The 64,634-nt window shown below is 42.1% G+C and overlaps 2 protein-coding genes across 2 annotated transcripts; both read right to left on the bottom strand.

The window, feature by feature from the left end:
• Positions 1 to 6,664: 6,664 nt before the first annotated feature.
• LOC130077406 (asialoglycoprotein receptor 1-like) lies at positions 6,665 to 26,697 on the bottom strand. The gene is made up of 10 exons (XM_056242647.1): positions 26,567 to 26,697; positions 19,556 to 19,642; positions 19,233 to 19,403; positions 14,344 to 14,439; positions 9,495 to 9,593; positions 9,260 to 9,352; positions 8,962 to 9,021; positions 8,237 to 8,388; positions 8,040 to 8,149; positions 6,665 to 6,818 (listed from the first exon to the last, which is right to left on the bottom strand). Exons 1-10 carry the CDS (start codon positions 26,688 to 26,690, stop codon positions 6,677 to 6,679), a joined length of 1,134 nt encoding a protein of 377 aa, XP_056098622.1. The 5' UTR covers positions 26,691 to 26,697; the 3' UTR covers positions 6,665 to 6,676.
• A 13,048-nt stretch (positions 26,698 to 39,745) lies between these two features.
• On the bottom strand, positions 39,746 to 62,471 carry LOC130077412 (asialoglycoprotein receptor 1-like). The gene is made up of 9 exons (XM_056242652.1): positions 62,381 to 62,471; positions 59,454 to 59,543; positions 59,168 to 59,248; positions 58,980 to 59,078; positions 58,749 to 58,841; positions 52,147 to 52,206; positions 48,307 to 48,458; positions 48,107 to 48,216; positions 39,746 to 39,910 (listed from the first exon to the last, which is right to left on the bottom strand). Exons 1-9 carry the CDS (start codon positions 62,469 to 62,471, stop codon positions 39,769 to 39,771), a joined length of 918 nt encoding a protein of 305 aa, XP_056098627.1. The 3' UTR covers positions 39,746 to 39,768.
• Positions 62,472 to 64,634: the final 2,163 nt, after the last annotated feature.

Raw genomic sequence — 64,634 nt, 5'->3', positions numbered from 1 at the left:
CTTAATAAAATGTATGGCCAGCCACATCAGCTAGCCTTACAACACATTGCAGAATTGATGGATGGACCAAACATTCGAAGTGGAGATGTGAAAACTTTTCGCATGTTCGGACTCCAAGTGCGTTCCCTGGTCAGTATGTTGGAACAGCTGGGTCAGAAAGGCAATGTCGAGTTGGAGTGTGGATCACATGTGTCGAGACTGATGAGCAAACTGCCACATGATCTCAGGTCCAGTTTCAAGAGGTACAATCATCCTCTTCATGTCACTATTCCCACATTATTGGACTTTGCGGACTGGCTTGAGTACGAGGTACAAGTTCAGGATGACCACACTGACTATACCAGTCAGTCTAGAGTTTCGACAGTGCCGAGGAGGGAGCTGAGGAGAGACTCTAGACAGCCCCGCAAACCCACTACTATCCTCCTTGGTACAGAGAAACCGAAGGCCAGCCCAGCATCACCAGTTTATCCACCCAAACCAATTGCTGCTAAGAGAGAAGGGGTGAATGTTTACTGTCCATACTGCGACAACAACAGACATTTCCTGAGCGGCTGTGAGAACCTTAAGTTACTCAACAAAGAGCAGAAGGTGAATTGGATTAAAGGCCAAAATAGATGCTGGCGCTGTGGGCGTGGTCATCATGCTGCCAATTGCACACTGAAAGCCCTCTGTCCATCTTGTAACAGAAAGCACTTGCTGGCCTTACATGATGTAAATGACCAGAGCAGAGCCACAGAAGAATCGGTTCCAGCCAGTGCAGTCTTGTATGTGGATCGTCCAACCTGTGACAATAAAATTCTGCTGAAGGTGGCTAAAGTTCTGCTCCGAAATGGCAACAAATCCATGGAGGCATATGCAATCCTCGATGATGGGTCAGAGCGGACCATCATCCTACATGAAGCTGTGCAGAAGTTGAATCTGAAGGGTCAGCCAGAGGACTTAGTTCTCCGTACAGTCAGGCAAGATACACAGACCCTTCACGGGGCGGCTGTGACCTTTACTGTGTCTTCAGTGGCTAACCCTCGTAAGGCTTTCATGATACGGAGCGCATTCACAGCCAACAGCCTGGGTTTAGCAGAGCACACGCATCCCGTCAAGGTTCTCCAGAAGAAGTACAAGCATCTTGCAGGCCTGCCACTACAGCACCTTCACAAAGTGAAACCAGTAGTTCTCATTGGTTCTGACTGCCCTCACCTCATCACACCAATAGAACCTGTCAGACTGGGTCCACCTGGTGGCACTGCTGCTGTGAGAACACGCCTAGGATGGACACTACAGGGACCAGCACAAGAACTAACCTGCAGACTTTCCCCACAGCAATGTCTTTTCACCAGCTTACGGCCCACAAACGACCTTTATGCGAATGTGGAGAAACTGTGGAAAATGGACATTCTTCCATATCAAAATGAGAAGGTACTGACAAGGTCTAGACAAGACAAAGAGTCCATCCAACTTCTCCAGGACAAAACCGTGAGAGTGGATGTTAACAGAATCCAGCGCTATGCGACCCCTCTTCTACGTGCCAAAGATATGCCATGTCTACATGCACCCAAAGAAGCTGTCCTGCCACAATTAAGGGGAATAGAGAATCGGCTGAACAAGAATCCTGATCAAGCGGCGGCCTACCAAGAGGAGATAGTCAGGTTACAGCAAGCTGGCTACATTACAAAACTCACTCCTGAGCAGGTGGACTGTTCTAAAGAGAGCTGTTACATTCCACATCATTTGGTGGAGCATAATGGAAAGAAAAGGGTTGTCTTCAACTGTTCGTTTGCTTACCAAGGCCACAACCTGAACGAGTACTTGCTCCCTGGTCCACCACTCAGTCCTTCTCTTCTGTCAGTTCTTCTGCGATTCAGAGAACATTCCATCGCCATTAGTAGTGACATTCGTGGGATGTTCCACCAGGTATGCCTTTTGCCTGAGGACAAACCACTACTGAGATTTATTTGGAGAAATCTTCAGAGAGACAAGGCACCAGACGTGTTTGAATGGCAAGTACTTCCATTCGGAACAACGTGCAGTCCTTGCTGCGCAACATACGCGTTACAGAAGCACGTCCTGGATCACAGTGAGTCTGAAGACACACAGTTCTCAGTAGAGAAATCTTTCTACGTTGACAACTGCCTTCAGAGCTTCACCTCAAGTGAGACAGCGAAAGGTCTTGTAGACAGACTCTGCAGTCTCTTATGTTCCGGAGGCTTTGACCTAAGACAGTGGGCGAGCAATGATCCATCGGTCATCAGCCACCTGCCAGTTGAGGCTCGATCACAAAGCAGCATCTAGTGGCTCAGCGAAGGTCACCAAGATGCACAAGAGTCAACTCTTGGGTTACACTGGCCTTGCTCATCAGACACACTCTCCTAAAAGCAGCGGCGGACAGACCACCCACTTCCAACTATGCGGAGCATATACCATATCCTCGCTAGCCAGTATGACCCCATAGGCTATATTGTGCCATTCACAACACGGGCCAAGGTGATCGTACAGAAGTTATGGGACAAGAAAAGAGAGTGGGATGATCCCCGTCTGCCTGAGAATCTGTTGAACTTGTGGAAAGCATGGGAGAGTGAGCTGGATGGTTTACAGCACGTTGTTTTGCCGAGGGCTTACTGCAATAAAGAACTGGATCAGCCTACCAGCATGAGGCAGATCCACATTTTCTGTGACGCTTCAGAGCGAGCCTACGGTTCCGTGGCCTACTTACCAACTGAAAACTTGGAAGGTAGAGTGGAAGTAGCCTTTGTAACCAGTAGATCTCGGGTAGCCCCAAAAAAGCAGCAAACCATTCCACGGTTGGAGTTATGCGCAGCTAACTTTGCCCATCCACAGTGTTACTCTGTGGTCTGACTCCACAACTGTCCTTACCTGGCTGCTGTCACACTCATGTCGTTTTAAAGTGTTCGTAGGCACCAGAGTGTCAGAAATCCAAGAACTCACGGAGTCTGATAACTGGAGATACGTGCCATCAAAGGAGAACCCTGCCGATGACATCACAAAGGAAAACTGCTGTGTGACATAGGCCAGGAAAGCAGATGGAATAAGGGGCCAAAATTCCTCAGACAGACAACTGACCACTGGCCGGAGATGCCACCATTTACGACCATTGATCAGGACAGTGAACTGAGAAGGCCAATCTTCATTGTCCTATCAATCTCGACTCCACCTACTCCCAATCCACAGAAATACCATACACTTCCAGAGTTACTGAAGGCTTACATCCAGCATGCCAACGGGGCGGCCACCGATATCCCAACAGCAGATGACTACAAAGAGGCAGAAATTGCAGTACTCCATCAGAGCCAAACTGACTCATTTCCAGACGAACTGTCCTTCCTCAGAGCAGGTAAATCCTTGCCAAAAAATAGTCGCTTGCTGTGCTTAGCCCCGGAATTTGATGAGGACACCAAACTCATACGCGTTGGCGGTCGTCTCCGTCAGATCAGCCAGCTAGAGGAAGATACAATACATCCTATTGTCCTCGACTCGTCTCATCCAACTACCAAACCGGTAATCAAGGACTATGACGATCGGCTACATCACCCAGGACCAGATAGGGTGTTTGCTGAACTTCGGAGGAAATACTGGGTGATACGGGGACGGGCTGCAGTCAGAAACCATCAACGACAATGTGCAGAGTGTCAGAGATGGCGGGGACAACCACATCCACCAAAAATGGCGGACCTCCCCCCTGCCAGATTGAGGATCCATCAACCTGTCTTCTATTCAACAGGTGTGGACTGCTTTGGACCTTACACTATAAAGGTGGGACGCAGGAATGAGAAAAGATGGGGAATCATCTTCAAATGCATGACTTCCCGTGCAGTCCACATTGACATACTCACCAGCATTGACACAGATTCCTTCTTGATGGCTTTACGACGATTCATCTCCAGGCGTGGTAAACCCTTTGAGCTCCTGTCCGACCAAGGCACCAACTTTAAAGGAGGAGAAAGGGAACTGAAAGAGTAATTTATCGCCCTTTATCCTGAGCTTCAAGCCCAACTCGCCAGCCAACAAATAAGACAAATTATTGTCCACCCAATTCACCCCATTTCGGTGGATGTAGGGAGAGAGAAATTCGTTCTTTAAAGGCTGCAGTTCACGTCACCATTGGCAGCCAGACAGTCACAGAAGAAGTGCTGAGAACTGTCTTCATAGAAATAGAAGGAATCCTCAACTCCAAACCCATTGGCTACACTTCTTCGGACATCGCGGATCCAGATCCAGTTACTCCAAACATCTTGTTGATGGGGCGGCGAGATGCCTCATTACCGCAAGTGGTATACCAAAACTCTGAACTCCTGAGCCGTAAGAGATGGAGACATAGCCAGCTCTTGGCTGACCACTTTTGGAGGCACTTTATTCAGCACTACCTACCCAACCTCCAAATCAGACAGAAATGGAGGACTGAAGAAGCTGACCTGCAGGTCGGTGACACAGTCATGATCGTGGACCAACGACTGCCCCGCGCTCTTTGGCCTGTAGGGATAATTGTTCAGGTCTTTCCTGGGTTGGACAAGAGAGTCAGATCTGCAGAAATACAGGTTAACAGCAAAACTTACACCCGACCTGTAGCCAAAATTATTTGTCTGCCCTCTCTACCCGACTAGCCTTGAATTTAATGTAGCAAAGTCACTTATGTTGGCAAATTCACACTGTGAATTTGGGGGCGGCTGTAGAAAGTGCTCCCCTTTGGCACATGGACTCTCCCAGTCACCCCTGTCATTCAGCGAGAAATGGACTGTTCCAAACTTTCCACCGGAGTTCGCGAAGTGAAGGGGAAAAGAGTAGACGGATAATAAAGGGAAAAGGAGATCGGCTGAATATTGTATATAGTTGTAGAGTGAAATATAGGGTACTAGCCCAAATCGGAGGAGTTTTATCGATTGTGCGTGTGCGTGCATCACACTAACCACACATCTATGCACATTTAATAAACCTACGATTTGGAATATAACCTGAGTGAGACATCATTGTTCTGACTGGACAAACTGCAGCCTTCAGCCAAACCTGAACTAGCAATTAGAGTGAATACTCACAAGATTTTTCAAAGTCTGTCAACATTAAAATTAATGTAAGTGCTAAACATTTTACATTTCACTCATGCTGTAAAAGCCAAATTGAATGCTTTAAGATAAGTTTCTCCAACTGAATGTGATCTTGTAAATCTTCCAAACCTCTCCGAAATGATTTCTTTGGTTCACAGTCCATCTCCATTTTAATGTATTCTTCAGAACAATCCATTTTCTATAAAAAGGGACCATAAAATGAGAGTACATTTAAGTCACTTGCTGCTTGTAGTTGAAATTAAAAACACCACCTCATGTATTAATAATTTGTGTTTCTTAAAAAAAAAATTCACTTCCACATTCTGAGGAATTCAGTCTGGGAAGACACACACAGGAAAACATTTAATGCTAAATATTTTAATTTTTTTGCATATACATTTTCCTCATGACAGGTTTAATGACGCTTTTGTCATGTCTACTTTACAGAATGCAATTAGTTGATTTGCCAACATGCAATTTAATGGTCATTTTTAAATAATAGCCAGTTTTACAAGACATCCTCACCCACCCCCAGAAGATCTAGGTTTTCATTTAGTCTCATTTAACTTGCTATTTGGTCTTTTTACTTGTGCGTCTTAATTCTGTCTGAAGGCTCTGGGGAATTTCCTTTTTAGCATTTAAAATAGCTCTTCTAATGAAAGACTAAAATCATTTAGCTGAGTGAGCAAAACACTGCATTTGTGCTGAACTTGGACTTTCAAACATGTAAAAATATACTGAATTAGAGAAGCGAGAGTAATTCATACATAAAACTTGATCTGTAACTGTTCTAAGGATAATTTAATAAGAGTTGCTAGACAAATAAAGACAGAATGCACAAATGAACAGAAGCAATCAGATGCTATTAGGAGCATAACGTTTCAGTCCACCCTGAATAATCATGTCTCCACTTTTAGATGCATGAAAATACTCATCAGACCTCTTTTTAAGATTTCAGCTTAATGCAGATAATATTGTGAGCTGTATATTTCTTTCAAAGTTTAAGGAATGTTTAAGAATTTAAATTTGAGATGGTCCTCACTGCAGAACATGAAATCCACGGGGAGGAGTCGGATCCAGATCCAACTCCTCCCACCTTACATATACCTAAACCTACCCATCTCCACCCCCTGATCCCTAAACCCATCCCCTAATCCTCCCCATCTACACCCCTTGGATCTTGATCCGACTCCTCCCCGTGGATCTCATGTACTGCATTGAGGTGCTACTGGGAAATTTCTGAAAAAAATTACATACATATATATTTTTTTCAATTAATAATTTGTATTTATGAATTAATTTAATTAGACATGCTGTTTGATTATTAGAATTTAAATAAACCATTAAAACGGAATCTTAAAACAGAATTTGGTTAAAAAAAATAAAACACATTTCATAGGGCCCTAAACATGTCATTTTTTGTTAAACTTTTAATAAATTGTTGTTAAATGATTTAAATTAATTAGACATGCTTTTTGATTATAATTTTTTTATTAAACCATTCAAATGAAGTCCAAAAAATTCTAACGGGTAAAAAAATGGAATCCAGAAAAATAAAACGGAACAAACAGAGTTTGGGAAAACACTCCATAGGCCCTTCACCACAGCTCTTTTCAGATTCAGAATTACACTCTGCAAATGAATTTAATTTTGCAGGAGCAGTGGCTGTCATTTAGTTTCCCACTTTTTCTAAAATGCCCACAATCCTCTCCTTCCTCTCCCAGTCCGTGTTCTTTCCAGTCATTCGGCTGCCCGGGATCCCAGCGTCTGTGAATAATGACAACCAACAAATGTCATATCATTCCATCTGCATATATAACTAATGGTTTCAGGGGCATCTCTACAAAAAACATCTTCCACATTAATTGTAAATAATGTTCAGTTTCTTGCACAGACCGATTGTTTCACTTTATAAGACCTCAATGAATCATCAGGAGCCACAGGTATTATTTTTGTTTTGCCTGTGTGTTGTTGTTTTTTTAACTCTTAAAGTGACGACAGCCATTGACTTGCATTATATGAATCACCAAGGACCACAGTGTCAGCTAAGAAAATCTTCACAGAAAATATCTAATTTACGCCTTGGAAAATAAAATGGATATTAGATCATATTTAGGGATAAACATGTAAATGTAATGCCAAAATTTGTTATTAAACCTCTAAAAGGTATACTGTCAAACCAAAAATTATTCAGACACCAAATACAATTTTTTATATATTTTTTTCTAGTGGGTGCAGGACACTATAGTCAAATTATGTAAGTGAGGATAGCGGAATAAAGGTAAACTGTGACATATTATGGCCAAACATTCTTCATAAAATGGACTACCAGTAAAAAAAATTAAAAATTTGGGACCAAAAATTATTCAGACACTTTGACCTGATCATGTTTTCTTAAGTGTTTTTTCTTTAATTGCTAATGCACCTTTTTACACCACAGACTGAACAACATGAATCATTGCTTAGTAATTGTTTGAGCTAAACTGGTATTATCTAATTGTGTAGTTAAATTTAATTTTGATTTGATAACTCTGAGTTCTTGTCATATTTTATTACCATTTTCTAAACTGTTCCTCTAAACTGTACAACTTCAGTTTGTACAACTTAAAAATGTTCGATCACAACCCTCCCCAGTCACCAGTGGTGTTCCCCAGGGATCAGTCCTGGGTCCGCTCCTTTTTATAATTTATCTACTTCCCCTTGGTTCTATTCTCAGGAAATATAATATCCAATTAAAGAATTGAATCTAATATCCACTGAAGTTGTACAGTTTTCAACTGCGTGAAATCAGCGTTTTGATTACTGTAACTCCCTTCTCTCTGGTCGATCTCACAAGTCCATTCATAAACTTCAACTGGTCCAAAACTCTGCTGCCCGTATTATCACCAGAACCCCTGTCTCTGAACACATTATGTAACTAACTATAGCGAATAAACTGTGATAATGTGAGAAATGTTGAAGGTGTCTCAATAAATCGAATCGGCTCACTCTTTGTTCATTGTGTAAGGAGTGTCATCCGCCCATCTCCACTGGCCTGTGTCCTGATCCGTTAGACCGACCCAGTAGTGCTCGGGTATGGTATGTTTGTTTAGAAATGCCTAGGGGGAGATAGAAACTGATTTTTAAAAAAGAAAAGAAAGTAAAATCAAAATGCTATGTTATGCGCATCCATGAACGTTACACACCCACTCCTCGTCGTCCTCTTCTATTTTGAGGAGTAACGCCCCCTGTGTTTTGCAGTAATCTCGTGCTTCAGTCCAGCTGAGTTTATTATTAGAGAACAAGAAACAGCTGCTTTTGAACAATATCCAGCCAGATTTACAGGTTACAGGGACGTCTGCGTGAGAGAGAGAGAGAGAGAGAGAGAGAGAAAAGATGCTAAATAAGAGCAGATTTAAAGGGTCAGTTCACCCGAAAATGAAAGACCGGTCGGTCATTAAAAACTCACACTCATGTCATTCCAAACCCATAAGACTTTCATTCACCTTCAGAACACAAATGAAGATCTTTTTAATGAAATCTGACATCTACATTGACAGTCTATGCAACTACCACTTTCAAGGCCCAGAAAGGTAGTAAAGACATCATTAAATTAATTTGGGATATATGACCATTTATAATGTTAGCGTTATCGGCTCGATAAGAAAATTTGGCCGATATATTAAAGTAGCACTACACTCTTAAATTTAAAGGCTTATAGGCATCTAAGGTTCTATGAAGAACCTTTAACATGCATGGAATCTTTCCATTCCACAAAAGGTTCTTCATAGATTTTTACAATGTTTTACAAATGAGCCTTTTAAGAATATTCACTGAAAGGTTCTTTGAGGAACTAAAAATATTTCTTCTATGGAATCGCTGCGAAAACCTTCTTTTGGAAGCTTTATTGTTAAGAGTGTGGATGCAGTACCTGCTGTTTTGTTTCTCATGTTAGATTTCAGATCCTTCAGAGCGTTCATGACTCTGTCCTCTAGAACACAAGAAAACACACCAGACCTTGTTAGACTTTCTGCAGTCAGTGTCCTGTGAATTTCATTTCAATCCAATTATTTCCAATGTAAAGAATAATGTCAGCATCAGCATGCAGGTCCATGAAATCAACAATTATGATTATATATTTCTGAAATCATGCCTAACAAAAGATATCAATTCAATAGATTCAGTTATACATTCATAATGCAGTTATTGCAATATTGCACTCGACTCACCAGAGATCTGTTGTTTAGAGGACAGAGATGCGACAGATGAAGTGAGATCTGACACTGAACTCTTCAGGACACTCATTGAGCTCGACAGAGACTCTGTAACACGAGATGAAAGACATAAATATGATATATTGCAATGTTGTTTCAGTGATGTTTTTATTGAGACGGGCTTGAATTATATTATGCAAGCCTATAACTTCATATAAACTTTTATGTTTTTTGTATGTTTCTGACTCACCGAAGTCCCGCTGTTTGCTCTGTTGGTCAGACTGTATGGAGGACTTCAAACTGTCCAGCGATCGTTCGGTTTCAGTCTGTTTCTGGTCCTGCGTTTTAACTGGGAGAAAAAAAGGTTGCAGTTAAAAGAATTATCTTCCTCAATACACAGATAATACATATGTGAGATTATTAAATGATTTCAACACCTGCATCATTCAGTTTGGATGTCAACGTTGATACTGCAGAATTCAAACTGTCAGTCAAACTCTTCATATCCTGCTGCCGCACTGTGGGAAAGAAGTAGATGTTGCATTTAGATGTTGAATATAGTAGACTTATGTAATACTAGCATGACCTGTTGACTTAATGCTAAATACTTTTGTTTTGGTGTCCTTTGGGGGTTTCAAACACCCCACTCCATAATTCACGCCCTGTTTGTAGTGTAATGGAGTGCTGTATGTATTGCACATGTAATGTAGTGTCTACTCACTGACTGATAGTTGAGAAGAAAGCGATGCGACAGATGAAGAGAGATCTGACACTGAACTCTTCAGGACACTCATTGAGCTCGACAGAGACTCTTAAACATGAGACAAAAGCCATAAATACAATATACTGGATCAGCAAGATCAATGTGAGCATAGCAATAATGGCTTAGTGAATGAGAAAGTATAAAAATACATAATCAACATCTGCTCATATCAGTTTTGTCTTAGACAATAACTTAGCATACTATGGAAGCTTGTTTCCGCCACAGAATAAAACATTTTTTGAAAGATAATTGCGACTTTATTTCTCGCAATTACGAGTTTATATCTTGCAATTCTGACTTTATATCTCAAAGTCAGAATTGCGAGAAATAAAGTCGCAATTATCTTTCAAAAAATGTTTTATTCTGTGGCGGAAAAGAAGCTTCCATAACATACTGTGTTCATTAAACATCTGATTTGTTAACATTAATGTAAACAGTAAATATATTTTTTACTTTTACAGCATTTAACCTTTGTAAAAAGGTGCAGTAAGTGATTTCTGAGAAACTGTTGATATTTGAAATCAACCCAAACAAACACACTCTTCTATTTATTGCTCCGCCCCCAAAATGCACGCGCAGCACGCAGTGCAAGAGTAAATGTCTCTTTATCATAGCTGAAGCAAAGCATTATTGCAGATGGAGCAGAAACAACGCAGCCTCGCCATCCATTTTCAGGCCTTCCTGCTCTCTAACGTCTCTAATATTAACGCAGGACCTAAAGCTCTTGCCTGATCATAAGTTCATAACCCTTATTTTTCCAGTGATTTTCCAGTTTTTCTCTTTTTTAATGTCTCTCAGCCATCTCTCTGTCTACAGTCTTTCTTCTAATCCCCCTCTTGCTCTCTCTCCTCCCCCATCATGAGTGGACACACCCCCTACTGCTGATTGGCTCTCTCTCTCTCTCCTCCTCCCCCATTATGAGTGGACACGCCGCCTACTGCTGATTGGCTCTCTCTCTCTCCTCCTCCCCCATTATGAGTGGACACACCCCCTACTGCTGATTGGCTCTCTCTCTCTCTCCTCCTCCCCCATTATGAGTGGACACGCCGCCTACTGCTGATTGGCTCTCTCTCTCTCCTCCTCCCCCATTATGAGTGGACACACCCCCTACTGCTGATTGGCTCTCTCTCTCTCTCCTCCTCCCCCATTATGAGTGGACACGCCACCTACTGCTGATTGGCTCTCTCTCTCTCCTCCTCCCCCATTATGAGTGGACACACCCCCTACTGCTGATTGGCTCTCTCTCTCTCTCTCCTCCTCCCCCATTATGAGTGGACACGTGTCCTCAACAAACTCGTCTCCATACCGGCGTGATGACTCCGAATTCCAACCAGATGGAACTGGATAATATTCTGAATGTTCTGATCCAATCTGACTTCTGACCTGTAATGCTGCCTGAATCATAATCATACACTGTTCGCTCGTTGGCCAGAGGAGATCTGGCCCCCGACTGAGCCTGGGTTCTCCTAAGGTTTTTTTCTCCATTCTGTCACCTGATGGAGTTTTGGTTCTTTGCCACTGTTGCCTTGGTTTTTGGCTTGCTTAGTTGGGGACATTTAAATATTCAACAATATTATTGATCTACCTAAGGTGGATGATGACGCAATTTTCTTCTAGCCACAAACTTTGTTGTATTATTTTCATGTTATCAATGTGAAGCTGCTTTGATACAATCTGTATTGTAAAAAGCGCTATATAAATAAAGGTGACTTGACTTGACTTGACACGCCGCCTACTGCTGATTGTCTCTCTCTCTCTCCTCCTCCCCCATTATGAGTGGACATGCCCCCTACTGCTGATTGGCTCTCTCTCTCCTAATCCCCCATTATGAGTGGACACGCCCCCTACTGCTGATTGGCTCTCTCTCCCTCCTCCCCCATTATGAGTGGACACGCCCCCTACTGCTGATTGGCTCTCTCTCTCTCCTCCTCCCCCATTATGACTGAACATGCCCCCTACTGCTGATTGGCTCACTTTCTCTCCTCCCCCATTATGAGTGAATACACCCCTTACTACTGATTGGCTCACTCTCTCCTTCCCCATCATGAGTGGACACGCCCCCTACTGCTGATTGGCTCACTCTCTCTCCTCCCCCATTATGAGTGGATACACCCCTTACTACTGATTGGCTCACTCTCTCCTTCCCCATCATGAGTGGACACACCCCCTACTGCTGGTTGGCTAACTCTCTCTCCTCCCCCATCATGAGTGGACACACCCCCTACTGCTGGTTGGCTAACTCTCTCTCCTACCCCATTATTAGTGGACACACCCCCTACAAGTGTGTTGTGGTGCTCTGTATAATCTACTTTTAGCAGCATTTCTCAGAAATTGCTTACTTCACCTTAAGTGTTGCTTAATAAAAATATTAATATTCATGTTAGTTCACAGTGAATTAACTAATGTTAACATTAGTTAACTAATGTTAACAATGATTAATATTAACTAAGATTAATAAATGCTTTAGAAGTATTGTTCATTGATAGTACATGCTAACCTCTCTTTGTACTTTATGCACTTCATCGAACTTTAAATATTAATATTGTCCCCTATATCAATCCTTGCAATTTAAATTCTTGGGAATATATTCAGTGTTAACCCGTTTAATCCCAAATTTTTTCTTGCAACTTGAGTACATGCATTTTACTCCTTAGACCTCCCTAACACTCAAACATTATGCCTTTTTTGATTTTATGTTGGTTAAGTTAGTGAAATATTAGGTTTTATACTCGGTCACAATAGTGACCGGTGGGAAACAACATAGTCAGAATTCATTCAAATTCTTCAATTAGACCTATTGACACAATTCATTCCAAAGACATCCAATATCTCGTTTTGTCATTTCGTGAAGAAGGCTTAGTGAGGTGAAAAGGTTGTCATGTACAAAGTTACACCCTGGACTTCTGCTTGTTCGGCTAGACCCGTATGGCCTAGACCATGACTACACTTGGGCCCTGTCCTAGGCCAGTTTCAGGGAGATGTGTGTTCACTCATTCAGTGCACTGCAGATGGGCCGTACATTGTAGAAAGGGTTGTTTGTGGTCATGTGTGGAGCACACCAATTGGTTCTCATGAACATCTGCCCAATCCTCCAGATAATTCACCTCTGCATCGCCATTCAATAGTCTACTTGGCAAATGGGCTGTTTCACCCTGGTACTCCCTATCTGAGCCATCACTATCACAGTCACTTTCAATTTGGGGTGGGGGGAAGGGGGTCACGTACGTCAAGAAGGTCCAGCACATTGACCGTTTCTGGGACACTCATCACTACACTGAACAAAATTATAAACGCAATACTTTTGTTTTTGCCCCCATTTTTCATGAGCTGAACTCAAAGATCTAAGACCTTTTCTATGTACACAAAAGGCCTATTTCTCTCAAATATTCTTCACAAATCTGTCTAAATCTGTGTTAGTGAGCACTTCTCTTTTGCCAAGATCATCCATCCCCCTCACAGGTGTGGCATGTTCAGTGTAGGATTGCCAGAACCTGCCAATACCAGCCAATACCTCTGTTTTCAATTGAAGCACTGTGTTATACTACCGGTCACAATTGTGACCGTAAACAAATTTACAAGTCTTAGTATAATTATAATTCTCAAAATATATCAGTAGTAGACCCTTTAAAGATTATATGTACAAAATATGATAGTTCTATTTGTAAATTAAGATGTTTTATATACTACTTTTTGTAGTAGTCTGAGGAAGACATCTTCTTCTAGATGTGCAAGCAGGAAGTGAACTGATCTGGTCATGTGACCTTTCACACTAGTCACATGACATTAATTGATTTTAATCAAGACAATCTATTTTGTCATTTAAAAGTTGAATTTCTTGCCCAAAGTCAATAAAAACATTTTTAGAGCTTCCAGAAATAAGAAAAAAGCTGCGGTCACAATTGTGACCGGTGGGGTCGCCAATAAGAAAACATGCTGAGATTTGAATGTGGCCCAAAGTATCATAACCAGATACAGTGAATGTTATATGAGATATTTTAAAAGAGAGCATAAGAAGAAAATTACATGTTCACTATAAGGTCTTATTAACACATGAAATAACTTAAATAATAACTTATTAAATGTAAAATTCATATTAATTTTGCCTCTGTCTTACCAAAGTCACGTTGCTTGTTTTGTAGATCAGACTGTAGAGATGTAACAGCGGTTTTTAAATAGTCTAATATTTTTTGTGTTTCATTCTGTTTCTGCACCTGGTTGCCAACTGTGAAAGGAATATATATATATATATATGATTGATAAACGATCAAGAATATGAAAGTTTGCTCTTAAAAGTATTTCTTATGGTTTCTTCTTTAAATGATCAGATTTTGCAGACCTGCGTCATTCAGTTTGGATGTCAGCGCTGATACAGCAGAACTCAAACTGTTCATCAAACTCTTCACTTCAGTGTGTGACAGACCCTGCTGGCGCTCTGTGAAAAAGTAAAATGAGTCCTGCTATTACAGTCAGAAATACACAGTTGTGTCCTGGTTGAACAAAAAATTCTCTATATTTAGATGATCATATTCATGTTGTCAGCAACAGATGTTGTAGTTCACAGAATGAAGATGATGAAAATCAATGCAAACTTTCTTTAATAAACATTAAGATAATACATAGATGACACAGAGAAATATAGCTGCGAGCATCGATGACTGGCCCAAGCCGGTGGCACCGCAACCCCAGTGCCTTTAATTACCTAAAGGCACCGGGGTGGTGGTGCCGCCGGCTTTGGCCCTTTCATCGCTGCTCGCAGCTATATTTATATATATATATATATATATACAGTATATATATATATATATATATATATATATATATATAAACATATACATACATAAATATATATTTATACATATATATTTTTTAATTCAAGACAATATATTCAAGACAGAATATTACTTGCCTGATCTGATTAGAATAATAATGTGTGTGTGTGTGTGTGTGTGTGTGTGTGTGTGTGTGTGTGTGTGTGTGAGGTGTGATTGAACAATGGAGACATAAAAACATACTCCGTCCTTTTGTTCATACAGGACATTATTCAAACTGCAAAGTGTTTACTAATATTTGTGTACACTCGCAATAAAACACAACATTGTGTTTTTGTCAAACTATAAACTCTTGTCAAACTGTAACCTAAAACTGTCACCCAACCAAAATCACTTAAACACACACACAGTTTAAAAGCAAAACAATATTTATCCAACCTCATTTAAAAACGGTCTGTGGGTGCCATCTTTTGGACATTCATCATATTGCATTGGTTTTCATTTCTTGTCCTCAAACAGAGCACTAATCTGTTTATTTTTCAGTTACACATTCTACATTGATTAAAAAAGAAAAAAAAAGTTTTTATTTTATACAGAAATAAATTATTTATAATTCAGATGAGAATAAAGTTAGTGTTAGTTAAAATTTTAAGGAAAACAAATATAATATTGATCTGAAATATAGCACATTTATTTTAAATTCATTCAGGTTCAATTACCAAGCATACAATCTTAATTTAATTTAAAGCAAACAATGCATTTAAAATATATGGGTTGTATGCATATTTTGTAATAAAAAAAAGATATATCCAAAAAGACAAGGCCTTAAACTTTAACAAGGGTTAAACTCGTCACTGTAACAGACACAATCACACACACACACGCGCACACACACACACACACACGTGCACACACACACACACACACACACAAGTCAAGACACTTACATTTTAGATGCAATATTGACTTTTTTTCTGTTTCAGCAGCGAAAATAGTTAAACAAAGATCACAGCAGAACCATCGAGCATCTCACAGCAACGCGTTCTCATTACTGAATGATTCAGCATTTTGAACGAATCGGTTGACTCAATTCAATGACCAATCCATAAACATCTGTCTCATTCATGAATGATTCAGTCGTTCGAACGAATTGTTTGAACGAATGAATCAATGACTCACTCATTAAGACGGTCGCCTGGCGACACCTAATGACGGTTTAGTGATATGTTTAAAAGTATCATTCTTTCCAACGATTGTTAATTAACTCATATTTAAAACAATCTCGTAACATTATTTAATGCATTGTTATTTTTCAGTGTAAACGATTTAATTTGATCAGCCCTACATAGGGTAACAGCCATAGTGTCTTATTATTCTAAATAATTGAATTTATTGATCAAATTTACAAATTAAAAATGAAAGATGAAGCATACATTTAATAAGACTAGACTAGGGGTGCCCTGCAGATATTACAATATGCAGATTTAAATATACAATTGTTGTCCCCCACCGTCAATTTGATGTGTGTGTGTGTGTGTGTGTGTTAATAAAATCATTTAGTCACTACAATTAAAACCTGAACGTGTTTGCTTACTAAATTGTGAGCTGAACGAAAGTTGCAGGCAGCAAAGATCAGCAACCGGTGTCAAATTTCATTAGTCACGAGAGTGAAGAGCTGACTGAAAAGATGATGACGGAATATTTTGTGTAAAAGCGCCTATTTAAGCGAATCTGTTATTGTACTCTTTTGTTGTTGTGTTTTCCGTGAAAAATAATAGGCTATTGAACTCACAGTTCAAGCAATCGCCCGATATTGCGCTTATTTTAAAGTGACACTTAAAAGTATGCGGCTGCACTGGCATTCATAACGACATCCATGGCGAGGAGCGAGAACAACAAAGCGAACGTTTTTTCATTTCTACTTCCATAGGAATTCATTCGAGCACTCTGCGAGCACCACCATTATCCTGTGCGGACGTCCGTACTTTACTTTCACTTTTATATTAGCAATTTAAAAGCCATCGCTGGTGTCACACGTCGATTAACCGGTGGGAAAATATCCTCGAAGCCGATTAACCGGTGGGAACATATCCTCGAAGTTACATACCTAATATATTTATATACAATAGCCATAGGCTACCTGATAAAAAAGTTTTATGTACTATGTTGATATAATTTTGGAAACAAGAGGGCAGTAAAGCCCCATTTATGATTTTTTGTTTAACCAAATAGCACCAAATAGCCTGTTTTAAACTTTGTCATACTTCTTGAATTGAAAAAAAAAAAAACAGAATGAAATGAGTTTAGTTCTAATGTTTGTTTAATTTTATATAAAAATAAATGCTGTATAATGACATTTTTAGAAGATGTGAGACGTTTCCTGATTCTTTTTTTGACATAATCCCTCGCCATAGCAAAACCGTTTGAGATATTCAATATCCGTTAACAATTTAGCGTCTTTAATGTATTTTCATCATGTTGAAAAAGTTTGGTGGGAATAAAATAAACCACTTAAGAGGAGTGAGTAAAAATGTAGAGGCTGGTTTTGCAAAACATCCACATTCAGACCAAAATAGCCGACTTCCTGTTGGGCTGGCTTAAAGTTGTTTGGCCCGATGAGATCTATATGTGTACCGAGTTTCATATTATTACATGCAAGTGTGTTTGATTTATGGACCAAATTTTCAGACCAAGTTTATGGACCAAGTTAATTTAATTAATAAACTAATTATATAAAACTATTGTCAATGCACTACAATTAAACTGGTTATATGCCTTTACTTTATTAAAAAAACGTATTTAATTTTTTTTTAAACTTAAGACATTTATTCTCTTTTTTAATGCAGGCCAAACCACACAGCAGTGAAATGGTTAATCTAAATCTGGGATAAAAAGTAAGAGTATGAAGGATATATGAACCGATGAGATCTATATGTGTACTGAGTTTCATATTATTACATGCAAGCGTGTTTGATTTATGGACCAAGTTTTCGGACCCCGTTCCAGGGGGCGCTGTCGAGCCCCCCTGCCACGCCCGGGTACCAGCTTCAGCCCGGCCCTGATGGCCGCGGGTTCTGACCCGTGCGCAAAGTTTTAAGAGTTTTCGAGCACGTTAAGGGCCCCAAAAGTGCCCGAAAGTTTGACAGAAAAATTGAAAAAAAATTATCCTAAGGAAACCAATAGGGACTTCGCCCTTTCAGGGCTTGGGCTCTAATGATCACATAAACTACTCACACTACAGACGAGAACCGACGATGAACTGAGGCCATGTCCACACGGACACGGGTATTTTTTTAACCGGAGTTTTTCCTCCTGCGTTTTTGAAAAAATCTCCGTCTACATGAAAACGCAAAAACACGCTATCAAGCGCCGTCAAGAGCATGCCACACCAGCAGGCGGCGATATAACCCTAACCGTAAAGCCACGTTGGCCAATCAGAAGCCGTCAGCGCCAGCGGCGCACAATCTGACGTCAAACACAGCGGATAACGGCACACACTCTGACGTCGCAAGGCAAAAACTCCGGTTTTACTGTCTACACGACAACACTGTAACCGGCGTTTCTGAAAATCCTCACCCTGGCAGGGGTTTTCAAAAATGTTCGGTTCCAGTGACCTGATACTGCGTTTGCGTGTGGACGAACGGGCGAACCGCGTAAAAAAAGTCACGGTTATAAAAATACCCGTGTTCGTGTGGACAAGGCCTGAATGAAACGAGTATAAATACACAGTGAAACTTAATGACAGACAGCTGAACATAATCAGTAACCAAGGAGACGAACTGGGAGGTAATAGAGGGGCTGTTTACACGACACAGTTTTCAACTAAAAACTTTTTAGGCGTTTTGGCAGTTCGTTTACACGACAACGGCATTTTGGGTGCCTGAAAACGCAAACCTTTGAAAATGGGTTTCAAAGTGGAAGTTTTTGAAAATGGTCTCTGTGTAAACAACAAAAAGTTAAACTGAAAATGATGACCATCTAATGGCCTGGCAGCAGAATACAGCGTTTTTAGTCATTTTCACGGATCACTGTGAATGGGGATCGTTTCGACAATGGTGTCGTCTCAGAAAACTCAAAGGACTTCTCTGTTTTAATTACTATATTGTTGTTGTGTAAACGTAGGCCGACCTGAAGGTCCTGAGCCCGAAATTTTCATATGCATTTTTTCGTATTCGTCATTCAGTGGCTCTGAATTGTCAAAACACCTCTCAAAATGCTTGATTCGGATGCGAAAAACACAGAAAATCAAACCCGATCTGAATATTTTATGACGGACGAAAGTTTCTGACAAGAATTTCAAAATCAGTGTGCAAGGACCTTAAGACTAAACTGAACTGAATCACATGAAACAAACACACAGGAATGAAACTAACACAAAACACAACTCAATCCTGACACATGTGTTGCTTTCGGAGTATTTAAATGTACAGTACATAATAAAAAAATGTAATCTCACCCAGCTTTTGTTGGTTTTCCTCTTGTTTGGATGTGATTGAACTCAATGAAGAGGCAAGATTGGTCATCAAGGTCTCAATATTCTTTTCTTGAGGTTTGACTGAAGTTTGATTGGAACTATGAATGTTCATCCAACTCTCCAGCACTGAGAATGTTCTTTGTTGATGAAAAACTGTGAAAAAATATATATATATTGTAATCTGCATAATGTAAAGGCTGTAAACATGCATACCACTATTAGGTTTTATTTTTTGCATAACTCCCTTTTTAAAATGCAAATATTTTACAACGCAACACTTTCAAAGTATGATGTTAACCACTCACAGATCACAGAAGTCATGATGATGAAAATAATCATGCAGACTGTTCCTAGAAGCACAAAGATGCCAGTTTTTCTGCTACATGGACGACCTGCAGAAAACAACACACCATGAGAAATAACATTCTACTTTCTTTTATTTCTTTAAAGCAATACAGCCTTCTTGTTCCTTAAACAGTAGTTCACAGCAGTAGCAACATCAACATCATGGGCTCAATTCCCAGGGAAAGTGATTGATAAAAATGTCTATCGTGAATGCAATGTGGATGAAGCATCTGCCAAATGCATAAATGTAAATGTGATGTGCAATATGATCAGGAAATATCAGGTATTTTAAAAAACACTTCACGCCTGCATCCATTCGGTTGTTGTAGGATGAACTCCAAAGCTTAAAATTTAATTAGTAGGTTTACAATTAATCACTACCTTAATAAATAACACTTTATCCTCCGCTTTCACAGACAAGGCTTAAAGGGGTGGTATAATGCCATTTTCACAAGATGTAAAATAAGTGTTTATGTGAAGCTTTAGCTCAAAATAACCCACAGATATTTTTTTATAGCATGTTAAAATTGTCACTTTTTGAGGGTGAGTCCCTTTAAATGCAAATCCCTTTAAATGCAAATCATTGTTGTGTCCATGAAGATGTGAAAAAAATAGGCATAAATCTAGCTTACACATTTACCCAAATTATTATATGCCTGTTTAACCGAAGCTAATTTGGGTGGGTTTCTCCGTCCCCATACAAGGTCACTTCTCTGTGTTTTTTACGGCCCTGACGAGAACGCCGGTCTCCTCGGCTGACGGCTGTGAACCGCTCCTGGCGCGCGCCTGGCAAATCCGCCGTTATAATAACAATCCGCCATGGAACAAGCGCGCCTGCTCTTAAAGGGAATGTGATATGACGCTCTGATTGGTTTATTTCACGTTACGCCCAAACCACACCTATGAATAATGAAGCTACTTCAGACCAACCCTTTTTAGATTTGCGTCGAGCGCAAGAGTCATTTATCCCGCCGGTATAATAGCAACAGTGCCCGGGATACGCCCACAAAGTTACTTGCGCTTTGCGCTTGATACTTGGGTTTCAGATCGTTAAAATAGGGCCCCTTGTGTTAGCAGCTCAGATTACCTCACACAGACACACACTGAACATTTCAAAAACTTGTAGCCTTTTATGCTCAAACCAGAGTCGGAGAAAGATGGAGAGACTCAAGAAGAAGTGACAACATGTAGAAGCAACAGGACATTTCTGAATGTTAGTTGATGAATTTATGTTGCTTATGTGTCTATCTTAGTCATTGATTAGCATATTCTGTCATTATAATCTATAAATTGTGTTCTGGGGGCGGAGTTTATGTAAATTTTAGGGTTAGTGATGTCAATAGCTTGGGAGGAATGTCGTGTAGTCCCTACCAGCCGTTTGTTGTAGTCCTTAAAAAGCAATTTCTTTAAAAGAAAATATGGTTACACTTTATTTCGATAGTCCACTTTAGACATTCTACTAAGTAACTTTTCAACTACACGTCAACTATCTCTCATTAGAGTATTAGTAGCTGTTGTTATTTTGTGGCATGAAAGGCAATACATTTATTGAAGTGAGCTACCTGTCTCTCGGGCCGATTCGGCTCATTTTGGCCGTTTCCGGTTTTGTAGGTTTTTATTTTACTTGTTTATAATGATATCGGCCAATACATTACTCTATTTTATACCATTAATGGCTGGGATTCAGTTTCAAATGTTTATTTGACTCAAATGTTTATTTCTGCATGTTTTTATTTTATTTCTTCTCAACATTAACCTTTCACTTCACATAATTCTATTGAGAAACTTAGCAAACTGTATCTGTATTTTGTTATGTTTTGGCCTAGCCAGTTTGTGATTGTGTGTGTTCGCGTGTGTGTCTGCACACGTTTGTGTGTGGGTGTGTGCGTGTATGCTGCTCTCTTTCACTTTTGCTCTCTCCCCCCAACCCCCAAACCCCTTAATCCTTTTTCCTATGTCCCTGAATAGTCAACATGGGTAAAGGCTTTTTTGTTATTCATCTGAACATAAGTGGTTTATGTTTATTTTGATTTGAATGTTTTCTATGTAAAGCACTTTGAATTACCATTGTGTATGAAATGTGCTATATAAATAAACTTGCCTTGCCTTGCCTTGCCTTGCCTTGCCTTGCCTAAGGAGCTTGCCACATAAAATTGATCTCTTAAGGGCCTGGTTGGTCTATAATAAACCAAATGTTATAACACTGTCTGAGACCTGGTTGAATAAAAACATATCAGATGAGGAAATTAAACTGGATGGGTATATTTTGTATAGAGCTGATAGGGGTACTCGTGGAGGAGGGTTAGCCACTTATGTCTCCTCAAATTTATTATCTGAGTTTATAGCCCCTGAGGAAAACCCTGTATACTTTGAATGTCTTTTTGTTAAAATTAGTTTTCACGTAAATAAACAGCTGATTATAGGGAAAATCTACAGACCTCCAAACTCCCCTACAGAGTCAATACACTGCATAGGCACTACTATAAAATCTGTGGGTAGCTCAAACGAGATGATTATCCTTGGTGATTTTAACATTAACTGGTTAGATCGTTCATCTCTAAATGATAGAAATTATTTTGAAAGCTTAAATCTGACTCAACTAATCAGAGAACCTACTCGGGTTGACCACAGATCCAAATCTTTGCTGGACTGGATTTTGGTCACCCACTCTAACAGAATTACTGAAACTGGTGTTATACCCGATTGCTTTAGTGATCATTCCATGGTTTTCTGTGTATGGAAAATTATAATACCACGCCTACCACCCAGGGTGATCAGGGTAAGGCAGAGTAAACATTTTAACACTGAGTTTTTTATCCAAGATTTATTAGATATAAATTGGAACAGGTTTAACCTTTTTCCTTTTGTTGAAGATGCTTGGGATTTTTTCTATACAGAAGTGCTTAAAGTAATTGATAAACATGCCCCTTGGATATCAGTCAAGGTTAAAGCTGCAGAAGGGAGTTTTGAGAAAACGTTGACTTAGCCTGAAAATTTGAACAAGCACAACTGACAGGTCCCGCCCCCTTGCTCTCTGCTGCGCTACAGCCCTCCCTCCACAGCTCGTCCTCCACAGCGGAGCCTGTCGTGAACGCGCAGGCTAGTAAACAGGGCCACCGATAACAGCGGATAAAAAGTTATATGGCACATTCACTAATAGGGACTAAACGTCAACAATATGCTTTACATTGACTATGGCCTGCCCATACTTTGACTACAAACTTGGTCCTCAAATCATTATGTATTTTGCAATAGCCTACATGTAACTTTATAACGTTGCACTCTTTCTATAAGTTATAAATAGCTAGTAAGATAACGTTAATATAACGGTAATTAAAAAAGTAATTATTCTAGCGATATATAATGCTAGATAAGGTGTGCTAGTACATTATTTCAGCAACATGACAAGCCAGTGAATTAGCAGATTTCAATTGTTGCTTAGCAGAGTGCGTGACATTTTATCTACATGTTATGCGACTAGAGTTTTGACACCGAGTCAATGGGCTCTGTGTAATTCTTTCTTTTTCGCTTGTTTATCGTCATCAGTCTTTTTCCCTTTACCTCTTTGTTTTATGAGCAGGTGTCACTCGAGAATTGGCAGTTTAGGTTGTTTCTCCGTCATAAGCACAGCTGCAGCATGCCGGCAATCTTGAGTTTGAACGACGGCTCGCGCTGTGTAAGAGAGGGGTGTGATCAGCACGTACACGAGAGTGATTGACACTGCTAAGACATTCCTCCTGGCTCTGATTAGTAGTTTCTGACCGGGAGCGTGTATTTCTGCAAATGGCAATAGGACCACTGGGAGGAGCCAGAGGAGCTTGATTTTTTTCCACAGATTATCTGTCTCATATTCTACTGTCAGGACATAATGACAGTTTTAACAAATATGTAAAAAATATTTTTTACAAAAGTTACCTACAGCAGCTTTAACTGTTTCACTCAACTGATTAGACAAAGAATTGTGTCACAGTTAATATTTCCCATATTAGACTATGCGGACATTGTCTATCAAAACACATCGGAATCAAACTTGAAGGCATTGAATGTTGCTTTCAATAATATATGTAGATTTGTGCTGAGATGTCCTTTTACTACTCACCACTGTGTAATGTACGACTCACTGAACTTATTATCACCAAAAGCCAGAAGACAGTATCACTGTATTATAATTATCCTTCTTACCTGAAGGAATATTTAATTCCATATAGACCCAGCTATAGATTGAGACACACTGAATATCTCTCCTTCATTGTGCCAAACATCTTCAAAGAGAGTGGTAGACGTGCCTTTAAATTCAAAGCCCCCTCAGACTGGAATAGCCTGCCTGGGTCTCTAAGATCTGTCACATCATTGTGTTCCTTCAAAATATCTCTCTTTACTTACTTACAAGCAAACTGTTGCTGTAAATGTTTTCCTCATGTGTGACTGGACTTTTTGTTTTTTATACCCTTTATATCTGGGATACTTATTTTTTATTTATTTATGTGTACATATGCGAGTATGGGTGGAGGTATGCGTATACATTATGTATGTATGTATGTATAGACATATGTGTATGTAAGGGCTAAATGACAATGTTGTTATGCATCTTAATACTGCAATATGTTTAATTTATCGGTTTGTTTCCAATAAGGAGTTGGTGGGCCGGGTGGGTCGGCTGGGCCGGGAGAGGCGGGATGAGGTAGAGCTTTAGTGTGAGTGAATGCACACTCACCTAAAGGATTATTAGGAACACCATACTAATACTGTGTTTGACCCCCTTTCGCCTTCAGAACTGCCTTAATTCTACGTGGCATTGATTCAACAAGGTGCTGAAAGCATTCTTTAGAAATGTTGGCCCATATTGATAGGATAGCATCTTGCAGTTGATGGAGATTTGTGGGATGCACATCCAGGGCACGAAGCTCCCGTTCCACCACATCCCAAAGATGCTCTATTGGGTTGAGATCTGGTGACTGTGGGGGCCATTTTAGTACAGTGAACTCATTGTCATGTTCAAGAAACCAATTTGAAATGATTCGAGCTTTGTGACATGGTGCATTATCCTGCTGGAAGTAGCCATCAGAGGATGGGTACATGGTGGCCATAAAGGGATGGACATGGTCAGAAACAATGCTCAGGTAGCCGTGGCATTTAAACGATGCCCAATTGGCACTAAGGGGCCTAAAGTGTGCCAAGAAAACATCCCCCACACCATTACACCACCACCACCAGCCTGCACAGTGGTAACAAGGCATGATGGATCCATGTTCTCATTCTGTTTACGCCAAATTCTGACTCTACCATCTGAATCTCTCAACAGAAATCGAGACTCATCAGACCTGGCAACATTTTTCCAGTCTTCAACTGTCCAATTTTGGTGAGCTCTTGCAAATTGTAGCCTGTTTTTCCTATTTGTAGTGGAGATGAGTGGTACCCGGTGGGGTCTTCTGCTGTTGTAGCCCATCCGCCTCAAGGTTGTGCGTGTTGTGGCTTCACAAATGCTTTGCTGCATACCTCGGTTGTAACGAGTGGTTATTTCAGTCAAAGTTGCTCTTCTATCAGCTTGAATCAGTCGGCCCATTCTCCTCTGACCTCTAGCATCAACAAGGCATTTTTGCCCACAGGACTGCCGCATACTGGATGTTTTTCCCTTTTCACACCATTCTTTGTAAACCCTAGAAATGGTTGTGCGTGAAAATCCCAGTAACTGAGCAGATTGTGAAATACTCAGACCGGCCCGTCTGGCACCAACAACCATGCCACGCTCAAAATTGCTTAAATCACCTTTCTTTCCCATTCTGACATTCAGTTTGGAGTTCAGGAGATTATCTTGACCAGGACCACACCCCTAAATGCATTGAAGCAACTGCCATGTGATTGGTTGATTAGATAATTGCATTAATGAGAAATTGAACAGGTGTTCCTAATAATCCTTTAGGTGAATGTATTTGTGCTGTATTATCTTTGTCTTTGTCTCGAAGACCCCCTCGAAAACGAGATGTTTCATCTCAAGGGGTTATCCTCGACAATAAAATTTAATTCAATTCAGTAGACTGTAGTAGACTGTTAGGTTAGGGTTAGGAGTTAGGGTTCGGGTTAGGAGAATAAGTTGACTTGTAGTTGCCAAGTTACTTATAGTCAGGTGAATGTATGTTGGGGGAGCATCAAAATAAAGTTTTAGCAGATATTAAGCAGACATTCTACTAATCCTTTAATGACAGCTAGTTCACATGTAGCTGCAAAGTTACTTATAGTTAGTAGAATGTCTAAAGTGGACTATAGAAATAAAGTGTTACCGAAAATATCTCCCATTGCTTTGAACTTTGAGCGTCGTAACTTTGCAGATGTTGTTTATGCTAAACCAGCAACATTACACACTAACTAAAGTTAGAAAAGTGAAATCATAATCAACCACGCCTTTAAGCCTGATGAGTCTGGTTCCTCAAGGACTCTTTCTCATCTGTCTATTTTAAGAAGTTTTGTACAGAAAAATAATAAGTCTATGCTTTTATGTTCTCTTGCAAATGTTTTGCGCTCCCCTGAGAAACTTTGCATTCGCTTGCAAACCTTGAGTTCTTTTGAGTTTCTCGGGGGAACTCAAACGTTTTTGCGAAGGAATGCAAAGGTTTTGTGAGCAAACGCAAAGTTTTTCGGGGGAACGCGAAAGCATTAAAATATTTTTCCTTCACATCTCATATTTTTTCAATCACCATGTCCCATTAGGGTATCCGTATCTTTGTTCAAAATGTTCACAGTAGTCTTTAACAAACTCAATGTTCAGATCAATAGTTAATATGCATTCAAATTTGAATAATGAATCAAATGTTATAATCATTCTTTGTTAAGCATCATAATGTATAAAATAATTTAAAGAGATTATAAAGTGTAAGCAGGCATTGAAGATAGTTGTACAACTAACTGAAACTCTTTCTCATATACAACACAAACACATCTTTCAGTATCAAATACAATTTAGTATCATAGCAAACCTTTGCTAAATGTCGTCTTCCGTTCATATTCCATGTCCATTTTCAGGATTTCTTCAGAACTATCAGTTCTCTTAAAGACCATCATAACTGCAGCTACTTGCTTCCTAGAGAATCCAAAACACATTTGAAACAGCTCCTGCAATGACAGTAAACGGGGCATTAGTGTATAATAACACAGGACTTTCCGTTCCTCATTTCAAAGAATATTGACCTGTAACAAGTTATTCTGCAGAAACACATCAGCTAAACATAGAGGAGGACAAAGCACACAACTTCCCTACTTGAGTGAAAGTACAGATACTACTGGTCAAATATTACTGTTACAAGTAAAAGTTGTAAAGACCGATTTTTACTTGAGTAAAAGTACAGAAGTACTCATTTTTAAAAGTACTTATAAGTAACAAAAGAAAAAGTCAATGCATTGTTGTATTATTGTTGTGTTAGGGGTAAACATTTAAAGACCCAGAACCAGATGTTGAATGAAGCCCCGGAGTCAGAATTATAATAAATTAAAGAAAAGATTTACTGAATAGTTTGCAGTTTCATCAGCAGAAGTTCAGCTTCAAGACTGTCACAGGAGTTCGTAGGACGCCCCGCTTACAGTTACAAAGATCACAGCAGTTATACCCTTCACCACACACACACACACACGCAGCAGTTATACCCTTCACCACACACACACACACACACACACACACACACACACACACACACACACACACACACAGCAGTTATACCATTTCCAAGGTCTAAGCTACGTCATTGCTTACAGGTTGAATGATTCTCATTGGCTAAGAAATATATATATATATAGTAATTTTCCACACATAAGCAGATAGACTGAAGCATATCTCCGTCGATTATGCAGGGGACACTCGGACCCTGAAGTTAGGCTCGTCGTGATCTTCCAGCTCGCAGATGTGGGTTTCTTCTCCAGAACAACAACTCAGTCAATCTCCAATAATGCCAGTGGTTCCTTAACCTGCAACCAAAAAGACTAACACACACACCGACACACAGCTTTTCCAAGGTTGGATTTGGCCAGGCTCTGACTATAAACAGGAGAGTCGTCTCAAAACATCAAGATAACACGTTCTTTCTCTCAAGGAGAACTACACTTCAGTCTAACTGGAAAGTAAGGCTTTCACAAAGAAATGGTGCCTTAAACTATTGTCTTCAATGACCCCTGTATGTTTTAACACGTTGAAGACCAAAACAAGTCCCTATTTCATTTCTGGAAGCCGAGCTAAATGAGCGAGCACTGTTACTGCATTCAGATATCAAATACAGACATTAGAGAAGACATGAGAAGAACATTTCAGTGATCACACTGGTAACTTCTATAACAAAGTAAAATCGCACAAGCCTAGAGAAGTCATTCAACTCATTTAATATTTAGAAGGAAATATTGATTAATACCTTGATTATATAATCACTCATTCATTACATATACATTACAACCTAGTGAATACACCTGTAGTCTCTGTGGAATTAAGAGCTTTTATGTTGCAAAACCTATAGAAATTAAACAACCGAAATGACAAAAAAAGACAGCCATAATCATCTTCATTATTTTATTTAACACTCATACCACCCCAACAAAAGTACACATCTATGTGTATCCATTCATGCACATTTGAATCAAGTGGTCTGTAAAAATCCTTCTTTAAAACTCAGATACACAACCATAGCTGTATAACTGCCCGACAGAAGCACTGCTTTAACAAACAGCGAAACAGAAAGACATATTTGCCATGGATACGCGCACATGTGCTGAGGATCTGTCTTCATCCATTTTGCCATCAGTTGATTAATGTTCAAAGAAACGATGGGAAATCGCTGAACTTCACGACTCGTGACCCTACAAGAGTGATTACTGATAGGCTGTCTGTCCTCTGCAAAAAAACAATCACGTTTTAAAGATAAAAAAAAAAAAATTCATCCCCCGACTGGCTTTCTACTCAAGGACTTTGACAGAAATGTAGTCGAGTAAAAAGTAAGATATTTGTTTTCCAAATGTAGTCTTTCAAAGAAGTTAAAGTAAAAAGTTTCCAGAAAAAACAATACTCAAGTAAAGTACAGATACTTAAAAAAGTGAACTTAAGTACAGTACTCAAGTAAATGTAGTTTAGGCTTAACGACTAATTAAAACTGCTTGCTCAGTGTTTTCAGCATCATCTGTTTTCACTCAGGTTCACTGTGGTTCCTCTGCCTCTTGTTTCACCCTTCAGTTACCCAGAATTAAGGTCAAAATGAACATTTTGGTGCAGAAAGACCTCTGGTTTTGATTAAAGGGGTTTATTTATTTCAAAGTAAGTGTGTGCTTATATGTATGGGAGATCATTTTCGCCACAAAATAAAAAAAAATCACGCTTTGGTAAATCTTAAATATCATAATCTTAAAGTCATAATTATGGCTTACTATGTCATAATTGATATAAAAAGTGGAAAAAAAATGATGACATAAAACGTGAATCTGACTCAATTCAGATGATTTTAGCAGTAAAGCAAAAGGTTGGGTTTTAGATTAATTACACCATGATTAGTTTGTAATACTTGTCAAAAGTTTGGAATAAGTTTGATTTTTAAAAGAAGTCTCTTGCCCCTCAAGGCTGCATTTATTTGGTCAAAAATACATAAAAAATATTTATATTGTGAAATATTATTACAATAAAAAAAACTGTTTTATACAACAGCATTCCTAAAGCCCAAACAGTAGCAATGCCAAGGTCTCAGGTTTGATTCCCAGGGAATGCATAAAAGTGATACCTTGAATGCAAGTTTATTTGAACAAATGCCAAATGTATGCCAAATGTAAAAAAAGAGAAAAGTTAAAAAAAGAAAAAGAAAAAAGTAACATAACTAACTGCAAATCTGCTATTTCAGTTACACAGAAGCCACAGATGCAGGATGTGTAAAGCAAACTTCTTCACCGGGTGTCTCAGGTAAGTGCAGAAAACTCGTCATCATACATCAAAGAAATGATACAGGTCCTTCTCAAAAAAATTAGCATATTGTGATAAAGTTCATTATTTTTCATAATGTAATGATAAAAATTAAACTTTCATATATTTTAGATTCATTGCACACCAACTGAAATATTTCAGGTCTTTTATTGTTTTAATACTGATGATTTTGGCATACAGCGCATGAAAACCCAAAATTCCTGTCTCAAAAAATTAGCATATCATGAAAAGGGTCTCTAAAACAAGCTATTAACCTAATCATCTGAATCAACTAATTAATTCTAAACACCTGCAAAAGATTCCTGAGGCTTTTAAAAACTCCCAGCCTGTTTCATTACTCAAAACCGCAATCATGGGTAAGACTGCCGACCTGACTGCTGTCCAGAAGGCCATCATTGACACCCTCGAAGCAAGAGGGTAAGACAGAAAGAAATTTCTGAACAAATAGGCTGTTCCCAGAGTGCTGTATCAAGGCACCTCAGTGGGAAGTCTGTGGGAAGGAAAAAGTGTGGCAAAAAACGCTGCACAACGAGAAGAGGTGACCAGACCCTGAGGAAGATTGTGGAGAAGGACCGATTCCAGACCTTGGGGGACCTGCGGAAGCAGTGGACTGAGTCTGGAGTAGAAACATCCAGAGCCACCGTGCACAGGCGTGTGCAGGAAATGGGCTACAGGTGCCGCATTCCCCAGGTCAAGCCACTTTTGAACCAGAGACAGCGGCAGAAGCGCCTGACCTGGGCTACAGAGAAGCAGCACTGGACTGTTGCTCAGTTTTGCATGTCATTCGGAAATCAAGGTGCCAGAGTCTGGAGGAAGACTGGGGAGAAGGAAATGCCAAAATGCCTGAAGTCCAGTGTCAAGTACCCACAGTCAGTGATGGTCTGGGGTGCCATGTCAGCTGCTGGTGTTGGTGCACTGTGTTTTATCAAGAGCAGGGTCAATCAGGAGATTTTGGAGCACTTCATGCTTCCATCTGCTGAAAAGCTTTATGGAGATGAAGATTTCATTTTTCAGCACGACCTGGCACCTGCTCACAGTGCCAAAACCACTGGTAAATGGTTTACTGACCATGGTATTACTGTGCTCAATTGGCCTGCCAACTCTCCTGACCTGAACCCCATAGAGAATCTGTGGGATATTGTGAAGAGAAAGTTGAGAGACGGAAGACCCAACACTCTGGATGAGCTTAAGGCCGCTATCGAAGCATCCTGGGCCTCCATAACACCTCAGCAGTGCCACAGGCTGATTGCCTCCATGCCACGCCGCATTGAAGCAGTCATTTCTGCAAAAGAATTCCCGACCAAGTATTGACTATTGAGTGCATAACTGAACATAATTATTTGAAGGTTGACTTTTTATGTATTAAAAACACTTATTTTATTGGTCGGATGAAATATGCTAATTTTTTGAGATAGGAATTTTGGGTTTTCATGAGCTGTATGCCAAAATCATCAGTATTAAAACAATAAAAGACCTGAAATATTTCAGTTGGTGTGCAATGAATCTAAAATATATGAAAGTTTAATTTTTATCATTACATTATGGAAAATAATGAACTTTATCACAATATGCTAATTTTTTGAGAAGGACCTGTATACAGGCAAGCAGAAATGCCTAGAATATAAACACACTCACTAAATTTAATGTTAAGAGTTCCCCATAGAAAACCATTAAGAAAATGCCGCTTAATGCATTGACCTGTTCTGAATTGATTCAGTTTAGAACTTATTGATTAAACATGTATGTACAGGCAAGCAGATAAACAGGTTAAACTGGAAAAACAAGATGGCGGATTAGGTGAACACTCCTGACGCACCTGCTCGTCTGTAGAATAAAAACTGCGCTTTAATGATACTTAGTTGGCACTTATAGTGGAAATATAGTCTAAAATAACAATATAGCGTATGGACGCTCCTAATATCACGAGAGGAGAGAAGAAAAAGCTGAAAGGAAAAGTTACCGTGTCGCTTCAGGAACAAAGCATGGGTACAGCGAGGGCTGACAACGCTGTCTTGATTGCGGAATTAACTGAAGTAATTTCTACATTAATGGACGACAAGCTAAAAAAAATTACTGATAAACTCACAATTGTTGTGGAACAAAATGAGCAGAGACTCCAATTAGCAGAAGAGCGGATTTCAACTGTGGAAGATTCCGTCAAGATACTACAAACTAAAGTGGCTGCAATGGAAACACAGTTGAAAACAGCAAATGATAAAGTGATCGATCTGGAAAGTCGAAGTCGTCGGGACAACCTCAAAATCTTAAATTTGAAAGAAGGAATTGAAGGGACTGACCCGAAAATATTCCTAGAATCTATGTTCCCGAAACTACTGGGCCTCCAGACTGGCAAGGACAGGGTGAAGATTGATCGGGCTCACCGTGTCGGACCCAAGCAGGATGATAGACCGCGAGCAATGATTATAAAATTACACAATCCCAGCGACAAAGATAAGATCATGCGTGCTGTGAAAGCTAAGGGGTCACTGATGCTTGAGAATAAAAAATTGCTCATTTACCAAGACTTATCCCCAGCTGTTCGTGAACAACGCCGGGGTTTCAATGAGGTGTGCGAGGCGCTGATCAACAAGAATATCAGATTCAACATGAAGTTTCCTGCAATTCTGTGCCTGACACATGGAGGAATTCACCGCTCATTTAGAAGCCCAGCTGAAGCACGTGAATATTTGACTAAACTTAAGGACTAGCTGAACACCTTTTGGATCAGATCTCTCTTATTTATGGATTTAGACGAACAGAAGGGGGGTGTCTCTGCTGGAAAGGTAGGATCTGTTTTGCGTGATATATATTCTCCCATGCGTGAACCCGGGAGGACTACCTTATTTTAACATCACGGATAAACAGTAGGCTATTGCCTCTCCTCATGCAAAGGACAATGTGATTGACTCATGAAAATACTCAAAGGTTTAATCCTACTAATCAAAATAGTCTATTATGTTAATGTGGATGGAAAGCCGCTGATTTAATATTTTGTTTGTTTGGCTGACTGAAATGTAAATATTAACATATGATATATAGCCAATTATATATCATAAGGATGTAAAGATGGGCGGGTGCTTGGAACGCTTTTTTTCTTTGTTGTTGTTTTTTTCTTCTGTTTTTCGTTTTCTTTTTTGCTTATTCTTTAGTCACTTAAATGCCTTTCGCAAAAAGGTTTTATTCATTTGTCTTGTCCTGTATGTCTGTGTTGTTGTGGCCGCGTATGTGTGTGTGTGTGTGTGTGTGTCTGGATTGCTTTGTGAGTTTTGGGGGAAATGCTTTTTTGTTTTATTATCTATGGGATTTGAAGATTTGACATACGATGGAGATGACATGCATCACTGTATTGACGTTGAAAATAACATAACTTGTAAATATTATGACCCTGAGCACGTAAAATGTCTGAATATAGCAAATAACTTTTCATTCCTGCACTTAAACATAAGAAGCTTGAATAAACATTATGATGAGCTTGTCTCCCTACTCCTAAATACTGAATGTTGCTTTAGTGTAATTGGTTGTAGTGAGACGTGGCTAAATGATAAATCGTACATAGATGCCTTAAACATTGAAGACTATAAATTGTTTCATAAGGACAGAGTAGGTAGACTTGGTGGTGGGGTATGCCTCTATGTACGTTCGAACATTCATGCCGATGTTTGCGATCTTGCTGTAAATGATAATCATACAGACTCTCTTTTTATTGAGATAAAAAAGGATAAAGGCAAAAACATTATTGTGGGTGTGATTTACCGTCCTCCAGATTCTGATTTAAATGTTTTCAATAGTAAACTTGAAGAAACTTTATTATATTTAAACAAATTAAATAAAGACTGCGTCCTCCTTGGAGACTTCAATATTGATGTCGCCAAGAACGATGCAGTCAAAAATGATTTCATTAATACACTATACTCCTCCTCTTTTTTTCCAACTATAAATATCTTTACCAGAGTCACAAATATTTCTAAAACTGTCATAGACAATATTGTTACAAATGTACGAAATGTCAAGCTTGAATCAGGAGTATTACTCTCTGATATATCTGACCATTATCCAATATTGATGTATTTTAAATTTGATTATAAATCCCTACCGTCATGTCATCCGGTAAAAATTAGAGTAGTAAACGATAGAACAATGTATCAGCTTAAGGAAAGTTTGCAGACTAAAGCATGGGGTACTGTTTATTGTTCCGGCAATCCTGATACTGCATATGCTTCTTTGGTAAATGAAATAACTAATTCTATTCGTTCCATTATTCCTATTAAAAATGTCACACGTAGAAGGGCAGAACACAAACCCTGGCTAACAAGTGCAATTTTGAACTCTATTAAACAAAAAAATAAACTCTACCAAATATATGTTAAAAAACCAAATATAGAGAATAAAATTAAATATAATGCTTATAAGAATAAATTGACACATATAATTCGAAAAAGTAAATCTAGTTATTATTCTGAACTTATACAAACTGTGCAGGGAGACTCTAAGAAATCATGGAAAGTGCTGAATAATGTTTTGAATAAGGGCCATAAAGATACCGTGCTCCCAGACACAATAAATAATATTGATCTTGCAAATGATTTTAATAATTATTTTGTATCGATTGGGACAAATCTTTCAAAAAACATTTCACAACCACACACAAATCGTAACACTTACCAACAATATATGACAGGCAATTATCCAAACTCCTTCTTCCTAAAGCCTACTGATGCCACAGAATTATATACACTGTAAAAAAAAATCCCGTTGTTTTTACGGAAAAAAACTGGCAGCTGTGGTTACCAGAACTTTACCGTCAAAAATACGGTATCACCGTTTTTGGTTTTACAGACTTAACGTAAAATGTACAGTGTTAAACCGTAATTCATTATCTGATATAATGATAATTTACCAACCTATTGAAGTATTATAATCTGTTTTGTACCATTGTAATACACTGACAACCAACAACCATCACAGCAGTGATGAGTCACATGATAAATCAAAGCTCATCACAAGCAATCTTCCACAAGAAAGTTAATACTATTATATTGAAGCTGCACAGTGTTATTCGCACAAACATTAAACACCATCATGGTAACACACATGAAATTTTAAAAATGCAATAAACATTAATTTAACAACATTAAATGTAACACAAAACCCTAATGTACATAACTGATTAGAAAAGAACTAAGAAAACTAAGAAGAAACATAGTTATTTCAACAAAAATAAATCAAATGTGAAGTGTCACGCAGGGAATTGTGGGAATGTCAATTTACGGTTTTTCACTGTAAATATACAATGAGTTGTTGTTTTTCACTTTCAAAAACTGTAAATTTATTAGTATTTTACAGTAAAATTACATTAAATGTACCGTTAGATCTATCACAGTTATTTACCGTATATAGTAAGGAAACTTTCTGTTAACCAATTAACAGTTTTGCACTGTAGCATTTTTACAGTCTTTTACCGTCAAAATCCCGATCATTTTTTACAGTGTAATATCATAATGGCTCTGAAGAGCTCAAATTCTGCTGGAGAAGATGAAATTAGTAACAAAATATTAAAAGGTATTGCGAATGAAATAATTGAACCACTTTCACATTGCATTAATCTCTCACTGCTTACAGGAATTGTCCCCAGAATGACAAAAATTGCAAAAATAATTCCGATTTACAAAACTGGTGACAAAAATGAAATAAAAAATTATCGTCCCATATCCATCTTACCAAGTCTTTCCAAAATACTGGAAAGAGTAGTGTATAATAGATTGATTAATTATCTCAATACATTGAATATACTTAATCCATCCCAGTATGGCTTTAGGAAAAAACATACCACCAGTATGGCAATCCTTGATCTTACTGAAAAGATCAATGATGCCATAGAAAAGGGGGAATATGGTATCGGTATATTCTTAGACCTTTCAAAGGCCTTCGATACTATTGATTTTTCCATATTATTGTATAAATTGCACCATTATGGAATTAGAGGTCAATCTCTTAATTGGTTCAAGAGTTATTTATATCAGAGGCAACAATATGTAACTATACGCGAACAGACTTCAGAAAACAAATATGTTCAATGTGGTGTTCCACAAGGATCCATATTAGGTCCTCTCCTCTTTATTATTTACATTAATGATCTGGAAAACTCATCAAAGATTCTGCATAAAGTAATTTTTGCAGATGACACTAATTTGTTTTTATCACATAAAAATGAACTTGAACTTCAACAATTACTTAACAAAGAGCTTCAAAATGTTGACAGTTGGTTTAAAGTAAATAAATTGTCTATAAATACTAGTAAAACTAACTACATAATATTTTGTTCAAATAAAAAACAACTTAAACTTGATGATTTAAATCTACAGATTAAAATAGAGGGAGAGGAACTACAGAGAGTAAAGACGACTAAATTCTTGGGTGTCTTTATAGATGATCACCTAAACTTTAAACACCATATTGAATACCTTATTAAAAAGCTATCAAAGTATGTTGGTCTGTTCTTTAAGCTTAGATATCTGTTTCCTCGTGCAACATTAATCACTCTTTATAAAACCCTCTTTGAACCTCATTTAAACTACTGCAATATCATATGGTGCAACACTTACTGTACTTACCTAAGAAAGTTAGAAATTTTGCAAAAAAAAATTATTCGTGCCATTTCATGGGCTGATTTTAATGCTCCAACTTGCTCTATGTTTCTTAGGTATGGTATTTTAAGACTAAGTGAACACAATAAATTTCATAATGCATGTACTATGTACCAGGTGGTCAATGGACTAAATGGTAGGCTGTGTGAACTTGTTCCTATTCGCTATCCCCGGCACACTTTCCTCACTAGAAATAAGCACATTATTACTGGAAAAAAACGGAGATTAAAAAGCACTGGTATGAGTGTGGTGTGCCGGGGACCGCGGATTTGGAACGACCTGGATGAAAACTTAAAAAATTCAAGTTCTTTTCTTTATTTTAAACAAAAGCTCAAGAAACAATTATTGAGTCTGTATTCATTTTCTTGAAGTATGTATTATCTCTTACTTTGTATGTATGTCAGTATTAATTTTATAATCTCATGGTACACTGTGAAGAAAAACTGTACTTGTGAAATGGGATCCCCTATTATTTGTTGTACGAATGTTGTATGAAATATTTTCTATGTATGGTCACACATCTGCGATCGTTTTTTTTTTTGTTTGTTCTTGTTTGTTTTTTACTTTTTTTACTTTGATTGTTATGGCCCCCGAGTATAAGCTTTAGAGCTTCTTTGGGGACCAGTTCACATACTTGATCATCTTCTTTGTTCTTGGCATTAGTATGTATGTGAATAAAGATGTCTCTCTCTCTCAAAAAAAAAAAAACCCAAAATATCAAGGCAATGTGCAAAATTTCACGCTAAGCCTTTTCCCATGTAAAACCATTATAAATAAAGCGCTTAACGTGAAATTTAGCGCATTGCCTTCATATCTGCTTGCCTTCATGCATTATCAATAAGGTGTATGAATTTGATATTTTAATATCATCACTGTCTTTATATAGGCTATTAAGTCACGTTAAGCATTTTTTTAATGGCTATATGGGGGAGAAATTGCTTACACTCTTAAACATAAAGGTTCTTTATGGCATCGATGGTTTCTTGAAGAACTTTTAACATTTATGGAACGTTTCCATTCCACAATAGGTTCTTAACAGTGGAAAAAGGTTCTTTAGATTTTAAAAAAGTTCTTTACACAGAGGAAATAAATGGTTATTTAATGTCGGCTCACTGTAAAAACAACCTTTTGTAATTTTTATTTTTAGGAGTGTAACGTAAAAGAAAATTGTCTGCACTTGGATTACGATGCCATTGTCTTAGCAGTAGATAGACCTATTGTTTTTGACATGAGAAATTAGTTTTGACTGGTTATTGTTTTAGAACATTAAGCCACTTAACCGTTTGAGAATGTCACCCCATGCATTCGATCCAAAACCAGTTTGATCTTGTCTGGCTAGTTTTAGGAGGGCACGGCCGTCAAAGACGTTTAAAAAAACAACTAAAAAACACTTTCAGTGTGATTCGTTTGAAGGTAAAAATCTTTTTCATCCTCCGTTTCAGGAGTTTTAAAGTGGGATTCGGCAGGTGGGGGAACCCTCAAATTTTTTTTTTAGGTGCAACAGGGAAAAATGACTCACAGTGGGACAACATATTGAGTATCGTGGTATAGCAATACTTTTTGGGACAAGAGTCACTGTGGCACCAACTATCACAACACAATACTTATTTACTTGATATTTTAATGGTTTTATTTTGGTCCATCTACACTGATATGATGACGATACTATGTTAAAATTGCTGAACACCGGGACAAAAATTTAAATCGTATGTTGGCTAGTAATCGTGTTCGGAATAAATCCTCTTATTATTTGTATCTTCATTTTCTTCATCGTCCTTTGGGAACCAAGCGTTAAAATAATGCTGTATTTCATGGAATTTGTCATGATTCTTTGTGTTTTCACCCTCTGCAGCCTCATATGAGGACATGAATGCATGAACTTCAGCTCCAGAGCCATTCTGAGTCACTTCATCAGCATTTTACCACTTCATTTGAGAAAAACTATCATCATAGCATAAACACACAGAGGGCCCTATTTTAACGATCTGAAACGCAAGTGTCAAAGCGCAAAGCGCAAGTAACTTTGTGGGCGGATCCCGGCGCTGTTGCTATTTTCCCGGCGGGATAAATGCCTCTTGCGCCTGGCGCAAATCTAAAAGAGGTTGGTCTGAAGTAGCTTCATTATTCATAGGTGTGGTTTGGGCGTAACGTGGAATAAACCAATCAGAGCGTCATCTCACATTCCCTTTAAGAGCAGGTGCGCATGTTGCATGGCGGATTGCTATTATAACGGCGGATTCACCAGGCGCGCGCCAGGAGCGGTTCACAGCCGAGGAGACCGACGTTCTTGTCAGGACCGTGAAAGACAGAGAAGTGACGTTGTATTGCGTGTTTTGCGTGCACCTGTAAACTATGGCATAAACCCTCATGCAGTAACACCCTCAGACGGCACTGTTTATTGACTGTCTGAAGTAGAATGCATGCAGAAATAACAAGAAATTCAACGTTCAAATCAGACTTATCTATCTATCTATCTATCTATCTATCTATCTATCTATCTATCTATCTATCTATCTATCTATCTATCTATCTATCTATCTATATATCTATCTATCGTGGGTGGGTTTCTCCCATCCCCATACAAATCAGCGTCGGTTAAACAGGCGTGGGAGGAAAAAAAACTAAATTTTCATGGACACCACAATGATTTCCCTCATGTGTTAATATTTTTCCTTGTTATAATGTATGATTTGCAAAAATAAAAACTGCTGCATCTGTGTTGATGAGATAATCAAAGTGTATGCGCGTTGTGCACCCGCTACATTATGGCCAAGCATGCGCGCTTAAAATAGCATAATGAACAACGCGCAACGCGCCACTGACTTTAGACTAGGTTTTTTCTGGTCAGTGGCGCAATTGTTTTATAGAACAGCAAAATAGCATGAGGGAAAGTTTGCGCCGGAACACGCCTCCTCTTTGCGCTGAACCGCCCCGGGGAGCGCAAGTGTATTTCTTAGTTAACCGACGTGCGTCTGTGGAGGGAAAAGTCCGCTTTGCGCGGGTGCAAAATAGGAATGATACATGCGTCAGTGTACAAAGTCATTTGCGCCGAGTGCAAGATAGAGCCCAGAATCTCCAAAGTCTTCATAGCAACCTGTCCAACAGTACAATAATAATTATTAAAATAATTTTTAAGGAATAATCAAATTCTCTTTCATGTTGTGCAGCACTTTGTTTGACAATTTTTTTCATATGATTAAAAGATACATTAAATTAATGTTTTATGCCTTCATTTGATAGAAATGTTTTTTTAAATTAATTTGTTTTTATGAATTCAATTAATTAGACATGCTTTTTGATTATTACAAATTTTATCAAACCATTATCTTAAAACAGAAATCGTAAAACAGAAAAGACAGAATTTAAAAAAAAAAAAAAAAAAAATGTATTTCATAGGGCCCTAAACATGTCATTTTTTGTTAAACTTTTAATAAATTGTTGTTAAATGATTTCAATTAATTAGACATGCTTTTTGATTACTAAAATTTAATTTAACCATTAAAATGAAATCCAGAAAAATTACAATGGAACAAACAGAATTTGATGAAAACGTTCCATAGGCCCTTCACCACAGCTCTTTTCAGATTCAGATCTACACTCTGCAAATGAATTTAGTTTTTCTGGAGCAGTGGCTGTCATTTAGTTTCCCAGTATATATAAATTCCCCACAATCCTCTCCTTCCTCTCCCAGTCCGTGTTCTTTCCAGTCATCCGGCTGCCCGGGAGCCCAGCGTCTGTGGATAATGACAACCAACAAATGTCATATCAGCATCTGCATATATTATAATTTTTCTGGCATCCCATCTGATCTAAAGTAAATTTTTTATATGCATTTAATCCCAACGCCACTACCAACAATAAATATTTAAACGGATTACATTTTTGTTTAATGCAAGATGCATTTTCTTGACAAGCAAAAGCTTGAAGTACATTATCTTGAAGTATAACTGCCTCCTTTCCTATTCATGATTATAATGGGCAATAATTGGAAAAGAGTAGCGTGAGGCTTCCGATGTCCGGCTTTACCTTTATAAACAGGTAAATGCAGTCTGTTATGCAGCTCGATATTGCAAACTGGTATTTGTAATCACATTATTTTAATTATCATAATCATAAACACATTGGTTTCTAGTTCAAATAGTTGTACCATGTACAGCACTGTTTTTCTTTTTAAGAACATAACCAAACATGTCAGGGGTTTATAAAAAGAAAAAGAAAAAAAAAAATACAGAAAAACACTGTATAAAGTTCTTGATTTTAGATATTGTTTCCAAATATATTTTATTTAAATTGTTAATATATGCATTTTTTCAAACCCCTTGACTTTATGAATAAAACGAGCAAATTTAATAATTAAATAAAAACATTTTTATCATTATCCATCCAATGAGAATCACCAAAACATCACATCAGCATCTACAAGATTAAAGGGGCTATATGTAAGAATTTTCATGTATTTATTGCAATTATTGATGCAAACATCTCCACATCGCTATGATCAGATGCTTTCTGAACTGCTGTTTTCTCACCGCTGTCATTTTTTGTGTGTGTGTTTCTTTTGTTATTAAGAGGAAAGAGTGCATCACATTTTCACAACATATTCATCTAAACGTCGCTCTCAGCAGTGGATGGCGTCGGGATGTTCGTTAACAGTAAAACGCTGCAAAGGTATTCCCAACTTCTTTTTACTTTTAAGCAAAAAATGGCAAATAACTTGGCCGTGAGAATATTAGGTCTTGAATAACGTTCAGACTCTTGTGTGTTACGCGAGCACGAGTGCGAGAACAAGCAATCAGTGCTGCAGTTCACTTAACGGCCACCGGCGTCGCTAATGACAAGAGTTGCTCCATTCTACATATAACACCTTTAATCTTAATTTCTTTTTTGATATTTTGTTAATTTATTATTTTTATTTTTCAAATCTTTCCAAAAACTGTGTACAAAATAAATGTAAAGGTGCCTGATGAAGACCTGATGGTCGTAACGTTGTGCTATTAATAAATTCATTTGGAGGAGCTATTTTCAGTGTGCAGACTTCACGCTTCTTTTTTTTTCCGTTTATATATATCCCAGCCACCGCACTAGCCATTATTTTTTAATCGAAGGAGATGTAAACGTGTTATCCATGCTTTAATGGCAAGGAAAGACCCTTATACTTGTGAGCGGCTCATATGAGGAGTTTCTGGGTGTTTCTCCTCATTTCTGCTTCGAGGTCTTGATTGTGGCGTTTCTTTGAGGTTTAGAATCGTCTCGGTTACGGATGTAACCCTCGTTCCCTGAGTAGGGAACGGAGACGTTACGTCGGATGACGGAGAATGGGGGTTTCGCTAGAAAGCCAGTCCTCTTCGAGTATTAAAAAATGAGCCAATGGCAAAGAAATGCCATGGGTCTGCGGAATTTGCATAATGTATCTCCGCCTCACCGCGTGAGTATTTAAGGAGAGAAACCTGCAACAGCAGATCATGTCTTCGCTGAGGAGCCGAGACTGAACTCAGGCGTCTACCCAGCGGTACAGCGGAAGTGGTAGGGAGACGTAACGTCTCCGTTCCCTACTCAGGGAACGAGGGTTACATCCGTAACTGAGACGTTCCCTTTCGTAGTCACTCCGAGTTACGTCGGATGACGGAGAATGGGGGTCCCCGTGTAATCACGCCACCTTCACAGCTGTCTTCCAGTGCCCTGCGAAGTCTGACCTCCCTGTCGTGATATAGGCACGGACGAAGGAGTCCTACTTAACACAGGAATACCAAGGTACACTGGGAAGCATATCTCAGGGGAGATATGCCGCAGCATGCCTACCCGTAGGGAGGACTTAAGATACACATATGGCCCGAGGGGGCTACATATGGAGGAACACTGGAGTGACCAGCCCGTGGGGTGGCATCTACTTTCAACTCCAGGAGTGGCAAGGTGGCTTGCCGAGGGAAAGACACATGCTCAAAGAGGTTTACAGTGGAAATACACATGTGGGGGTTGCTCAGAGGAGGAACCATGCACACGGAGGCACCTAGCCGGCGCACAGGCAATAGACACTGGCGCCAGCGTCAACAGCGCTGGAGGAACTCAGGGCTTCAGAGAGGAAGGCTCACCTGAGGAAATATCGCACGTATCCAGTCCGTGGAGTGGAATGGCGAGCAAGCGAAGACACCTGAGTGGGTCCAGTACTAGCTAACTGAAGCGAGTACACGAGAGGACACAGGCTCCACTCGGAGATTATAAAATCTGGCGAATGTGTTGGGTGTCGCCCAGCCTGCAGCTCTACAGATGTCTGCCAGCGAGGCGCCATGCGCTAGAGCCCAAGAGGAAGCCACACTCCGGGTGGAGTGCGCTGTCACACCAAGGGGGCACGGTCGGCCTTGCTGTTGGTAAGCCAAAGCAATGGCGTCCACTAACCAGTGAGACAACCTCTGCTTTGAGAGAGCCTTTCCCTTCAGTCTCCCACCATAACAGACAAAGAGCTGGTCTGAGGTCCTGAAACACTGCGTCCTGTCTACGTAAGCACGGAGGGCACGTACTGGACAGAGCAGTGCCAAGGCTGGGTCTGCCTCCTCCAGGGGCAGCGCTTGCAGGTTCACCACCTGGTCCCGGAAGGGAGTGGTGGGAACCTTGGGCACATATCCAGGCCAGGGTCTCAGGATCACGTGAGAGTATGCCGGCCCGAATTCCAGGCACGCTTCGTCAACGGAGAATGCGTGCAGGTCCCCTACCCTCTTGATGGAGGCCAGTGCAACCAGGAGCGCTGTCTTCATTGACAGGAACTTAAGCTCAGCTGATTGCAGAGGCTCAAAGGGAGCCCTCTGCAGGGCATTTAACACCACTGAGAGGTCCCAAGAGGGAACGAGAGGAGGGCGAGGAGGATTCAGTCTCCTCGCTCCTCTCAGGAACCTGATGATCAGGTCGTGCTTTCCCAGAGACTTACCTTCAACTGCATCGTGATATGCGGCGATAGCGGCCACATACACCTTCAGGGTGGAGGGAGACAGCCTTTGCTCCAACCCGTCTTGCAGGAAGGAAAGCACGACACTGATCGAGCATCTCCTGGGGTCTTCTCGGCGAGAAGAGCACCAGTTGACGAAGAGGTTCCACTTCAACGCATAGACATGTCTCGTGAACGATGCTCTAGCGGAAGTGATGGTAGCCGCCACCGCTGGTGGCAGGGTACTCAAACCTGCCTCGTCCCGTCCAGGAGCCACACGTGGAGTCTCCAAAGATCGGGACGAGGGTGCCATAGGGTGCCCCGTCTCTGAGAAAGCAGGTCCTTCCTTAGAGGAATTGGCCAAGGAGGTGCTGTCGCGAGGAGTATCAGTTCGGAGAACCAGGTCTTGGTGGGCCAGTATGGGGCGACCAAAATGACCTGCTCCTCGTCCTCCTTGATCTTGCACAGAGTACGTGTGAGAAGGCTCACTGGGGGAAACGCATACTTGCGTAGGCCCTGCGGCCAGCTGTGCGCCAGTGCATCCGTGCCGAGCGTGCCCTCGGTCAGGGAGTAATACAGGACGCAATGGGATGAGTCGTGGGAGGCAAACAGATCTATCTGTGCGTCCCCGATCTGGTCCCATATCAGCTGGACCGACTGGGGATGGAGTCGCCATTCGCCAGAGGTTGGCCGGAGCCGAGACAGCTCGTCGGCTGCAAGGTTCCGCACTCCTGGAATGTAAATAGCACGAAGGGACCTCAGGTGCTTCTGACTCCATAAGAGGAGGTGGCGTGCGAGTTGCGACATACGGCGAGAGCGTAGACCACCCTGACGGTTGATGTACACTACAGTCGCGGTATTGTCCGAGCGGACAAGTACGTGTTGACCCAGGAGCAACGCGTGGAAGCGGTGCAGGGCAAGGCGTACTGCCAGCAACTCGAGGCAATTGACATGCATGAGGCGCTGGGGTCCTGTCCAGGAGCCCGCGGCTGCATGTCCATTGCACATGGCGCCCCAGCCCGTGGCAGAGGCATCTGTGGAGACAACAACATGCCTGGAAACTCGTTCTAGGGGAACTCCGGCCCGTAGAAAGCTGAGGTTCCGCCACGGGGTGAAGGTCTGACGGCAGGTCGGAGTTATTGGAACTCTGAGCGTACCGTGATGCCATGCCCACCTCGGGACCCGATCGCGAAGCCACAGCTGAAGCGGTCTCATATGAAGCAATCCGAGTGGCGTTGCCGCGGCTGCGGATGCCATATGCCCCAGGAGCCTCTGAAAAAGTTTCAATGGGACCGCACTCTTGCCCTCTAACTGTCGAAGACAAGTCAGCAGTGAGTGTGCGCGCTCGCTCGTAAGCTGCGCGGACATGGCGACCGAGTCTATCTCTATACCGAGAAAAGAGATCCTCTGCACGGGGCAAAGTTTGCTCTTCTCCCAGTTGACCCGAAGGCCCAGACGGGCTAGGTGCCGGAGCACAAGGTCTCTGTGTTCGCAAACCTGATCTCGAGAGTGAGCTAATATTAGCCAGTCGTCGAGATAATTCAGGATGCGAACCCCGTGTTCGCGTAGGGGAACAAGGGCTGCCTCGACGACCTTCGTAAAGAGGCGAGGAGACAGAGCCAACCCGAATGGGAGAACCGCGTACTGGTATGCCTGCCCCTCGAAAGCAAACCGAAGAAACGGTCTGTGTCGAGGTAAAATGGAGACATGAAAGTAGGCGTCCTTCAGGTCTATCGCTGCAAACCAATCCTGTGGCCGCACACATTCGAAAATGCGTTTGGCCGTGAGCATCTTGAACGGCAGCCTGTGAAGGGAGCGGTTCAAGACGCGCAAGTCCAGGATTGGCCGTAACCCACCGGTTTTCTTGGGGACAATGAAGTAGGGGCTGTAGAACCCTGACCTCATCTCGGCTGGAGGGACAGCCTCAATTGCACCCTTCGCCAGCAGGGTAGCAACCTCCGCTCTCATGATCGGGGCATTGCCACCGACCATAGTAAAGCGGACTCCCCTGAAGCGGGGAGGAGACCGTGCGAACTGAATCGCATAGCCGAGCCTGATAGTTCGGGCGACCCAACGGGACAGATTGGGGAGCTCTAACCAAGCCCCCAAAAACTGATCCAGTGGAATCATCCGAGCCACAGGCGTCCCCCCGGAGGGGCAGCGAAGCGGAGTGACCGGTACAGGCAAGGGTGGCATAGCGGCCCTGAGCGTGTGCACAGCCAAGCTCCGTGCCCTGACAGAGGAGACCAGGGAAGGACCAGTGTTCCACGGGGGTCTGCTCTGCCAGGGGTCTGGCGATAGAGGGGGATGAGAGCGGTGTGGTCCGGGGACGGCACGCACTGTCATCCTCGCCCTCAGGGACAGAGGAGGACGAGAGTGGCGAGGCACGGGGGCGTCGCGCACTGCCATCCTGCTCTGTGTGCTCAGTGGTGGTGTCAGATCTTTCTTTAACCACAATAGGGTGCTGCCCACCCGTGGGTGAGCAGCGGGGAGTGGAGAACAAAAGATTCTCCCCCGGCCCTCCACCGGGGGAAGGAGGGGGCCTGCTACCGCCTCCTGGGAAAGATCCGATGCCATCACTGAGCAGCCCGTCTCAGGAACGCCGCTTAGCCTGGCGTTTAGCGGGGCGCGGGGCCTGAGGGGGCTGGGGCGCCTTCCTGCGGCTTCCTCCACGACGCGGCCCGGGTGAAGGCTGCTGCTGGGGCCGTGCGGGAGGGGCGGGAGCCACAGGAGGGCGCCCTCGGCGGCGAGCAGGCTGAGGCGTCTGTGCCGACGGCTGGGTGGAGGCAGCAGCTGGCCGTCGGGGCAGAATATGTTTAATCGCCTCAGACTGCTTCTGTGCGGTTGAAAACTGCTGGGCGAAGTCTTCAACTGCTCCGCCGAAGAGGCCGGCCTGGGATATGGGGGCGTCGAGCAGACGAGTCCGCTCGGTGTCCCGCATATCGGCCAGGTTAAGCCAAAGGTGACGCTCCTGGACCACGTTAGTGGCCATCACCTGACCCAGGGAGCGTGAGGCCACTTTCGTCGCCCGGAGAGCGAGGTCAGTGGCGGCACGCAGTTCGTCGAACGTCCCTGGGTCAGTCCTGCCCTCGTGCATGTCTCTGAGCAGCTGGGCCTGGTAGACCTGCAAGGTGCTCATAGCATGCAGAGCAGCAGCCGCCTGTCCTGCAGCTCTGTGAGACCTCGCCACCATAGATGACGAGAATCTACAGGCCTTGGACGGGTGCTTAGGATTACCACGAGAGAAGGCGCTCTGAGGACACAGTTGCATCGCAACAGAGCGCTCCACCGGGGGAATCCCAGTGTACCCATGGGCAACTTGCTTTATCGAGGGGAGGAAAGGCGGAGAAAGCTGACGAGCGTTCACGGGAGGTCAAAGGAGCCTTCCATGATCTCGACAGCTCCTCATGCAGCTCCAGGAAGAAAGGAATTGGGGTTGGCTGAGGCCCTGAGGCGGCAGCCGCACCCAAAAACCAATCGTCCAGCCGCGAGCGCTCGGGGCAGGGCGGAGGGTTCCACTCTAGCCCGATGCTCACGGCTGCCCGGGACAGCTGTCATCTCAGCTGGGATCCGACACGGGCAACGCTGGGACTCCCGAGGGAGGCAACGCAGCCGCATCCTCACTTCCCGGAGAATCGAGCCCACCTTGTGATGCCGCGATCGACATCGCGTCCTCCTCTGGAGCGCCGAATGAAACACGCGGAGCTTCCGAAGAAGCGCCCGCCTGAATCACCGCGGCACTCGCGGGTTGCAACACAGCGGCGGGGGCGTGGTCCGAGGACGCATCGTCGGATTGTTCCACACCGTTACCCTCAGATCACCCTGTCCCCCAGCCGAACTACCACCTCTCGTGGAGGAAGCAGGACGGGTGGTGGACGCGGGGACTCTCACTGATAGATCATTGAGTCTCAATCTAAGTGTTGCGATGGTCATGTTCCCACAGAAGGAACATGAGTCATCCACGAGCGCTGCTTCAGCGTGCTCAAAGCCCAGACACACAAAACAGCGCTCGTGCCCATCAGAAGATGACAGATATCGACCGCAACCAGAAGAACACGGGCGAGACATCTTTAAAAAGACGTGCCACGTGCAGCTCTTTTAGGAGAGGAAAACTCTGCAATGCTGAGGCGACCAGGGAGAAAACACAAAGTCTGGCAGACCACTGCACAGATCGCAGGCAATGTGAAGACTCGCTGGGTACCGCCGTCACACCAACACTGGAGAGTTCGCTCGTCTCGAAGAGGTGAGTCACTTGTAAACTCAGGTCTTGTGGCTGTGGAGTGAAGAGGTTCTCTTGGCTCCGAAGCGAAAACATGATCTGCTGTTGCAGGTGTCTCTCCTTAAATACTCACGCGGATAGGCGGAGATACATTATGCAAATTCCGCAGACCCATGGCATTTCTTTGCCATTGGCTTGTTTTTTATTACTCGAAGAGGACTGGCTTTCTAGCGAAACCCCCATTCTCCGTCATCCGACGTAACTCGGAGTGACTACGAAAGGGAACCAGTATTCCTGTAATTTTTTTGTCTTTTATGAATTTAATAAAGATCTCTGTCTCGTATTCTGTCCAAACACACCGCGTCATCTACGTCAGGCGACTGTAAATGCGCAAAAACTGTTTCCATTACAGTTTTGCGAAATATTCCTTTTTCGAATTGCCTGAAAAACCTCCGAATGCGAGCATAAAGAACATACTTTTTTAGCAGTCACAACTCACAAAGTATTTTCCTATTCAAAATAAATACCTACTCAAGAGAGTATGTGATTTTGGACGCAGTAATCAACCTTGAGCGGCTATTGAATGAATCGGAAGTCTCACACTTTCACAGAAAATATCTAATTTACGCCTTACAAAATCAAGTGGATATTAGGTCATATTTAGGGATAAACATGTAAATGTAATGCCATCTTGAGGCCAAAGTTTGGGACTAAACCTCTAAAATGTATATGATTCAACTGCTTGCTAAGAAATGTTTTTGTGAATCAAAGTGAATAATGCATGAATCGGCTCACTCTTTGTTCATTGTGTAAGGATTGTCATCCGCCCATCTCCACTGGCCTGTGTCCTGATCTGTTAGACCGACCCAGTAGTGCTCGGGTATGGTATGTTTGTTTAGAAATGCCTATAGGGGGAAGATAGAAACTGATTTAAAAAAAAGAAAAGAAATTAAAATCAAAATGCTATGTTATGCGCATCCATGAACGTTACACACCCACTCCTCGTCGTCCTCTTCTATTTTGAGGAGTAACGCCCCCTGTGCTTTGCAGTAATCTCGTGCCCCAGTCCAGCTGAGTTTATTACTGGAGAACAAGAAACAGCTGCTTTTGAACAATATCCAGCCAGATTTACAGGTTACAGGGACGTCTGCGTGAGAGAGAGAGAGAGAGAGAGAGAGAGAGAGAGAGAGAGAGAGAGAGAGAGAGAGAGAGAGAGAGAGAGAGAGAGAGAGAGAGAGAGAGAGAGAGAGAGAGAGAGAGAGAGAGAGAGAGAGAGAGAGAGAGAGAGAGAGAGAGAGAGAGAGAGAGAGAGAGAGAAGATGCAAAATAAGAGCAGATTTAAAGGGTCAGTTCACCCAAAAATAAAAGGTCAGTCATTAAAAACTCACACTCATGTCATTCCAAACCCATAAGACTTTCATTCATCTTCAGAACATAAATGAAGTTTTTTTTAATGAAATCTGAAACTTTCTGTCCCTACATTGACAGTCTATGCAACTCCCACTTTCAAGGCCCAGAAAGGTAGTAAAGACATCATTAAATGAATTAGGGATGCACGATATATCGGCCACCATATCAGTATTGGCCGATATATGATCATTTATAATGTTATCGTTATCGTCCTGATAAGAAAATTTGGCCGATATATTAAAGCCTATAAATAATGTATTATTCCTTCAGCTGAGACATTTCAGATGCGCACTGTTCAACATGATGATTTTGAATAGCTTGAAATATGATTAAAATCGCTTAAAAAAAGGAAAATACAGTTAAGTGCAACACAAGTCTGTCATATCGGCAACATAAAATTGTAATGAGAACATCATTATAATTGTGTGCTTGGGACATGGATTTCAATGGTGAGACTTTTGTATTCAGGCTCTCAAAATGTATATAAAAATTTGGATTTAGATTTATCAGACAATATATCAGTTATCGGCTTTCAAATACAACCCGAATTCCGGAAAAGTTGGGACGTTTTTTAAATTTGAATAAAATGAAAACTATAAGACTTTCAAATCACATGAGCCAATATTTTTTTCACAATAGAACATAGATAACATAACAAATGTTTAAACGGAGAAATTTTACACTTTTATCCACTAAATGAGCTCATTTCAAATTTGATGCCTGCTACAGGTCTCAAAATAGTTGGGACGGGGGCAACAAATGGTTGAAAAAGCAAAAAATTTAGAAAGGATTCAACATCTAGCAACTAATTAAGTAATTTGATATCAGGTCTGTAACATGATTAGCTATAAAAGGGATGTCTTAGAGAGGTAGAGTCTCTCAGAAGTAAAGATGGGCAGAGGCTCTCCAATCTGTGAATGAGTGCATAAAAAGATTGTGGAACACTTTAAAAACAATGTTCCTCAACGTCAAATTGCAAAGGCTTTGCAAATCTCATCATCTACAGTGCACAACATCATCAAAAGATTCAGAGAAACTGGAGAAATCTCTGTGCGTAAGTGACAAGGCCGAAGACCTTTATTGGATGACCGTGGTCTTCGGGCCCTCAGACGACACTGCATCACTCATCGGCATGATTGTGTGAATGACATTACTAAATGGGCCCAGGAATACTTCCAGAAACCACTGTCGGTAAACACAATCCGCCGTGCCATCTACAGATGCCAACTAAAGCTCTATCATGCAAAAAGGAAGCCATATGTGAACATGGTCCAGAAGCGGCGTCGTGTCCTGTGGGCCAAGGCTCATTTAAAGGTGCTCTATGTAACTTTTAGCGGCCTCTAGTGGTGATGTTTCAGATTGCAACCAAATTTTACAAGAGCGCTGGTGCTCAAACTCATAGACAATACCGTCTATTACGCAAATACCTCGGCGAATACTAGACGGATTCGGCGAGCACCGAGCTCGTTGGGACCATCTAGTCGAGCTGAAAAGAACCATATAAGTTCCATAGTTTTTGGTGGTGTTTTCGCAGAGATATTAGCAGAAAACCATCGGGCGCGCTGCAAAATTGCGTACGCCGGTGACGTCACGATCTCAGAAGAAAATCGCTCGTATCTCTGGAACGCAAAGACCCAGAGAGCTCAAATTCGGGGGAGGAGGTCCCAGGGGAACCCTTGCCCGAACGCTAGAGTGGCGGGCCTCGGGGATGCCCCCTACCGGATCGCCGTTCGCTGGGACCCCCGATTTCGAACGGCTATAACTCGGGGAGCCGGGCGAGTTGGACCTCGGGGGTGGGCTCGTTCGAAAGGCCCCGTCCAGCACTACGAACGATTAGAGTCTTGGGAATATTGATCAAAGATTGACTGAGATATAAGCCGAAAAACGTGCGCCTTTAACCGGACGTAACTCCCTGACCGTCTACAATAGACTGTATATAAGGAGAGAGGCTCGGGAGCGCGCATGCACGTCACATCCGTTGGATTTCGCGGTAAATCCGACCCGGAGACTTCACATAGAAATAGGAATACTGGCCGTCAGAGGTAATAGCAAAACTTCACATTTGACATTCTTGTTGGAAATCACGGACGCCTTGTCCTCCGGGCAAAAGAAGAGGGAGACCTTCCATCGTGTTATCAGCGTTTAGTTCAAAAGCCAGCATCTCTGATGGTATGGGGGTGCATAAGTGCATACGGTATGGGCAGCTTGCATGTTTTGGAAGGCACTATGAATGCTGAAAGCTATATAAAGGTTTTAGAGCAACATATGCTCCCCTCCAGACGACATCTATTTCAGGGAAGGCCTTGTGTATTTCAGCAGGACAATGCAAAACCACATACTGCAGCTATTACAACTGCATGGCTACATCGTAGAAGAGTCCGGGTGTTGAATTGGCTTGCCTGCAGTCCAGATCTTTCACCTATAGAGAACATTTGGCGCATCATTAAACGACAAATGCGTTGCAAAGACGACCACGAACACTTCAGCAGCTGGAAACCTATATAAGGCAAGAATGGGACCAAATTCCAACACCAAAACTCCAGACACTCATAAACTCGATGCCCAGACGTCTTCAAACTGTTTTGAAAAGAAGAGGAGATGTTACACCATGGTAAACGTGCCCCCGTCCCAACTATTTTGAGACCTGTAGCAGGCATCAAATTTGAAATGAGCTCATTTATTGGATAAAAGTGTAAATTTCCTCAGTTTAAACATTTGTTATGTTATCTATGTTCTATTGTGAATAAAATATTGGCTCATGTGATTTGAAAGTCTTATAGTTTTCATTTTATTCAAATTTAAAAAACGTCCCAACTTTTCCGGAATTCGGGTTGTATAAAGAATTATCGGCCAAAATGTGCATATCGGCACATCCCTAAAATTAATCCATGTGACTCCAGTGGTTTAACCTCAATTTGATGAATCGACACGAGGGCTTTGTTTGCTAAAAAAAAAACAGTTTACCGCTTTATTAACAAAATATTTATCTCCATGCACACATGCACGCAACAACATCTGCTCTCGTCAACAACACGCATGTGTTGTGGTGCTCTCATGCGTTCCAAAGAATGAAAGTGTTACAGGTTTAGAACGACATGAGGGTAATTAATGACAAGATTGTCATTTTGGGGTTAACTTTCCCTTTAACCACATAAAGTAGCGCTACACTCTTAAATATAAAGGCTCTGTATAGACATCTAAGGTTCTACAAAGAACCTTTAACATGCATGGAATCTTTCCATTCCACAAGAGGTTCTTCATAGTGTGTTTTACAAATGGTTTACAAACGGTCTTTCAGTTTTTCCTTCACATTTTCCAGAATGTTCACTGAAGGGTTCTTTGAGGAACTAAAAATATTTCTTCTATGGAATCGCTGTGAAAACCTTCTTTTGGAAGCTTTATTGTTAAGAGTGTGGATGCAGTACCTGCTGTTTTGTTTCTCATGTTAGATTTCAGATCCTTCAGAGCGTTCATGACTCTGTCCTCTAGAACACAAGAAAACACACCAGACCTTGTTAGACTTTCTGCAGTCAGTGTCCTGTGAATTTCATTTCAATCCAATTATTTCCAATGTAAAGAATAATGTCAGTATCAGCATGCAGGTCCATGAAATCAACAATTATGATTATATACTGCATTTCTGAAATCATGCCTAACAAAAGATATCAATTCAATAGATTCAGTTATACATTCATAATAAAGTTATTACAATATTGTACTCGACTCACCAGAGATCTGTTGTTTAGAGGACAGCGATGCGACAGATGAAGTGAGATCTGACACTGAACTCTTCAGGACACTCAATGAGCTCGACAGAGACTCTTTAGCACGAGATGAAAGACATAAATATGATATCTCAGCAATGTCGTTTCAGTGATGTTTTTATTGAGACGGGCTTGAAACTTTTTTTTGTATGTTTCTGACTCACCGAAGTCTCGCTGTTTGCTCTGTTGGTCAGACTGTATGGAGGACTTCAAACTGTCCAGCGATCGTTCGGTTTCAGTCTGTTTCTGGTCCTGCGTTTTAACTGGGAGAAAAAAGGTTGTAGTTAATAGAATTATCTTCCTCAATACACAGATAATAAGAAATATGCAAGATTATTAAATGATTTCATCACCTGCATCATTCAGTTTGGATGCCAACGTCGATACTGCAGAATTCAAACTGTCAGTCAAGCTCTTCATATCCTGCTGCCGCACTGTGGGAAAGTATATGTTGCATTTAGATGTTGAATATAGTAGACTTATGTAATAATAGTAGCATGACCTGCTGACTTACTGCTAAATACTTTTGTTTTGGTGTCCTTTGGGGATTTCAAACACCCCACTCCATAATTCATGCCCTGACTGTAGTGTAATGGAGTGCTGTATGTATTGCTCATGTAATGTAGTGTCTACTCACTGACTGATAGTTGAGAAGAAAGCGATGCGACAGATGAAGTGAGATCTGACACTGAACTCTTCAGGACACTCATTGAGCTCGACAGAGACTCTTAAACATGAGACAAAAGCCATAAATACAATATACTGGATCAGCAAGATCACTGAGTGCATGCAATAATGGCTTCGTAAATAAGTCAAGTCAAGTATATTTGTATAGCGCTTTTCACAATACAGATTGTATCAAAGCAGCTTCACAGTATTAAGTTAAAATAATAATAAACGTCCACATTTGGTAATGCTGATCAATAGTATTATTAATTGATTAAATTAAATTGAATATCCCCAACTGAGCAAGCCAATGGCAACAGTGGCAAGGAACCGAAAAACTCCATCAGGTGACCTAATGGAGGAAAAAAAAACCTTGGGAGAACCCAGGCTCAGTCGGGAGCCAGTTCTCCTCTGGCGATTATGAACTAGAGGCCGTATTTAACTGTAAGATTAAAAATATTATATGAATGCCTGGCTAAAGAGATGCGTCTTTAATCTAGTTTTGAACTGGGAGAGCGAGTCTGAGCAACCAACAATATCAGGAAGGCTATTCCAGAGTTTTGGAGCTAAATGTGAAAATGCTCTCCCTCCTTTGGTGGATCTGGATATCCTAGGAATGACCAAAAGCCTTGAATTTAGTGATCTTAAAGAGTGCGGTGGATTATAGGGCGATAGAAGATCCGTTAAATAGACTGGAGCTAAGCCGTTTAGGGCTTTATAAGTCAGTAGCAATACCTTATAATTAATACGGAACTTTATAGGTAACCAATGTAGTGATGATAAAATCGGTGTTATATGATCATATTTTCTTGATCTAGTAAGAACTCTAGTGGCTGCATTTTGGACTAACTGTAGCTTATTTATTGAAGATGCAGGACAACCAGCTAATAAAGCATTACAGTAGTCTAGTCTCAAGGTCATGAATGCATGAACTAACTTTTCTGCATCAGAAACTGATAGCATATTACGTAGCTTAGCAATGTTTCTAAGGTGGAAAAAGGCTGTTTTTGTAAATAAGAAAATATAAAAATGCATAAGCAACATCTGCTAATACCAGTTTTGTCTTAGACAAGAACTTAGCATACTATGGAAGTTTGTTTCCGCCACAGAATAAAACATTTTAAAAGATTATTGCGACTTTTTATCGCACAATTGCGAGTTTATATCTCACAATTCTGTCTTTATTTCTCAGAATTGCGAGATATAAAGTCAGAATTGCGAGATATAAATTTGCAATAAGATATAAACTCGCAATTCTGACTTTTGTTCTCACAATTGCAAGTTTATATCTTGCAATTCTGACTTTATAACACGCAACTGCAAAAAGTCAAAATTGACATCTAAATTAAATGAGTCCTGCTATTACAGTCAGAAATACACAGTTGTGTCCTGGTAGAAAAAGAAAAAAAGAAGCAACAGATGTAGTTCACAGAATGAAGATGATGAAGATCAATGCTAACTTTCATTAATAAACACAAGATAATACATAGATGAAGGCACAGAGAATGATCACATAAACTACTCACACTACAGACGAGAACCGACAATGAACTGAATGAGAAAGGGAGTATAAATACACAGTGAAACTTAATGACAGACAGCTGAACATAATCAGTAACATAGGAGACGAACTGGGAGGTAATTGAGGGGCTGTTTACACGACACTGTTCTCTTACGAGAGTATCTCTCGTACTGCGTAATATCTTACGCTATGGGGAAAACCTCTTTTCCACGAGATATTGAAGCCAAAAATTATCCTTAATTTTTAATCAATGTAAAACGCTTTGCGGCAGCATGCAGACATAGGCGAGGCAGCTCGCGCGCCTATTGGCTGCCCTGCGGCAGAAGCAGCAGCCTATCGAGAACGGATCTGCGTGACGTCATGACCAATGGGGGCACTTCGTGCCCACTTCGTCACGTCCCGCCAGAAAAGGCGTGGTCTCGCCCTATAAAGCCGGTCGACAGGCTGATACAAACTGATTTTCATCTCTTCAGCGAAGCTCACGCATCGCTGGATCCAGACTGAGAAGCCGCGCCGTCGACGCAAGCCTTCAGCGGGACGAGCCCTCGAGTCTGAAGTCGCTGGCCTTCACCTCGCCGCCTTCAGCCGCCGTACCTGCTGCGCTTTACGGCGTCTATATCCTTTACTCTGCTGAGAGTGTTTGTTCGCCGCTGCAACTCACACTTCTCCTAAACTCTAAAAGAGCTGAGTCTTTTTCAAGATGCCTTTCTGTGGCTCGTGCCGAGCCCAACTCAGCGACGGGGACCGCCATGTCATCTGCGTGTCCTGCCTGGGTGAAGATCACGCGGCACTCGCGCTCGCCGACGGCGGATGCCATCATTGCGAGCTGCTGCCCATGGTGACTCTGAGGACTCGCCTGGCATCCTTCTCAGAGCCTGCACTTCTGCCCGCTGTGGTACCGCGCCGCAAGAAGCGCCGTGCTCAGCGCGCCCCCGAGCTCTCTCCTGCCCGCCAAAGCTCGCCGGTTCGCCCGCCAGCTTCGCCGGCATCGCTCGAGTCGCTCACGGATGGACAACGGCCGCCGTCTGCCGCCGCGTCCGCCCTTGAGCTCGACGAACCTACCGGGGCATGTTCTCTCCTGGCATCGGACAGTGAGGATTGGGCGAGCTCTGTGGACCTCCCCCCCGCTACCCGCCAGCCCTCTGGGAGACGAGCCGGCATTGAAGCTGAGCTGATGCGTCTGCTCTCTCAAGCCGTGGATACCATCGGCCTCGGCTGGGAGGCGCCCGCGCCACCACCGTGCAACAGGCTTGATGATCGCTTTCTCGGGAAAGACGAAGCCCCGTCACGGTCGAGATCCACGCCCTTCCTCCCTGAACTTCACGAGGAAGTCGCGAAGTCGTGGAACGCCCCCTTCTCCGCCAGGCTGCGTACCTCTGTCTCTGCTGCATTCTCCACTGTGGACGGTGCGAAAGATAGAGGATACCTTTCTATTCCTCCTGTGGAAGCAGCTGTAGCGTCCCATCTTTGCCCGCCCTCCGCTGGACGGCGCGCTCAGACTGTGCTACCATCTAAAGCCTGCCGAGTGACGTCAGCCATGCACGGACGCGCCTACACCGCCGCCGGGCAAGCAGTTTCAGCGCTGCACACGATGGCTGTCCTGCAGATCTTCCAAGCCGACCTTCTCCAAAAATTGGAAGAGGAAGGACCGGGAGCGATCTGCGTGGTGGACTTAAGAAGCGCTACAGACCTCGCTCTATGCGCTGCAAAAGCCGCCACACAGGCCGTTGGGCGGAATATGGCCTCTCTCACCGTGGCTGAGAGACATTTGTGGCTGACGCTGTCCGAGATGACGGAAGCTGAGCGCTCCGTGTTCCTCGACGCGCCCATTTCACCAGCGGGCCTTTTCGGATCTGCCGTCAAAGATTTCGCGGACAGATTCGTCGATGTGCAGAAAACGTCGCAGGCTATGAAGCACTTCCTGCCGAAGCGCTCGAGCTCCGCTACGGGCCGCCCGAAACAACCGTCTGCCCGAAGCTCTCAGCCGCAGCCTGCACCACCCGCCGCCGCCGCTTCACAGCGCCGCCAGGCCGAGACCAAAGACCACGCTCTCGCTCTGCTGGACGCCGCCCCCCTCAGCGCGGGCCCCGGCCGAGGATCGAGATCAAGCCCGAGGTCTCAAAGTCTTCCTAGCCTTCCTAGGAAAGCGACGGTGTTCAAATCCCGGGTTTTCACCAAAATTTCTCGCTCGTCCAGTTCCAAGCAATGTGACTGTTCCAGTGTATTTTGCAGTGAGCAAGCCAGCTACACAGCCCGCTTGCCTGCACACAAAGGCCGTTTTTACGGCTACCCAGATAAATCCAATAAAGAGTGCATTTTCTGGTGTTCCGGCCACGGCCGATGGTGTTATGAGTGTTGTAAGAATGCCCACGTTCCAGTGCCCATTCCCACACCCAGACACAGCCCGCCACAGTGCAGGGCTAGCACAAATAAAATCGACTCATGTCGATTGTGCAAAAAATGTAGTGAACGCGATGCACGATATATCGGCCACCATATCAGTAATGTTATCGTTATCGTCCTGATAAGAAAATTTGGCCGATATATTAAAGCCTATAAATAATGTATTATTCCTTCAGCTGAGACATTTCAGATGCGCACTGTTCAACATGATGATTTTGAATAGCTTGAAATATTATTAAAATCGCTTAAAAAAAGGAAAATACAGTTAAGTGCAACACAAGTCTGTCATATCGGCTACATAAAATTGTAATGAGAACATCATTATAATTGTGTGCTTGGGACATGGATTTCAATGGTGAGACTTTTGTATTCAGGCTCTCAAAATGTATATAAAAATTTGGATTTAGATTTATCAGACAATATATCTGTCACGGTTTCCCCTGGTCCTGTCCCGCACTACACTTCCCAGCATTCCCCTGGATCCTCACCTGCACGCACTCTCCCTGATTGTTATCACCTGCACCTCGTCTCCTCATGATCGCCACTCATGCTGCATAAAAGCCTCAGTCACCCTACACTCCTGGTCCGATCTCGTCAATTCTGGTCCCTGGTTCCCGAGTAATCTTCAAGAGACATTTCTGGTATTTTTGGTATTCCTAAGTATCTTCTGAGCATTGGTTTTACCTTTTATTTTGGAGTCTGCATACCGTGTATAAATAAAGCCTAAGTTCATTTTACCTGTTCCTGAGCGTTGTGTGACAATATCAGTTATCGGCTTTCAAATATAAAGAATTATCGGCCAAAATGTGAATATCGGCACATCCCTAAAATTAATCCATGTGACTCCAGTGGTTTAACCTCAATTTGATGAAGCGACATAAGGGCTTTGTTTACTCAAAAAAACAGTTCACCGCTTTATTAACAAAATATTTATCTCCATGCACACATTCACGCAACAACATCTGCTCTCTCGTCAACAACACGCATGTGTTGTGGTGCTCTCATGCGTTCCAAAGAATGAAAGTCTTACAGGTTTAGAACGACATGAGGGTAATTAATGACAAGATTTTCATTTTGGGGTTAACTTTCCCTTTAACCACATAAAGTAGCGCTACACTCTTAAATATAAAGGCTCTGTATAGACATCTAAGGTTCTACAAAGAACCTTTAACATGCATGGAATCTTTCCATTCCACAAGAGGTTCTTCATAGTGTGTTTTACAAATGGTTTACAAACGGTCTTTCAGTTTTTCCTTCACATTTTCCAAAATGTTCACTGAAGGGTTCTTTGAGGAACTAAAAATATTTCTTCTATGGAATCGCTGTGAAAACCTTCTTTTGGAAGCTTTATTGTTAAGAGTGTGGATGCAGTACCTGCTGTTCTGTTTCTCATGTTAGATTTCAGATCCTTCAGAGCGTTCATAACTCTGTCCTCTAGAACACAAGAAAACACACCAGACCTTGTTAGACTTTCTGCAGTCAGTGTCCTGTGAATTTCATTTCAATCCAATTATTTCCAATGTAAAGAATAATGGCAGTATCAGCATGCAGGTCCATGAAATCAACAATTATGATTATATATTTCTGAAATCATGCCTAACAAAAGATATCAATTCAATAGATTCAGTTATACATTCATAATGCAGTTATTGCAATATTGTACTCGACTCACCAGAGATCTGTTGTTTAGAGGACAGAGATGCGACAGATGAAGTGAGATCTGACACTGAACTCTTCAGGACACTTAATGAGCTCGACAGAGACTCTTTAGCACGAGATGAAAGACATAAATATGATATCTCAGCAATGTCGTTTCAGTGATGTTTTTATTGAGACGGGCTTGAATTATATTATGCAAGCCTATAACTTCATATAATTATTTTTTTGTATGTTTCTGACTCACCGAAGTCTCGTTGTTTGCTCTGTTGGTCAGACTGTATGGAGGACTTCAAACTGTCCAGCGATCGTTCGGTTTCAGTCTGTTTCTGATCCTGCGTTTTAACTGGGAGAAAAAAGTTGCAGTTACTAGAATTATCTTCCTCAATACACAGATAATAAGAAATATGCAAGATTATTAAATGATTTCATCACCTGCATCATTCAGTTTGGATGTCAACGTCGATACTGCAGAATTCAAACTGTCAGTCAAGCTCTTCATATCCTGCTGCCGCACTGTGGGAAAGTATATGTTGCATTTAGATGTTGAATATAGTAGACTTATGTAATAATAGTAGCAGGTAACCTGCTGACTTACTGCTAAATACTTTTGTTTTGGTGTCCTTTGGGGATTTCAAACACCCCACTCCATAATTCATGCCCTGTTTGTAGTGTAATGGAGTGCTGTATGTATTGCTCATGTAATGTAGTGTCTACTCACTGACTGATAGTTGAGAAGAAAGCGATGCGACAGATGAAGTGAGATCTGACACTGAACTCTTCAGGACACTCATTGAGCTCGACAAAGACTCTTAAACATAAGACAAAAGCCATAAATACAATATACTGGATCAGCAAGATCACTGAGTGCATGCAATAATGGCTTCGTAAATAAGTCAAGTCAAGTATATTTGTATAGCGCTTTTCACAATACAGATTGTATCAAAGCAGCTTCACAGTATTAAGTTAAAATAATAATAAACGTCCACATTTGGTAATGCTGATCAATAGTATTATTAATTGATTAAATTAAATTGAATATCCCCAAATGAGCAAGCCAATGGCAACAATGGCAAGGAACCGAAAAACTCCATCAGGTGACCTAATGGAGAGAAAAAAAACCTTGGGAGAACCCAGGCTCAGTCGGGGCCAGTTCTCCTCTGGCAATTATGAACTAGAGGCCGTATTTAACTGTAAGATTAAAAATATTATATGAATGCCTGGCTAAAGAGATGCGTCTTTAATCTAGTTTTGAACTGGGAGAGCGAGTCTGAGCAACGAACAGTATCAGGAAGGCTATTCCAGAGTTTTGGAGCTAAATGTGAAAATGCTCTCCCTCCTTTGGTGGATCTGGATATCCCAGGTATAACCAAAAGCCTTGAATTTAGTGATCTCAAAGAGCGCGATGGATTATAGGGCGATAGAAGATCCGTTAAATAGACTGGAGCTAAGCCGTTTAGGGCTTTATAAGTCAGTAGCAATACCTTATAATTAATACGGAACTTTATAGGTAACCGATGTAGTGATGATAAAATCGGTGTTATATGATCATAATTTCTTGATCTAGTAAGAACTCTAGCGGCTGCATTTTGGACTAACTGTAGCTTATTTATTGAAGATGCAGGACAACCAGCTAATAAAGCATTACAGTAGTCTAGTCTCGAGGTCATGAATGCATGAACTAACTTTTCTGCATCAGAAACTGATAGCATATTACGTAGCTTAGCAATGTTTCTAAGGTGGAAAAAGGCTGTTTTTGTAAATAAGAAAATATAAAAATGCATAAGCAACATCTGCTAATACCAGTTTTGTCTTAGACAAGAACTTAGCATACTATGGAAGTTTGTTTCCGCCACAGAATAAAACATTTTAAAAGATTATTGCGACTTTTTATCGCACAATTGCGAGTTTATATCTCACAATTCTGTCTTTATTTCTCAGAATTGCGAGATATAAAGTCAGAATTGCGAGATATAAATTTGCAATAAGATATAAACTCGCAATTCTGACTTTTGTTCTCGCAATTGCAAGTTTATATCTTGCAATTCTGACTTTATAACACGCAATTGCAAAAAGTCAAAATTGGCATCTAAATGAAATGAGTCCTGCTATTACAGTCAGAAATACACAGTTGTGTCCTGGTAGAAAAAGAAAAAAAGAAGCAACAGATGATGTAGTTCACAGAATGAAGATGATGAAGATCAATGCTAACTTTCATTAATAAACACAAGATAATACATAGATGAAGGCACAGAGAATGATCACATAAACTACTCACACTACAGACGAGAACCGACAATGAACTGAATGAGACAGGGAGTATAAATACACAGTGAAACTTAATGACAGACAGCTGAACATAATCAGTAACAAAGGAGACGAACTGGGAGGTAATTGAGGGGCTGTTTACACGACACTGTTCTCTTACGAGAGTATCTCTTGTACTGCGTAATATCTTACGCTATGGGGAAAACCTCTTTTCCACGAGATATTGAAGCCAAAAATTATCCTTAATTTTTAATCAATGTAAAACGCTTTGCGGCAACATGCAGACATAGGCGACGCAGCTCGCGCGCCTATTGGCTGCCCTGCGGCAAAAGCAGCAGCCTATCGAGAACGGCTCTGCGTGACGTCATGACCAATGGGGGCACTTCGCGCCCACTTCGTCACGTCACGCCAGAAAAGGCGTGGTCTTGCCCTATAAAGCCGGTCGACAGGCTGATACAAACTGATTTTCATCTCTTCAGCGAAGCTCACGCATCGCTGGATCCAGACTGAGAAGCCGCGCCGTCGACGCAAGCCTTCAGCGGGACGAGCCCTCGAGTCTGAAGTTGCTGGCCTTCACCTCGCCGCCTTCAGCCGCCGTACCTGCTGCGCTTTCCGGCGTCTATATCCTTTACTCTGCTGAGAGTGTTTGTTCGCCGCTGCAACTCACACTTCTCCTAAACTCTAAAAGAGCTGCGTCTTTTTCAAGATGCCTTCCTGTGGCTCGTGCCGAGCCCAACTCAGCGACGGGGACCGCCATGTCATCTGCATGTCCTGCCTGGGTGAAGATCACGTGGCTCTCGCGCTCGCCGACGGCGGATGCCATCATTGCGAGCTGCTGCCCATGGTGACTCTGAGGACTCGCCTGGCATCCTTCTCAGAGCCTGCACTTCTGCCCGCTGTGGTACCGCGCCGCAAGAAGCGCCGTGCTCAGCGCGCCCCCGAGCTCTCTCCTGCCCGCCAAAGCTCGCCGGTTCGCCTGCCAGCTTCGCCGGCATCGCTCGAGTCGCTCACGGATGGACAACGGACGCCATCTGCCGCCGCGTCCGCCCTTGAGCTTGACGAACCTACCGGGGCATGTTCTCTTCTGGCATCGGACAGTGAGGATTGGGCGAGCTCTGTGGACCTCCCCCCCGCTACCCGCCAGCCCTCTGGGAGACGAGCCGGCATTGAAGCTGAGCTGATGCGTCTGCTCTCTCAAGCCGTGGATACCATCGGCCTCGACTGGGAGGCGCCCGCGCCACCACCGTGCAACAGGCTTGATGATCGCTTTCTCGGGAAAGACGAAGCCCCGTCACGGTCGAGATCCCTGCCCTTCCTCCCTGAACTTCACAAGGAAGTCGCAAAGTCGTGAAACGCCCCCTTCTCCGCCAGGCTGCGTACCTCTGTCTCTGCTGCATTCTCCACTGTGGACGGTGCGAAAGATAGAGGATACCTTTCTATTCCTCCTGTGGAAGCAGCTGTAGCGTCCCATCTTTGCCCGCCCTCCGCTGGACGGCGTGCTCAGACTGCGCTACCATCTAAAGCCTGCCGAGTGACGTCAGCCATGCACGGACGCGCCTACACCGCCGCCGGGCAAGCAGTTTCAGCACTGCACACGATGGCTGTCCTGCAAATCTTCCAAGCCGACCTTCTCCAAAAATTGGAAGAGGAAGGACCGGGAGCGATCTGCGTGGCGGACTTAAGAAGCGCTACAGACTTCGCTCTACGCGCTGCAAAAGCCGCCGCACAGGCCGTTGGGTGGAATATGGCCTCTCTCACCATGGCTGAGAGACATTTGTGGCTGACGCTGTCCGAGATGACGGAAGCTGAGCGCTCCGTGTTCCTCGACGCGCCCATTTCACCAGCGGGCCTTTCGCGGACAGATTCGCCGAGGTGCAGAAAACGTCGCAGGCTATGAAGCACTTCCTGCCGAAGCGCTCGAGCTCCGCTACGGGCCGCCCGAAACAACCGTCTGCCCGAAGCTCTCAGCCGCAGCCTGCACCACCCGCCGCCGCCGCTTCACAGCGCCGCCAGGCCCGAGACCAAAGACCGCGCTCTCGCTCTGCTGGACGCCGCCCCCCTCAGCGCGGGCCCCGGCCGAGGATCCCAAGCCCGAGGTCTCAAAGTCAAGTCAAGTCAAGTCACATTTATTTATATAGCGCTTTTCACAATACAGATTGCATCAAAGCAGCTTCACAGTGATAACATGAAAGTAGTACAACACAGTTCAATAATATTGTCAAAGTCTTCCTAGCCTTCCTAGGAAAGCGACGGTGTTCAAATCCCGCTGCGGCCGGGTTTTCACCAAAACTTCTAGCTCGTCCAGTTCCAAGCAATGTGACTGTTCCAGTGTATTTTGTAGTGAGCAAGCCAGCTACACACCCCGCTTGCCTGCACACAAAGGCCGTTTTTACGGCTACCCAGATAAATCCAATAAAGAGTGCATTTTCTGGTGTTCCGGCCACGGCCGATGGTGTTATGAGTGTTGTAAGAATGCCCACGTTCCAGTGCCCATTCCCACACCCAGACACAGCCCGCCACAGTACAGGGCTAGCACAAATAAAATCGACTCATGTCGATTGTGCAAAAAATGTAGTGAACGTGCCCATATCACAGTGCCCGCTTACACTACACGATGCGTGTCCCTTGGTTTCTGTAAAAACGAAACTAACACACATTCAGTCGGCGCGAGCCGACAGTGTTCAGTAAATGTGCCCGCCATCCCGCGCCCACATTCTCTCACAAACACGCTGAATCCCACGGGGTTTGCCCCGCTCGCTTTCTCTGCACTACTAGTCATAGAGAAACTGAGCGCGGCCAGGCTGCCCGCTGTGATCAGCGCGCCCCCCGCCTCACACGCTGTGAACACAGCGTTGAGTTCTCAGCACACCGAGGCTCTCGAGCCGTCGTCATGCCGCGGCAAGAGCCCAGATTTCATTCTACCTCTAGCTATTCACGCAGATGCGTGGTCAAAGCTCCCCGGGGTATCAGAATGGGTGCTGAACACTATAAAGAGAGGCTATTCGCTACAATTCGCTCGACGTCCCCGCCGTTATACGGCGCGCGTCGAAACAACGGTGAAAAACGAAGTATCTCATCTACTTCGAGCCAAGATAGCGAAACTACTAAGCAAAGGGGCTATAGAACCTTTATCTCAGAGCGAAGGGGGCCTATACAGCAGATATTTTCTGGTACCGAAAAAAGATGGAGGTCTCAGACCCATTTTAGATCTGCGACAGCTGAACAGAGCACTTGTGAAGCGCCAGTTCAAAATGCTTACAACCAGGAAAATCCTCGCGCAAGTTTGCCAAGAGGACTGGTTTATGTCAATAGATCTGAAAGACGCCAATTTCCAGATACAAATAGCGTCCCATCACAGGCGATTCTTTAGATTCGCCTTCGAGGGCCAGGCATATCAATACAGAGTCCTGCCGTTCAGCCTGTTCCTAGCACCCCGTACATTCACGAAGTGCATGGACGTGGCTCTCGCACCCCTGAGACTTCGGGGCATGCGAGTTTTGAACTACTTGGACGATTGGCTGATTCTAGATCGATCACACTCAGAGCTCATAGAACACAGGGCCACATTACTCGAGCACCTCGAGAATCTGGGCCTCACAGTCAATTGGGCGAAAAGCTCACTGTCCCCCAGTCA

This window comes from Rhinichthys klamathensis, unplaced genomic scaffold (assembly GCF_029890125.1).
Source record: "Rhinichthys klamathensis goyatoka isolate OS25496 unplaced genomic scaffold, OSU_Roscu_1.1 h1tg000738l_1, whole genome shotgun sequence".
NCBI lineage: Eukaryota > Metazoa > Chordata > Actinopteri > Cypriniformes > Leuciscidae > Rhinichthys > Rhinichthys klamathensis.
The sequence above is the reverse complement of the archived record's forward strand: the minus strand, read 5'-3'. Positions and strand labels throughout refer to the sequence as shown.

What these genes read in the sequence shown, in the direction of transcription:
- LOC130077406 (XM_056242647.1), bottom strand. Translation starts at nt 26,690, where the DNA reads ATGTGTTTTGGATTCTCTAGGAAGCAAGTAGCTGCAGTTATGATGGTC. An exon ending in ATCCAAACTGAATGACGCAG is followed by an intron (nt 9,594 to 14,343) that starts GTCTGCAAAATC and finishes TTTTTCTCCCAG; the next exon opens with TTAAAACGCAGGACCAGAAA. An exon ending in CCTTACACAATGAACAAAGA is followed by an intron (nt 6,819 to 8,039) that starts GTGAGCCGATTC and finishes CATTATTCACAG; the next exon opens with ACGCTGGGATCCCGGGCAGC.
- LOC130077412 (XM_056242652.1), bottom strand. Translation starts at nt 62,471, where the DNA reads ATGGGACGCTACAGCTGCTTCCACAGGAGGAATAGAAAGGTATCCTCT. An exon ending in AGAATGCAGCAGAGACAGAG is followed by an intron (nt 59,544 to 62,380) that starts GTACGCAGCCTG and finishes CTTATGTTTAAG; the next exon opens with AGTCTTTGTCGAGCTCAATG. An exon ending in ATCCAAACTGAATGATGCAG is followed by an intron (nt 59,079 to 59,167) that starts GTGATGAAATCA and finishes TTTTTCTCCCAG; the next exon opens with TTAAAACGCAGGATCAGAAA.